At 35.8% G+C, this 60,948-nt stretch overlaps 1 protein-coding gene across 2 annotated transcripts; it reads right to left on the bottom strand.

The window, feature by feature from the left end:
• Positions 1 to 2,674: 2,674 nt before the first annotated feature.
• On the bottom strand, positions 2,675 to 54,288 carry Senp1 (SUMO specific peptidase 1). 2 transcript variants are annotated; one of them, XM_026400640.2, is made up of 18 exons: positions 54,223 to 54,288; positions 50,107 to 50,154; positions 47,717 to 47,847; positions 46,015 to 46,102; positions 40,565 to 40,724; positions 35,761 to 35,932; positions 28,907 to 29,010; positions 28,540 to 28,823; positions 26,710 to 26,764; positions 22,606 to 22,644; positions 21,597 to 21,681; positions 21,078 to 21,233; positions 19,896 to 20,027; positions 8,494 to 8,697; positions 7,320 to 7,399; positions 6,323 to 6,407; positions 5,717 to 5,812; positions 2,675 to 4,229 (listed from the first exon to the last, which is right to left on the bottom strand). In XM_026400640.2, exons 2-18 carry the CDS (start codon positions 50,108 to 50,110, stop codon positions 4,167 to 4,169), a joined length of 1,938 nt encoding a protein of 645 aa, XP_026256425.1. In that variant the 5' UTR covers positions 50,111 to 50,154; positions 54,223 to 54,288; the 3' UTR covers positions 2,675 to 4,166. The 2 variants fall into 2 exon arrangements, with proteins under 2 accessions (XP_026256425.1, XP_026256427.2); XM_026400642.2 differs by lacking the exon at positions 54,223 to 54,288 and adding an exon at positions 53,590 to 53,641.
• Positions 54,289 to 60,948: the final 6,660 nt, after the last annotated feature.

The raw sequence follows: 60,948 nt of genomic DNA, 5'->3' as shown, positions 1-60,948 counted from the left end.
TAAAAAGAATGGAGAAAAAACCCACCAAATGATTAAACAGAAGATGTGTGGTTAGAATAAGTACTGATAAGCCCCTGGGGATGGAGCTGGAATGTTCCATAAGGCGTGGAAATTGTTTCTGTCAAAAGCAGAATAGGGCATTGGGGGTTTAAGATCAGAGAAGAAATATTTGGGAAAACAAAGGAGGTTGCAGCCTGCCATGAGCAGTCCTTCTTCCTTCTACTTCCACAATCTTGTCATTCAAATCAATGTTCAATTGATTTGACCCCCCCCTCAGCACTGGCAGGACAGAAAGCAGCAGCTTGTACTCCTAGTTTGAAAGAAGCAACAAATCATTCACCTGTTCTGAGTAGCTTCACGTCTAGTCCATTCCTGATGTAAAAGGTGGATGCTAGCACAAACACCACAGGGAATCATATTATTCCCTGACAGACCTCCAGATAAAAGATTTTAAGATAACATGACTAGGAAGGCTACTCTGATGTATATCTTAATTCTAAAACCAAGCCAGTTGTACATCTGGCCTTAAATTTTGACATAAACCTCTACTTGGACAGGTTTCTATTCCTGGTGACCATTACATCCCTTAATTCCATTTCAAAATCCTGGAGTTTGACAAGGCCCTGGACATCTGGTTCAACCACCCACACAACTGCAATTATTCCCATCATCTTCCCGGCAGACCAGAGAGGAAGCCTGCACTAATATTTCCTCAAGGTTCACCTTTAAGCTCAAAGTTCCCTGGTTTCTCCTTACTTTCTCACAGGGATGTGTGTGTGTGCATAACTTCTCCCTCCTTTTAATGAGTGACTACATTTTCCTCTCTATTTCCAAAGAATGGTAGTTATGTGTCCTTCACAACAGTTGTTAGAGTTCAGCATAGGTGTAATAAGAACCTAGACTCTAAGGAAGGATATTGAGCTGAGCTTAGTTATCCCATTCCAAATTTTGGGATGAATTTGAAGCTGTGACTACATTGCTCCTGGGAAGGGAGATATGGCATCTTTCCCAGGAGCTTAGCATGTAGCTTCTTTAACAGGGCCCGAGAGCCTAACACTTTTCTGACTCATTTCAATATATGATCTCCCAGAGAGAACACATCTTACTCCATCTTACTTTAGCCCATCCAGGTGGAACAAGGGAAAAGATAAACCCCAAGGGTCTGTCATCTCTCTTACTCTGACATTTTCAGAGTAGAGGAATGGCAATGGACCAGAAGTTAAGATAAAACAAACACTGATGCTCTTTAATGAGTCCTCCCTCTCTGTACCTAACACAGCCTTTCATGGACCATGTAAAATAATGGACAGGCTGCGGGATGGGGTTGGTAAGTACTTTTTCATGTTTTCTGTTTCTATTCCAGGACCACCAAAACTTAGGGCTAACAGTACTGGAGGTAGTATATAGAAGATACTAGTACGATTTTACAGTGGCTTAAGAAGCTGATGCCACATAGAAGTGTGCTCAAACACAGAGGAGTAAACTGACACCAGTCTCCAGGCTAGATGAAGAAAAAGTACTCCTACAGTCAATCTACACAGGACTTCTGGGAATAACAGTGTCCCAAACAGGATAAAAACTAGCCTTCCTGCCTCATACCATGTGTTCTCAGATGGGCAAAAACAGTCTAATTTTCTTTGTCTAAGGTTCAGGAATGATTGTTGGAAATGTGGAATCTGTGAAGGATCTATATATGGCATCTCATGTTTATCCTTCAAACATCCCTTATTAAGGGGGAGTAGGTGACTATGAGCACTCAGCATAGGGGAAAGGGAAAGACAGGGGAAAATAAAAACAGTATGTTTAAAGTAAGTAAAACAAGATCTTGGTAACATGCCCTAAGCCATGAATGTAGAAACATATTTTTTTTAGTTCTGGTTATCAAAGCTCAGCCCTATAAGAAGGTTTCCATACACTAGTCCTGCTCTTGCAGGTTAGCTCTCTTGAATGGTCCATTCTAGAAGTCTGTATATGGCTCCTACTGAGCCACCCTGAGCCATACCTTGGCCCACTCCTACCAGTTCTGGGAGGTAGGGTTGCCTCAGAATCACTAACTTCTACCTTGTACAAAATTGCACTGGAGAAAGTGGGGGCAAGTTCAGACAGGCTCAGTAATTCCTTATATATTTTGCAAAGTGCTTTTGTTGCATGTTTCATTTTCTGCTATACATGGCAATAAATATTTGTTGCTTTGGTCTGTACAAAAAGTCTCTGAGAAAGACAAGACAGATGTTATCTAAATAAACAAACAATAAATACAGAGAACTATCTTGTATGAGCTCCCGGACAATGGTGAGAGAGCCTGAAAAACTTAAGTCTTTTGATTTATAGTTCAAATATACACATATTGCCACCTTTCAAGTTGTCACTTAAATACAGTAAGTACCAAGAATCAGACACTATTCCAGGAATCCTACATTGAGTCTGCGTGCCATAGCTTTCTAAAAGAGAATGTGAAAGGTCCCAGCAACTCATATATAGAAAGCTATTTATTTCCTATAGAAAACAGAGAGACAGAGAAAGAGAGAGGGAGGGAGAGAGAGAGGGAGAGCAAGAGATAGAAAAGAGAACAAACACACAAAAGGTGGTCTTCCCCCAAAAGGCAGGCAGTTATGAAAAAGTTAGGACAACTGGTTGCTGGAGTGGAAACAGTAACATTCAATTAACAATGGAATATTTAAAAAAAATAGTTTTTTTTTCAAATTGTAACTTGTGGTAAAACATAGAAAAATGTACTAAACAAGCCTGGTATAAAACAGAGTAAAATTTTCAAATAAGCCCACGGAGAAAGCACAATGCTGGAAAGGATGGGGTACAAGGGAAGAGGAGAAAAGATTTTATACAAAACTACCTATTACAATACAGAAAAAAGTATAAAATGTTCCTATTTTGGAACTTAAGTACAAAATGACACTGGCATTGGATCATTTCACTATCTAAGCCATAGGAGCTCTCAGAGGGTGGGAGAGATGCTAGAAAGAACAAAAGAAATAGCAGTTTTTAAATCCCAAGTTGATCAGCCCAAATTCCACCCGTTTTTCAGCTGAAAAATCTCACTTTCCTCGATAACCTCTACCCCTAATCAAAGTTCATCCAGGCCTCAAAATATTCTGTTAGGAAGTCTACAAGCCCCCTACACAGAGGAGGCTGGGATCTCTTGTGCTGGAATTTGGAAAAATGAAAATAAATCTACAGGCTAAATGGTGAACACATTCAGTCTTTTTCTTTTTTTAAAAAAAAATCTCCCTGTGAAATATATATATGTATATATATATTAAATCCTCTGTGGTTAGAAACATATTTAAACTAACTAGCCACAGACCAACTAGACCTGCACTCATCCAACACTGGAGTTTTATACTAAAGACTGAGGTCCTTCTTCTTAGTCAGAAGTAGGCAACTGTAGAAGTGGGGCTTTGTGGCTCCACTGACCCCTCCCTGGGTTGATCTTCCCCATAGCATGTGTTATTAGCACATGTAAACCCCTGCTCTTAAGGAAAGGACTGCTCAGTACTTTGGGGCCTGCCTAGGGCTTGTGTGCTGTGCCTCAGGATGGGACAAAGCTACTGATGATAAACAGCCTTGTAGAGAAGCAGTTACATTTTGCACGGGACATAAAAAATAGGAAGGGTCCTGGAGGAAGGGACTTATGCATGTACCCCAAAGTCCAGTTTACAGTCATATTCCTGACCACACATCTTGAAAATCAAGTGTGTATGTATATGTGCATGTGTATGCTGGTGGTTTTCGTCCCTACCTTTTGTCCATGCCCTGTCCTACTTCTTAGGAAGGCCTAGCAACAAGAGTTTACATGAAACCAAGATTCTTCCCAAGCTTTTCTCAGTCCCCTACCTAATCAGGGACTGAATGAAGCTAGAGCCCTTTGAAAACAAGATGGCAGAACTGAAGAACTGAAAAGCAGTCTCTCTCTTCAGCTTAGGGATGCCCCTCACCCCTTTCACAGCACCAAAGTTTCTTTGCAAAAATAGTATCTGAGATACAAAAGGAAAGGCAGATGTGCTTGTGAATGCATCTTGCCAGGGCCTGGTCCAGGATCAAGGGCGTTACAACAGAGGGCTGGGAGCAGCTGTTTCCAAGGTCTCTGGCTGTAGACAACAAAGGGCTGGTCCCCCAGAGTTAGGTTGTTAGTTCACTGAGACAAATCTTCACAATAGCTTTCGGTGGAGGATCTCCCAGACCATTCGCTTCCGGAAGTATGGCATGTGTTGCTGTAGGAACATAGAGACAGCTTAATTTTCAATTATCTAGACCCAACATTCTTTTCCTCAAACTCCTTTTCTTCTCAAGGTTCTCAAATAACATAGTTTCCATAGTGTATCTAGTCTTTCAAACTGTTCATTCTTTTTTTTGGACTGCTATTTCTATTGCTATTTCCCATTCTGTAACCTCAGAAATTATACGGGGCATCATTAGGGATCCCCAAAAGTCCCCAAGAATTTTGAGAATGGTGTCTAGAAAGCATTCTATGTTGAACTTATAATATCAGACTGAGGACTGAAAGTAAAAAACTCAACCTTTATGGGGAAAAGTTGAGGGAACCTTCAAGAGTTAGCTCAGTCTGGTTTATTTTTAATATTTGGTACTGGGCACTGAACCCAGGGGCACTCATATAACAGATAAATCCTCAATCCTTTTTTTGGCGGGGGAGGGGTGGGGGAGGTACCAGAGACTGAACTCAGGAGCACTCGACCACTTAGCCACATCCCCAGCCCTATTTTGTATTTTTAATTTAGAGACAGGGTTTCACTGAGTTGCTCAGCACCTCATTTTGAACTCAAAATCCTCCTGCCTCAGCCTCCTGAGCCACTGGGATTATAGGTATGCACCACTTATGCCCAGATCAATCCTTTTTATTTATTTATTTTTTAAATATTTTGTTTTTAGTTGTAGTTGGACACAATACCTTTATTTTATTTTTATGTGGTGCTGAGGATCGAACCCAGTGCCCTGCATGTGCTAGGCAAGCGCTGTATCTCTGAGCCACAAACCCCAGCTCCAATCCTTTTTATTTTTGAGGTAGATTCTCATTAAGTTGCTGAAGCTGGCCTCAAATTTTTGATCCTTCTATCTCAGCCTCCCAAACTGGTAGGATTACAGGTATGTGCCACAATGCCCCGCTTCAGTCTGGTTTGAACAGAGGGTTATGATGGAAAAGGCATTGATTCAAACAGAAGAGTCAAGTGGAAACACTGATAAGCCACATTCTCTAGTCTCAATCTACTTTGGTCTCTGAAGGGCATATGAACAGAAATGACCAATCATACAGAGAAGATTGACCAGCTGCATTAAGTAAGTGGACAGGGGAGGTAACAAATTACACTAAGAGATCAAGATATAACCTACTCCAAAACCTGGAAGCGGACTAAATTCAGGGAAATGGAAGAAAATTTGCTCATGTCCCAGTTTTCTGTTTCCTATAGGATTTGAAGTAAGTGGGGAGATGGGTAGAGAATAAGGCTTTGCTTTTACCCAGGATTCCTTCGCTATCATATGTGACCTATGATAACTCAGGAGGTGTTTTTTTTGTGTGTATGTGATGTGTCACAGGCAGTAACTACCAATGGTATGAGTCATAGCCTAAAGCATGCTAAAGGTCAGGACACAGTCCACAGGGGAGAGAAGTGGAGAGAAAAACACCTATGTGCAGCTTAAAGACAAGGTGTGCATATTGCTCCCTCCTGAAGGCCCAGCTCACCTGTGTGAAGTTGATTGGTCTGTCTTTGGTAATACAGTCAGCATATTTGCAGGCAAACATCCCACAGTCACTACCATTCATCTGCTGTGGAATTTCCTGGAAGACCAATAACAACAACAAAGCAATAGCTTTTCTTCTACTTTGATTAAAAACAAAAACCAAAGGATACAAAATGTTACAGGTTTTCCTGAATTTTCAACAGGTGGCTCTGGGCCCCCATTAAGAATAGAAGCTAAAACAAAACAGCATTTCAGTCAGGTCTATGTCTTTCATATTAATCACACAGGAAAATATCTTAGACTTCCATGGCACCTAAAGGTATAAAAACTGGCCTCTTCCCCAAGTGCCAAATAAACAGCAAATGTTTCCCACAGGAGCAACAAACTTAGAAAAATAGCTAGGCATTTAGAAAACTTTTTTCTACCAAGAAACACATTACAAGTTTTCCCACAAAAGAAGTTAATCTATCTTCCCGGAAGAACCAAACAACCAAACTAAAGTCATGCTAGACACTAAGACTGAAGGTCCTTGGGAATCTTTCCTAAAATTCTTTCCTCCACAGAGAGCCTACTTTTAGGACATCTACCACATCAAGATGAAATGTACCTGGCTTTTCTTGCTGAAGAGCTGCCAGCCATTTGTGTCAAACTCTTTCCTTTTCTTGTCAATACTTTCTTGCTTTAGGTATTGCCTAAAGGTATTAGAAGACAATGAGATAAGCTGTCAGGAATGCTGATGACATTGTAATCCTAAGAATGGGGCCTATAATCCTCAAGTGTTTCATCTTCTGAGACGAATAGGATATAGAGCTGGGTAGGGAATCCTTGGACTATTGAGCTTCTGGAGCTGAGCCAGCTTCTCATAACTCCCTCCATTAACTTACTCTGTCAACCCAACAGAGACATGACTTCTGCCTCTGATAAACCAGACTCCTTTGACCTACTATTTCTGCTGAGAAACAATTTTTGATGGTTGGTTTATATGGTCTTAAAAAACTTAATCTAATGGATAAAATGTTTCTCTAGCAGTAAGGAGGTTTTTATTTACTATTGTTAGGTTCTTCTATGTGAAAATTTAAACCATGTCAACAATTTATTGAATGCATACCTCACATAGAGCACTCTTTTAAAGTATAAACTGCTCGCCATTTTGGAACCTATCTTCTCCCAGCCATCAGAATAGTACAGTAAAGAATAGGTGTTTTGGAAAGACAAAGAAGCAGAGCATAAAGAGATTTGAATTCTGGTTCTCAGCTGAGCCTCAAACTAGTAGGACCTGGGCAAATGAAAATCACCTCTGTAGGTCAGATGAAGAAAAATTAGAAGGCTGCATTAAATGATTAGTGACTGTGTCTCTATCTTTATGTCCATTCTATTTTAGTGTATAGGACAGTAATTGCCCCATTAAGGCATATTTTTGGTATTATTGCATTATTATCATATTTTAAATAAAGGTGGTTAAGGTGATTATAGGGGTTAAGGTTACTTAATATGAAAAATTCACTGCTTGCTCTTCTGAAGGTATCAAACAACTGAGATTAACTAATGAAAAAACATAGCATATACCCAACATCAAACTCTTCCACTCTCAACTTCCTACTTACAGAAGGATTCTGCAGGCTTCATTGTTTATTCCACCCATAGAATCATAATAAGTGATATTCTTCTTTCTAAAATCCACAACCTGGAGATAAGAAAAAAATCTGTTTATAAAGTGAAGAAAATTCATTTCTCAGCTTTTCCTTCCCTTAACATTGGAGCTTTTCCCCAGGCTTTCTGTGCAATAGTGAGAAATTTGATTGATACTTTGTATTATATTATGCTTAATCTGCACAGGAAAGAAGGAGAGATTTACACAGAATTATGAGGGTATACCCATCCATTGTTATACTCATTAATGCCCGAAAACCTTTGTCTGTTGTTTATTTTCTTTCTACAGGATGGGCAACAGTAAAGAAACAGCATGCACTTGAGAAAATATAAGGTGAGTATGTCAAGATCATTTTCACAGAGTTTCAGAAAAATGGTGAAAGGATTCTGTTTTTTTTTTTAGTTGTAGATAGACACAATACCTTTATTTATTTATTTTTATGTGGTGCTGAGGATTGAACCCAGTGCCTCACATGTGCTAGGCAAGTACTCTAACACTGAGCCACAACACCAGCCCCTGGATTGTTTTTCTTTACCTTGAGAATTTCCTTTTGGATTTACACTTATTAAGTATAATTCAAAATAGACTGTGAAATAACTTTTATTAACACATTGAACTAATGCATCATGCTCTCAGAATCATAAAAAAAATTACATTAACACATATGCAAGGCAAGCCATTCTTAGGCAGAAAATAATTGTCACAGAACCTGAGTTGGCAGCACCATTAAGAAGTCATTTTTTTTTCTCCATGCCCTGCCATAAAGCTGTTTAGATACCCTATAATTCCCTTTTATATTTCCAAAAAGAGTAAATTCTTCAGCTTTCCTCAAAGTTTAAGTATCTCCTACTCTAGACAGGAATTCCATTGATTATCTGATTTTTAGCTAATCTACTACTAAATAATACTCTCTCTCAATAATCGAGTGAAGATGTAAAAATACTACTCATGACCTTCTCTATGCTCTATAATTATGTAGATTTCTTCTGAATTTTATCAAAAATAAAGTACTATAAGGCTAATTTACTATATCTGCCAACAATTTCTATTGATAAAAAAGGTTACTTTTACATATGAAAATAAAACAACACATTTAAAAAAGGGGAGAAAAAAAAAAAGATACTCACAGCCAGACACCAGTGCACTCCCAGGTGAATGGGCACCAGAAGAATGTCAACAGAAAATACATCCACTTTCTTTGTCCAACGCTTCACTGCCTGATAACCAGCTGTTTTTAACTTAGTGAAGAAAAAGGTATTAAATGCATGCACACTTGGCAATCCCTTCTCTTTACTTCGTTCCATTAACATATTCATGTAGAAATTGATGATCTGTGGGAAGAAATCATACTTGTTAAAACAGCTGTTATATAAGGAAAAGCAGTTGCCTGCTGAATAGCAGATGTTAGTGTTTCCTAATCAATTTAATACTTCAACACCCAACAGCCTCATTTACCTATATCAACTTTTGATTAGAAAGGAGAGGGTTAAAGTGGTTAAAAACACTAAAAAGAGAAAGAGCTGGTGTATGTATATATGTGGGCACACATATGTGTGTGACACGTAGATATGGCTAAGGATATAAATGTGCAGATGATGGCCAGACTTGTAGAAAACTAAGGGTTAGGTCAAGTGACTAGAAAATAAGGAAAAAGTGAAGCTAGTAGGCAAGGCTTACAGAAAAGGAAAGGAAGGAGTGCAAGCAGTTTAATAAGGCACATTAGCAGTTACCTCAATCATTGAGACTATGTGAGCAATTTAAATAGATCCTGGGCTCAGAGTTCAATGTTAATCAAGCTAAGATCAAGAGTCCAAACCTTACCTAAGGGTTACCTGATTTTGCACAAAATAGAACACTGTGTTCTATGGTTAATGATGGCCTTTTCAGCTTCATTAGCCATACTGCAGAGACCAAACTGTTTTGGTCTCAAGTAGAACTAAGTGATAGGACAAAGCATTAATGGTATTAGAAAAGCACCTACAAACTTACAATTGCTCTGCAATGTCACTTTATGGAGATAGACATGGATGTAGAATAAATACCTAGATTAAATGAGATCTATAAGTAAGTTATAAACATGAAGGATAAAGGTCTCCTTCAGAATCTATATGCTTAGCTTCCTCAGTTTTTCTGGTTCCATTACTACTTCAATATAAAGTGTGAGTGAAAGAAATTAAAATGCATGATAGAAGAGGTATAATTCTTTCTGTTAATAAAACAATGTCTTCTCTTAAGAAGAGACTTAAATGTGACTACACTGTCTACGGTTTCTTCAGGTCCAGGACTACCTGGTATTAAAAGTTTGAAAGTTACTATGCCAAAAGTTATTGCTACTTAACTTTATGTGGCCAGCTGAGGCCAGGCCAATGTTTCTCAACGGCAAGGAATGAATGGTCTAACTGAGCTACAGTTTAAAATATGACTAAGAAAACAGGCACATTTTTCAGAATGCTTTTTGAGGAATGGGAAAATGCCCCCATCCTTTGACAAATATTTACACACCAGGATGCCAGAGAAATGAGCTACTGCCCGACAGTAGGCAACTACATGCTGGGTAGGCAGCAGGGAACACTGCCAGGAACATACCAGAGCATGGTCTAGACTAGAGAAAGGGCCTATAGATGAGGATGCCTAGGCAGCTGCAGGGAAACCACATACGCCATAAGGCAGACTCTGAGGTGGGGAACTAGGTCTGAAGAAGACACTGTTCTGCCTACAGTTCTGACAACTGAGCAATAAGCCCAGAGGACTCAAGTTGTAGCTAATTCTCTGCCTAGAATATGAAGCCCTTAGCTACCTAGAGCTCAGTTGATTTAAATGTTACTGAATCATTACATTACACTCTAATATATAGTGATATTAGAATAACATATTACTCAAATCTAGGTTTTCCTAGATTTGATCTAACTCTGCCCAAGGATAATGCCAAAGGTGCCCTTAGTTGTAAAAACAGCTACTAATGCAGGAGGAGCTGCCCAGCAAGAACAGAGTTCTAAACTCTAAGCTATGTTCTCTAGTGAGAGAAATTTGTCCAGAAGAGATTGATAAGATTCCTCTGGCATTCTACCTATCCCAAAATATTAGCCATGTTATAAGGCTAAACCCTTCAATCCAAGGGGTAAAGTGAACAGGCAGATGACCCACCAGTCACTATAAGCAATCCTTCCACGGGACAGATTATATATTTTAAAATGGAATAAAAACTAAAGAAAAAGAGGTAAGGACAGTCAAGAACATGAATGTCATGGAGATATATCTTCTTCAAGTAACTATCTGAGAGGTACTACCTCTAGAATAAGCTTGAAGTAAAAAAATAAAACAAAGGATGACATAAATGAGTATCATGTTATAGATCCTGTTTTTCAGGAGGAAAAAGTTCCAGAAACTAAAGAAATTTAGCTGGACTTACACAGTCTGAGATTCACATGCTCTCACCCAAGGATGAACTATAAAGACTAGCACAGGTAAACAAGAACAGAGAACTAGCAATTGGCTATCACAGTATCTTTCCTTTGAGAATTCCTCCTCCACTGCTTCTGACCTCCTTCAACCAAAGTTTTTTCATTAAGAGACAAATGGCTTCCTCCAGAGTTGAAGAATTAATTAGGTCTAAGAGAGCTCTGGGTTCTTTTTAAATTCCCCTATATCCTAGTAGGAGGGAGTTTGGTGACTTCAAGGTTCCTTTCCCTTAGCTAAGGATGTGTAATCTGACATGTGAGACAGAGTTTAGATCCAATTCTTTCTCTTCAGTTTTTCAGTTATTACTCCATCCAAAAACTGCCATGAGAAAAACAGCCATAGTTCAGCCAAGACATAATCATACCCCAAATAAGCTAGGAATTAGAGAACAAAAAGAATACTACATGTTATCACACAGGACAGCTAAAGATGAAGGAAAAGGAAAAGAGAAAAGGGATCAATCACAGTGTTCAAGATGAAAGGGAAACAGTGATGGCCACAGCATTTGCTTGTATTTTGTGAAGATAAGGGTCCCCTCTTTCCCACTGGCAATAGTCCTTTCTTCACATAAGATTCTCCTAGTTCCAGAAGACCCTAATTTCCCCTTTGAAACAGGGGGCTAAAAGTAGGTCAATTTGTGCCTACTGTTTTGACTTACCACTACTAATATCACCATCTGAAGACTACTGCCAATGTTAGCCTTACTTGTTACCCTTTCTGAGACCCACATTGAGCTTCTGTATGCTCACTGTGACTCCTGCTGCCTTCACTGTCTTGGCCATGAACGTCTGCTTATTTATGCAGTCCTGCTTAGGGATGGGAGGGTTGTTTATAGTGTCTTTGTTCCTTTTTTATTTGAAGAGCTGCCAGGCTGAAGCTAAAAAAACCCATCTCTTTAAAGGAAAAGCCCACAATTTTTTCACACTCAGGATTCAATCTATTTTTTTTATGTTTTTAATATTTTTAAAATATGTTTGCTACAATGACAGAAATGACCAGTGCTATCTGTATCTTCCTTCTTGTCTAGTGAACCACACAAACTTATTTTCTCATGCATCTAAACTACAACATTCCCTAACAGTAAGGTGTTGATTCCATTCCCTCACTCCAGGCCCTCAGGGCTCTATCACTGAACTATATCTCCATCCCTTTTTAAATTTTATTTTGAGACAGTCTTGGTAAGTTGCTGAGGCTGGCCTTGAACTTGCAATCCTCCTGCCTCAGCCTCCATAGCCACTGGGATTACAGGCATGTGCCACCATGCCTGGCTTAAAGTCTTGACTTTGAACCTTTCCCACATTCACACTCTGAACCCTTCTATTTCGCTCAGGAAAAAAGGTTCCAAAAGTTTTGAGCATGACAGTACTCCCAAGAAGAAACCAAGAAAATTGGTAGAGGGACAAAAGCCATTTTTGCATCTTATTTCTTGACCTTCCATTCAGATTTTTAAATTATATTTAAAGCTTATCAAATTTGTGGCTTGTTAACCACAAAGTCCAAAGACTAACCAGACTGAAGTACTTGACTATTTTGATGGTTCAAAAGGTTACTCAATCGTAAGATCTGACCCAATAGTATTACAGAAACCAAAAGGCAGGCTTCCCTATGAACATGCACACTGGATTTTTCCATATGTAAATTAAAGTAACAAACTGTTAGGATTACTGCTAAAACTTTTGAGAAAGGCAGGCAAGACCTGCCTTTTTAAGGAGGCTATTTATTAATAATTATTACTATTCTCCATATAATTTTACATAAAACTCTGGGTTATTGGGATTAGTTCTATAACGAAACTCTTAGAAAGCTGGGCACAGAGGTGCATGCCTGTAAACCCAATGGCTCGGGAGGCTGAGGCAGGCAGGAAGATAACGGGTTCAAAGTCAGCCTCAGTAATTTAGCCATGCTCTAAGCAACTCAGCAGGGTTGTCTCTAAATAAAACAAAACAGAAAGGTGTCTAAAATTTCGCTCTTTTATTTCATTCAAGCACATTGTATATAAATCCATCATATTCATTTATCTCATTTTCTTATATTTTTCCCTTTTTATGTAATCAGGTTAAGGAAAACCTATTCCCAGTATTAGGTTTTTTTAGTTGGACTTAATGTTTTGCAGGCTATTTCCTCTCTCAACTGAGCATCACTCAAATTTACTCCTTGGAAATAATTATCAAGTTATGACCACTACCCATTCCCCATTTCCAGTTGACATTTGTGTTCTGAGAGCTAGAATGCTTGACAAAAAAGTATGTGCTTTGACTCCAAATATTGATTCTGTGATAAAAATCAGATGACCATGATTATTGCTTTATAATTCTTATTTTCCCACTACCAATCAAGTTGGAAAACTATCTACATAGGCTACTGTGGAGTTGCCAAGATTACAGGTGTGCACCACTTTGCCTAGCTATTGTGATGCAGATAACTAAAAAACACCTCTTTTCTTTGAGAGATTAGGCTTACAACATATTTAATCTGTTTGGTAAATCATCACTGCAGTGAAGTTAGAGTGTTATGTTGATTCTTTTTTTTCCAATATATATTTTTTAGTTGTAGGTGGACACAATACCTTTATTTATTTTATGTGGTGCTGAGGATCAAACCCAGTGCCTCATGCATGCCAGATGAGTGCTCTACCACTGAGCCACAAACCCGGCCCCTCGATTCTATCTTAATCGCTCCTTTACCTCTCCCCTATCTCTTGTTTGCTATGAGACTTTTCCCTCATGATTTTCCTTCACAGTTTTAATTTAGAAACACAGTATTCCAACAGTCCAATACTTTTCCATTTTGGAAACAACTAGTAATGATTAATATGGGTTTGCAAAGAAGAACCAAAAGAAGATATGTCTGCTTGTTATTTTTTCAGTTTACCTGTGTAAATTAGTAGTAAGGAATGATAGGGAGATTAAGTCCTGAAAGGAAAACAAAGACTGGAAATGCTGCAGTCATTCTGCTTCTCCATATGGGATAGGGTATATAGGGTTATAAAGGAGAAAATGCTTTTAGTCATGTTTATTAACATGTGGGTACATGGAATCTACCCATCTATTCCAAACTGTTTCCTAATGATTTTCTACTTATCAAGTATTGAGAGAGAGGAGTTGAAAGTTCCAACAGTAATTATAGATTTGTCTATTTCTCCTTTGCTTCATGTACTCTGAAACTGTGCTTAAAAATGTGTACATATTTAGGCTGTGAGGCATTCTGAATGAACTGACCTCTTCATCATTATAAAATGTCTTGATCACTAAGAATATTTTTTGCTCTGAAAATATATTTAGTGTAAGTTAATATGGCCACTTTATCTTTCTTTTGATTAGTGCTTATAAGCTTACATGGTATGCTTTTTCCATCCTTTTACTTCTGAAAAGTTGTGTCTATCTTCAAAATGCTTTACTGTATGGCTAGCAATATTGTTCAGCGTACTTGCCCAGCATGCCCAAGGCCCTGAGTTTAATCTCCAGCAACATCCCTGCAACCCCCCATATTTTTTTTTTTGCAGATACCTTTTTTACCCAATCTGATAATCTCTATCTTTTAACTGGTCATTTAACTCATGCTATTCAATATAGTAAACACTAGCCAATTGGACTATCGAGCACTTAAAATTGTGGCCAATCCAAGCTGAGATCAGCTGTAAGTATAAAATGTATATCACATTTCAAAGATAAGGCAAAACATTTCATTAATATTTTAATATTGACTACATGCCAAAATAATAACACATAAGATGTTATTAAAATTCACTTATTTCTTTTTTTTTTTTTTAAATGTTGGCTACTACTAGACAATTTAAAATTAGGTATGTTGCTCACATATTTTTACTGGACAGTATTGGTGTACATCATTTACATTTAATATTGGTGTAGTTGAATTTAAATAATCTACCATCTTGCTGTTTTTTCCTGTCTCATTTACTCTTTGCATCTTTTTTCTTCTTGCCTTCTTTTTGATTCTATTTTTTATTTTATCTCCATTACTGCCTTATTAATAATATATTTGGTTTTTGTTTTTTAGTGGCTGCACTAGATTTATATTATGTCTAACTATCAGAGTCTACTTTCATATGACATTATACCACCTCAGGTAGAAAGGAATAATCTTACAACAGTCCTATATACTTCTATTTTGTCCTCTCCTTTGTGCTATGATTGTCAAATATTTTACTTTTACTTCTATATGTTGTTAAGCCCCACACTGCATTGTTTTAGACAACTGTCTGAGATATTTAAAAAAAAAAAAAAAAGCATTTACACTGCTGTTCATTTCTTTGTATAGAATGACATTTCCATGTTTTTCTTTTGCCTAAAGAATGTTGTCTTTTTTTTTTTTTTTTTTTTTTTTCTGTCCTGGGGATTGAACCCAGGACTTTGCATGAGCTGAGCTATACTCTCAGCCCAGAACATGTCACAATATTTGTTACAGTACAGGTCTGTTGGTGGTAAATTCTGTCAGCATTTGTCTGAAAAAGTATAGCTTATTTTTGAAAGATGTATTTACTGGGTATACAATCTTATATTGACAAATTTTTTTTCTTCTTCAGTACTTTAAAATGTAGATATACTGTCTTCTGGCCGACATGATTTAACAGAATTATTCTTATCTTTATTCCTCCATACCTGATGTATTTTCCCCCTTTGGCTGTACTTACTATTTTTCTCTTTATCACTAATTTTTGGTAATTTGATTATTATTTTAGTATGGTGCTTCTTCTGCCTGATTTGATTAGCACTTCCTGGGGTGTGCTGAATTTCTTCATTTAACAATTTTCAAAATTGAGAACTCTTCCTCCATCAAATTTTTTTTTGGGGGGGGGTTGTACTGGGGATTGAACTCGGGGGCATTCACACACTGAGTCACATCCTCAGCCCTATTTTGTATTTTATTTAGAGATGAGGTCTCAATGATTTGCTTAGTGCCTTGCCTTTGCTGAGGCTGGCTTTGAACTCACCATCCTCCAGTCTCAGCCTGCAGAGCCACTCGGATTACAGGCGTGAGCCACCATGCTGGCTCCACCATTAATTTTTCAAATACTTTGTTGACATTACCTATGTTCCCACCTTTCTTTTTGAGACTATAATTATATGCTGACTGTTTGATAACTGTCCCATGGTTCACTGATGGTCTGTCATCCTTCTTCAGCCTTTTTTATTTTATTTTATTGATACTGAGGCTTTAACCCACTGAGCCACATCCCCAGTCCTATTTATTTTTTAGTTGTAGGTGGTGGACACAGTATCTTTATTTCATTCTTATGTGGTGCTGAGGCTTGAACTCAGTCCCTCACATGTGCTAGGCAAGCACTCTACCACTGAGTCACAACCCCAGCCCTTCTTTTTATTTTTTGAGGCAGGGTCTAACTACATTGCTTAGAACCTCACTAAGTTGCTAATGCTGACCTCAAACTTCCAATCTTCATGACTCAGCCTCCAGTTGCTGGAATTACAGGTGTGTGCCACTGTGCCTGGCTATCTTCAGCATTTTTTCTATTTACTTCTGGATGGTTTCTATTGCTATATCTTTTTGGAGGGTACTGGGGATTGAACTCAGAGGCACTCCACCATTGAGCAACATCCCAAGCCCTGTTTTGTATTTTCTTTAGAGACAGAGAGTCTCACTAAGTTGCTTAGTGCTTCACTTTTGCTGAGGCTGGCTCTGTCTGAACTAGTGATCCTCCTGCCTCAGCCTCCCGAGCTGCCTGGATTACAGGTGTGCACCACCATGCCAGCTTCTATTGCTATATCTTTAAGTTCACAAATGCTTCTCTTCTGACGTGTCTAATCTACTATAGCACCAGCCTGTGTATGTTTTATTTCAGATACATTTTCATTTCTGTAAGTTCAATTTGGACCTTTTAAAAAATATCTCCATTTCTCTCCACAGAATGTCCATTTTTCTCTACTTTTCTGAATATAATTAATACCTGTTTTAACATATTTGTTTGCTAATTTTATCATTTTGTTCATTTCTGGGTGTTTGTAGTGACTGCTTTTCTCCTTTGTCAATAGCTGTATTTTCTTTTCTCTTTGTATAGCTGGTAATTTAAAAAATTTTTTATTAACATGTATTATTGGACAGTTTCAGGTAATTTTTGATGTGATATTGGACACTGTGAACTCTTATAAGGATTCTATTCATACACCCTCTCACTTCGGAGATTTTTTCCACTTTAACTGGCTGGAACATGACTACTCTTGGCATGTGTGTGGGCCCTGAGATTGTTCTGATTCCATCTTTCTGGCAATTCTTTTCCTAGCCTTTAGTAGTGTCTTTTCACAAACACCCAGGTCAGTATTCAACCTAAGACTTGAGAGAAGCTCCTGTATTTAAAATCTACCAGCAGTGTCTGAAAATTGTTGTTCCATATTGTTTTATTTATAAGTCTTCCAGTTAAGATGAAAGGGTAAATCTTGCCATTTTATTCTATTATGACCAGAAGATTTAGTTCTATTTATCTAAATTATTTCCATGTATTTGAAGGTTTTTTTAATTTTTTTGTTTTTTTTGGTTCTAGTCCTGGGGATAAAATCTGGGAGCCTGTGTCCGTTAGGCAAATGCTCTACCACGAGTAATATCCCCCAGCCTGTTTTGTTTTATTTTTGCTAAGTTGCCCAAATTAGCCTCAAACTTGTGATCCTCCTGCCTTAGCCTCTTGAATAGCTGGAATTACAGGTGTGCATTACCCCTCTTGGCTAAAATATTTGTTTCTTGATTGTGACTTTCAATCTATTTTTACAACTAATTCTTCCTTTAACTCTGTCTTCCCCTTCCTTTAACTGGGTATTTTTATCAATAACTAATCTCCTGACCTAATTCCTACAATGTCCCTAATTTTATCAGTCTTCTGCTTCTTTATGTATTATTTATAAGGTAGCCAGTTCCAACATTCCATTTTCGAGAAGTTTAATTTTCTTATGTGAAGGTAAAGCATCCATTCTTTCAATTATTAATCTTTTGAAACTATATATAATTTAACAAAATTCACCTATAAATAAATCTATTCATGAAAATATTTTTTGAAAGGCTATTATATGAACAGACATTGAAGTCTATTTTCCTTTCAGGAAAGCACCAGGGGAAGGGTAGCCAAATGTTTTTCTATACATATCCAAATAGAGCATTTCCAGATTTTTTTTTTTTTTTTAATACAAACTAAATCGATTCCTTTCGTTTCCTGGCTGTTACATTCCTTGTCAATTATAAAAATAATTAATCAGTCATCTTATTTTGAAAAAAGTTTTAATATATCCTATGAAACTGATAGGACATATAAAAAGAAGAGAAACTTTTATGAATAAAAGTATCTATTTGAGGTAAAGAACACAATTGGAAAGGACAAATTACTTGCAAAAGACTGCTCAAAAATTGAGAAACAGAATTTTTTAAAAGGAATATAGACATTTTAGGCTGTGTACTAACACTTCACAATACTGACTTCATAAGGACAATAACTTTGAAAGCCTGAGAAGTATGCTGCTTTGAAAATGATGCTTTTTATTTAAAATAGTTTTCATCATCATCATAGACATATGAACTGGCACCCATTTTTGAGGTTAACATTATTTTGAACTCAAAAGAAAAGCACTTCCTATAAAGTTATAGGTAGGGCTGGGTCTGTAGCTCAGTGGTAGAGCACCTGCCTAGCACATGTAAGACATTGGGTTCGATCCTCAGCACCACATAAAAATAAAATAATGGTATTGTGTCCATCTATAACTAAAAAAAATATTTTAAAAAAAGATATAGGTAAGTGTGGTAAGATAAAAGAGACAAAGAATATTTCCTTCTCATCTCTAAATAATAATTCTATTAACTTTGCTTGCTAAAAATTCAGCTTCTGATGGGCCCAGGGAATGGAAAATATGTCCTGATGAATGCTGCTTCTATAAGGGATCTCACTGAAGTAACTGCCACAGTCAACAGCAAAACTCCAGCTCATATCCTGCTCACTGCTGCCCCCTACAAGGCTGTGTATAATTTACAACAGGCACAGTCCCTTTGGAGAAACCATTTTCTCCTCTAGCAGTGGCAGGCAAAAATGGCAAAAGACCAAAGATCAAAACCAATATATCAGTGGATATTTTTGCTTATTCTTGATTTTCATTTCACCCTTTGATTTTGAGGTCTTTTATCCTCTCCCCCATTATTTGATTCAATGTTCTAATTCTGAGGAGCTAAAAGTAGTAAGGGGATTCTCCCTAAATACAGTGTCAAATCACGTATTCCTTACTATTCTAGGTCAAAGAATATTACAGGGACTAAAGAACTTCTGAAATTGTTATTTTATAAACTGAAGAGGCAGTGGGGCTACTTCAGCTGCCTCCAGAGAAAAATCTGGGCATGATACCTAACTCCTAACTTTATATACCTAATCCTAAGACAGGACCCAATTTAAGATTCTGAGGTGGTATGATACAGTAGATAAGACTCAATGCTTGGGTCTGAACCTTGGCTGTGCTATTTAACAGCTATAATAGCTAGAAGTTTCTTAACCTTCTTATGCCTTATTTTTTTATGTATAGAATGGGGATGATAAAACTATAGCATCTACTTCCAAGGGTATAGTAAATCTTACGTGAGTAGAACATATAAAACATTTAGAACAGTGCCTAACATGAGCTAAATGCTCAACAGATGTTCCAATATTATTATTTGGAAAGTCTTCAGCATAAAAGAACAGATATTGGTACCTAAAATATATAATGTTCAATCCCAATTCTCTTCTTTGGCTGTGGAAACGTTCTTTTGAAATAAAACAGACATCTACAGGTTTAGGAACAGGATAGATCACTTTAAAAATCATAGTGCAATTAATATACTTAGTTGGAATTGGGAGGTGAGGGCAATAGCTTTTTCCCCTAATATATCAAACTTCTTCAGCATCAGTTTTTAAAATATTATGTACCACTGAAGACTATTCTAGAAAGTTTATCATTTATAATGTAAGTGACCTAAAACAAGTAGATGCAGAAAGGAAGATAATGTGAGATAATGTCTTAATGTTCATCTACTATTTCTATATAAAATAAATTCTATATAAAATATTTCTATATAAAAAATTTAAGATTACCTCATCATTGAGCCAATTCAGATGATTTAGAGTTTGAATATCTTTGCGTGTAATGGTCAAGCGGAATGCTTCACTGAGAACTTCATCTTGGTTCCCATTACGAAATACATTCTTTATTTCTTTCTCCATTTCCTAGGAAAACAAAGGACATTAGAGATCAAACACACATGGCTTCAGACAAAATCAGACTGCTCACCAATTCCCCATGCTATATATTAGTCAACTGTTTTACCAATTTACTGTTAATCGGTTTACTTCTAACTAACATTTTGGTTTCCATTCCATTCCAACATTGATTACTTCCTTCCATCCTATTTAGTTCTCCATTCTTACAATATCCAGATACTTGTTTTTTATATTAATTCCTAAAGTGTGAAACAATCTTTTCTTATCAAATTTCCTAAGACTATGAAAAGCCCTCCCCCGTGGCTGGGGTTGTGGCTCAGTGGTAGAGCGCTTACTTTGCACAAGTGAGGCACTGGGTTCGATCCTCAGCATCACATAAAAATAAATAAAGATATTGTGTCTATGTGTAGCTAAAAAATATTTAAAAAAAAAAAAAGAAAAGAAAAGCCCTCCCCCCTATATTTTATATTTCTGGTCCAAATGATTTCCTAAGAAAAAGCTTTCACAAAAGGTAGCAATGGAGTAAAAGCAGTGTACTTTAGATACTATTTTCCTAGAAAAATTTGTGTTTTAATTTTTAGTTGTAGATGGACATAATACCTTTATTTTATTTATTTATTCTTATGTGGTGTGGAGGATAGAACTCAGGGCCTCACACGTGAAGCAAGCACTCCACCACTGAGCTATAACCAGCCCTGTGCTTTACTTTTTAAAATATAAAATATGTACTCCAGGGCAACTACAATAATTGTGTTATGCTCACCAGGTACATAATTTTTTTTCTGGTTTTGTTTTGCTTATAATGCTAAGGATTGAACCCAAGGCCTTGTATATGCTAGCATTCTACCAATGAGCTATATATACCCTCAACCCCCCAATTTTTTCATCAACTTTCAATAATCCTTTAAAAATAAAGATTGATGTATAATAAAATCAGCGAAGTATGCAATAAAATTTTAATACCACATATTCTATTACTTTATGTTTAAAAGTGTCCAGAGCATTCTTTCTAAATATAATACTTATTAGTGCAGGAATTTACAGCATGTACTTTACCTCTGTAATTTCAGGGAATTCATCTTCACTATCAGTTAATTTATGACTTTTTTTTTCTGTTTCTTGGGAGATTGTGACAGGGATCTCCTTTTCAAGAGGTACACGAAGATGCAGTTCTACTGAATCATGTAATGAATGTTCCTGTTCCTGCAATCTCTGAAAACCAGAACAGCAGAATAAGTGCAATAAGGAAATCTACTATTTGACTTATGTATACTGAGTAGTTCTAGTTGAAAAGACCAAGAACATATACCACTCATCATAAAATGCTATGCCACCACACACAATCTTGCAATCACAACAGCAGTTACCCAAATCCAGATAACCTTCTAAACTAGTTTCAATTTGGACATGCTATTTATTTATAATCTTTTTTAAAGATTTTTTTTTAGTTGTAGATGGACACAATATCTTTATTTATTTATTTTTATGTGGTGCTGAGAATTGAACCCAGTGCATCACCCATTCAAGGCAAGCACTACACCACTGACTTACAACCCTAGCCCCTATACTTTTTACCTGATTTTGAAGCTGTAATGCCAGTGCTTTCTGCTCTTCAATCTGGCGCAATCTTTCCCGAGCACGAGAATCATAAACACTAGTTCTATAAAGTGAAAACAAAAATGACACAAATGGAGATCACCCTCTTGGGATCAAAACACTGTTGACATGCAGTGAACATCAAATACAGAACCCTTACACAGAAAGACCTTACACTAACTTATGCCTCATCACATTTATATTTTAAGACACAGAGTAAAACGACATAGTTAATGAAATTATCTCACCACTTTGACTGAAATGATTGTCTCCTAGTGTACTGCTCAATGTGAACAGGTGACTTTTGTAAATATTTATAATTGTGTAGCCACTTTTTTTAATATTTATTTTTTAGTTGTAGTTAGACACAATACCTTTATTTTGTTTATTTATTTTTATATGGTGCTGAGGATCAAACCCAGGGCCTTGCACATGCTAGACGAGTGCTCTATCACTAAGACACAACCCAAGTCCATGAGCCCCTTTCTAACATGCTTCTAAAATTATGTGAAAATGAAACTTCATTCTGTATCCCAAATAAGATATTAATTAAGTTTTAGTTAAAACACATTGTTGTATTAAAATATATACACATTGTATTTAAAGTATTGTAAAAAGTCACAAAGAGCAGAGGGTTTAAAAAACTAAAAGTTAGTTCTTGGAACTGGAAACTAAATGCCTTCAGTAAATAAGTTAGTTTTACCAGTGTCAAAATAAAAACATATATTTTCCTTTATATATAATGTCTAACTTTGAAATATTTTTCCAATTCAATTTAGTTTCAACGATTGCTATAATTTAATAAACATAAAAATAGAAATATCCCAATTCTGAGAGAATTTCTAAAACTCAGTAAACTTTGGAGTTCAAATAGGTAATTCTTAATGACAAATAAAAAGATAATCAGGATGATTAGCTAATTGTTTCTCTTCTAACTGAAAATGAAGTGACTGAGAAAGAAAAATCATACTAAAAACAAATAACTTACAATTCTTTGATCCACAGCTCTGCCTGGAAGAAAGTAGGACTATAGGTGGGAGGAAAAAATGAGCCAGAGAGATTTATGAGAAAACTTGAATATTTTTATCAACAAAAGCAATCATTTATATAGTTTATAATAATACTTTATAGAATAAGTATAAGGTACCTAATTGACATAAGATAACTATAATATTATCTGAGAATAAAGTTGTAAAAATATTATCTCTGAGAAGAAAAGAACACAAATGAGTCATCTGCTTACACATTTCTTAAAAAGATCACCCAATTAAAAAAAGAAAAAAGATCACCCAATTAAGTTTAGCATAGTTCCCCAATTGCATGAGAGGACAGTATGTGAAAAAGCACATTACTATTCAAGATAATATATTAAGCTAGAACTTTACTCTTATTAAATGATTTATGCTGACAGATTTATTAATGATTTACTCAAATCTTAGGGATTCTTGGATTTCTTGTCAGTCAAAGTCAAAAAGTATCCATCCAAATCATAATAGTTGCTGAACATTCCCAACCACCAAATATTCCCTATCAAATAGCTAATAAGTCAATGAAGGCCAAAGCAGAGAAGAACAATGCAAATCCATTCCAGAGCTAAAAGATCAATTCCACTGTAGTTCCTACTGCCAATCTAAGTAAATAATGCTTAATGGTGTCACAGGCATGTTAACTGTCCCAACTGCTTCTTGTTTTTCTTGACTTCAACTCCTTGAAAACCCCTAACTAAGGAATCTATCACAGAAACAACTGAAAGAGAATTAAACACTTTTCTGAAGAAACTTAGATAGAACAAGTAAAAAGAGCATTAAATAGGGAGTTAAGAGACCTACATCTCCTGGAGCTGTCCCCATTTAGTTTTATAATTTTGAGTAAGAGACATGGGCATAAGTTCTTAAATATCTATAATCTCTCCTAGAAAGGGTACTAACAAGGGCTCAGAGGATAACCCTTGCCCCTTAGTCTAACTTTGGAGAGTTCGTATCCCCAGTAATCCTTAGGTTGCTATTCCACTGCCTCTGCATTGTCATTGTCATTAATGACAGCCTATCCCCTTGGCACAATGACACCTGATATGATAAGACCAAGACAGAATGCCACAGAGAACAGTGGTAGCACTGTGAGGGCTGTTTAGTGTATGGTACTAAAAATAAATGAACATGAGAAGGTGTTTATTACATGATATAAAGAAATTTCACAGTAATGGATCATGCTATTAAAATCTGGCTTTCCTTATTAAAACAAAAACTTGATAAAGACAGAAAAGTACTTTTTATTTTATAAACTACCACATCTTCTGCAACTAGAATAGTTCCTTGCACACAGCAGACACTTAATATTTGAATGAAAGAATAATGCAGGGGCAAGTACTTCTCTTCAATGGATTAAGGTATCTACTGTCTCAGGAAAGCCAAATAGGGGAAATTTCCTTTTCCAAAGAGATTATATATTACTTCTCATAGAAATGAAGCATACAGTAATAGTAATAACTACAACTATATGTGTATGTGTGTACATGTGTGTGTATACACACACACACACACACACACACACACACACACACACACATTTTTTGGACAGGGTCTCACTAAGTTGCTGAGACTGACTTTGAACCCACCATTCTCCTGCCTCTCCTTCTGAGCTGCTGGGATTACAGGCATGTGCCACTGTGCCTGGCTAACTACAACTATATTTTGAACACTGACTTGGTGCTCCATATGTAAAACTTTGCTCTAGGTGTTTTACATACTAGTGAAGCTTCATGATAAGCCCCATATTATTTAATCCTTAATATATATGTAATATATATATACAGAAAAGGAAACTCAGGTTCAGAAGGATAATTTGTCTTGGAATAGCCAGGATTAGAAATCTTATCTAATTCCGAAGACTGTGTTCTTTATACTTGTGGTTAAATGCCTTTCAGTAGACTGACTCATTAAGCAAAAAGGGAAAAAAAGAGTACTAGGGCTACTTAGAGTATTTCAGGCTCTCTAGGATATTCATTTATTTAGCAAAGATTTATTTTCTAAGCACCCATCACATGTCAGGCACTATGATCAGTATTGGGTAATGACTAGGTTCCATTTTCAACAAATAGTATCACGTAATCAATCTTACCCAACAGACCATTTCTCCTTCATCTCTTTCTTTAGTTATCACTAGACGTCCTCCATAAAGGAAAAGACTTAGTAAAGAATCATTGAGGAAGTCTTTTTACATTTCTAACAGTGCTAGGGATCGACCCCAAGATTTTACACATGCTAAGCAAGCGTGCTACCACTAAACCACACCCTCAGCCTAGTGAGAGCACTCTATCTTTGATTAATTTCTTCCTGAGAGAGAAAACCTACTTCTTTTGGGGTACCAGGGATTGAACTCAAGGGCACCTGACCACTGAGCCACATCCCCAGCACTATTTTGCATTTTCTTTAGAGACAGTCTCACTGAGTTGCTTAATGCCTTGCTTTTGCTGAAGCTGGCTTTGAATTTGAGATCTTCCTGTCTCAGCCTCCTGAGTGGCTGGGATTACAGGCATGTGCCATCATGCCTGGCTGTGAAACACTTTTAAAATGCTTTATCTGTAAGTTCTTCTTCACATAATTCAATGGTAGAGTACTAATACTGGCATTTTATTTATAAGTAATATGAGGTTCAGAAGAATAACTTCTTCAAAGTTACAGGAAGCCTGAAAGAGCCAAGATCAGAAGTCAGGTCCGACTCTGAAAAACTAAGAAATAAAGAACCCAAACTACAAAGTCTCCCTGAGACACTCAACAGAAAATTTTAATGAATACTTAAAGCTTAGAATGAATGGGGGAGCTGCAAAAATGTAGTAGAAATTAAATGAGAAAGAACATTTTATTATCTCTAATCTCCTCAATGGAAAACTAATACTGCCATTCTAGCAACTGAAATGCCAAGACCATAATATGGCAAAGAATTCTAAGTAATAAGCTAGTGGATTACAGAGGGAGATGTACTTGACACCTCCCAGAGAAGTATTGACACCTTCCAGAGAAGTAAAGTTTCATATGTAAGTCACTCTTGAAATGCAATTTAAAGATAAAAGAGACTACTGTTAGACCAGTTGACAGAATATTCCAGGCAGAAAAAAAAAATCGGCAAAAAAAAGCATATCATATTTAAAAACTAAAACAAATTCAGCATTTGAAAATATATGAAAAGAGTCTCATATTTCCACATGGCTTCCTCTCACTTTCATTATGACTCTACTCAGCTGGCACTTGACTGAAGACTTGCCTCAACTACTCTATATATGTAATTTTCTCCAACCCTAGCCTACATATTAGTCCATTTTTCTTTACAGCATTTATAACTACTAGACATATATGTTTATGTGCTCCCTACTTGTCTCCTATCACTTCCCTCATCTAAAATACAACTCCTTGAGGGCAGAGACTTCTTTTCTCTGCTGTTATCCCCATTGTCTATTCCAGTACCTGGCACATAGTAGACTCTTAATATTTAAATACTTGTTAAAGAAATGTGCAATGGAAGGTAAGGCTTATGGAGGAAGTGCTCACTATACAATACTAAGGAGTTTGGGTTTAATTCTATGTCTAATAAACCACCCTTGAAAGAGTTTAAAAAATGGTCATAAATTCCTTTAATGAATGATCAGATATTTTAGAAAGATCACTCTGGCTATAGCATGGAAAATGAACTGAAGAACAAAGTAGAAGAATTTTAGAAAGATCACTTTGTTACAGCACGAAAATGGATGAAAGAATAAGGTTGAAAATGAATTAACAAACATAGTATGGTGGAAGATGAAATGAAGAACAAAAGGAAGGCTGGAGGAAAGATGATCAATTAGGAAGTCACTGAAATTCAAATAATACATGAGAAAGGTTTGAATTGAGGCAATTTTGTGTTACACAACTCTTAGTAAAGAAATTTTGGTTAAACAAAGGGAAAATTATAAGTTAAGAATGACCTTTTCACTCTATATTGTATATAAGAGAAATGAAAAGTTGTGCTCCATTTGTATACAATGAATCGAATGCACTCTGCTGTCATGTATAACTAATTAGAATAGAGAGAGAGAGAACGACCTTTTTCCTAAGTTTACCTGGGAGTTGGAGTCTGAGACTCTTTCACTTTGAGTAAAATCACAGAGTCTGATCCTAAACAAAGAAACACAAGAGCATTTAATGATTAATAAAATTCCACCGTTATATCTTCTATTTGTCTTAGTTCAAATTCCTAAACTTTATTATATTCTATTTCCCTAAAAATAACAGCATTAGGACAAAGATAGTAAGAAAGAGAAAGAGAGACAGGTCTCTTTCACTGAGACCATTAATAGGTCTTAGTGAAGAGCTTGTCTTACAAAGAAGAAGTCACTCTGAAATACAAGCATATTTGCCCTTTTGGTCCACTCTTGGGATGTGCTTACTCCCTGTGCTTTCTTTTAATAATCAATCCAGATAAAGTTAACTGGCTGTTAAAATTAAAAATACAATTATACTTGGAAAATAAGAACATGCAGTCTTAAGCTCATGATGGACCCATGAAAATGAATTAGGTGAAAGGAAGGGAAGGGAAAGGGGAGGGAAAGATAGAGATAGTACTATAGGAGGACTCTATAACATACAAATTTTATCATTATATCATTTGTTTCTGGAACAAATACTCCTCTAGGGCAGCAACCATATACTTATAAAGTGCTATGATTAGAACCTCATTTAGAGTATTTATTAAGTGGTACAAGGAGAGAATTAAACAGGGCAATGTAGTATATTTGTTTCAGTCTAATTGTATCTAAGTATCTGCCATACAATGTATGATTCTGAGGTTAAAATTTTATTGTTTTGACTTTTTTGTACAGTCCTAGGTATGAAACCCCAGGTTTCACCCACACTACACAAGCACTCTACCACTGAGCCACTTCCCCAGCTCTGCCCCACCTTCTATTAAATAAATAACTTCAAAAATGTAATACAAGTTTTCATGGGTATGTGTAACTATATAATGATGCCACCATGGTGATGTCACCAGAATTTTTTTTTCATATTTTTTTGGCTGTAGATGAACATAATACTTTATTTATTTTTTATGTGGTGCTGAGAATCAAACCCAGTGCCTCACATGTTCAAGGCAAACGTCTACCACTGAGCCACAACCCCAGCCCCCATGATGTCACCAAAAATTTTAATCCTCAAGTGAGAATTAAAACAAACAAAAAAGATTAAAAAAAAAAATCAAATGAATTGAGGAAGGAGGAAAAGTCTTGTGCTCAATCTATCAAGATTCCTAATGTCTGACCATTTAACCCACAATTTGTTTTAAGTTACATACCTAAATATGTACAAGTGTACCATAATACATACCAAAAAATGGAGAGAACTATTATAGCAAAACCTTAATGACCAATGCCAAAAGTCAGGAAAAAAAACTCTCTCCAAAACTTGCTGACAATCATTCTAAAATGCATAAACCTATAATGGCTTAGTATTATATGTTAAATACTTATACTTCAATACTTTTTTGATATCTCAAAACTCCTAGAACTTCAGTTTACTTGATTTTCATTGCAAAGTAATTAAGAAACAGGAAAAGTGCTGAAGCAACTGGGCTGGATGTACTCTGATTCTAGGTTCTGCCTCAGGCAATTTGTCATTTAGATATTATATCAAATCATTTACAATTTGATGTAAGAAAAGAGTACCACCTCCCCCAAAAAAAGTAAGAAAAAAGGAAAAAGTTGTATTTCATTATTTTACTTGTATGTTTAGCTTGCTCATGGCATGATTAGTTGAATTATGTTTTTAAAGTCTCATATATGTATATATAGTGTATATGTATGTTATGTGTACATTACAATGTTGCCAATAATCAATCCAGATAAAGTTAACTGGCTGTTAGAATTAAAAATACAGTTATACAATATAATTTTTACCTTCAGATTGTGTGTTTGATGCTGGTAAATTATCTGGTTGATGTGGAAGAGAGTGGTGATGATGGGGTTGATGGCAAGGATCAGAATCTGTGGATCCAAATGGAACATCTGGGGTATATGACGGTAAGGAATATGCACTGTGAGACCGCTGTTCCTGGGTAGTTAAAATGCTGGCAGATCCAGATGATGAAGTATCAGAACCAATGACATGAGATGCACAAGAATTTCCATTTTTAAACAGTGAGTCTTTCAAAGTATTCTTACTGGAACTAAGACATCGAGACCTAGCAAAAGAACGATATAGTTTGAATATCAAATAGCAAATTGTAGAATTAAATTAATCTAAAAAGATGCTTCTGTAACTCACAGGTGTAAAGGAAAATGTGTGGTGGGTTTGGCTACAGAGAACTGTTTCCCTGTGACCATCTGTAGCAGCTGTCTGTAGATCTCTTTTTCTTCTTCTTGAACTGTCTATAAGACAAAAAAATAAAGATCTTAAATACATTCAATGAGACAAGTATTTCTCAAAGTAGCATCTAGATGAGATCCCAGAAGTTCAGTCAAATTTCAAGCAGACTACTAAAGGTAATTAAGAATTGTTGTACATTAGGCTGAGAGGTAATATAGCTGTAATTCCAACGACTTGGGAAACTGAAGCACAAGGATGGCAAGTCTGAGGCCAGCCTCAGCAACTTTGCAAGACCCTCAATAACTGAACAAAACCCTGTCTCAAAATTTAAAAAAATAATAATAAAAAAGGGCTGAGGATAGTGGTAAAGTACCCCTGAGTTCAACTCCTTCCCCAAATCTATATGTAAAAGAATATTCCAGATAGAGGAACAGCAAATGCAAAACCCTGAAATAGGAATGTGCCTGACGTATTCAAGAAGTGGTAAGGTCAGTGTGAATGAAGGGAAGGGTAGAAAGAAATAAGGTCACCTAGCCAAGAACTACACTGCATAAGAATAAAATAATATTAGTGATATTACTATGTCAGTTCATTACATCATTATTTACTGTAACCATGTAAAACATCTACTACTCTATACAGATCCCCTGAAGCAATGGACTGTGTTCAAGAAGTTTCAGTTATTTTTTTAAAATCTTACAAACTGTAAAATAACTACACAATAATTTTAAACATGGTGGTAGGGTTAGCAGCACCTTGCAGTGACATACAATACGTGCATAAGTATTTTATTCAATTACAAATATTTGTTAAAAGCCAAATGAATTAAATGATTAATTACAAAGGCAAATAAATACTAATATTTTTTCTTCTTGAATCTTTAGTTGTTGCTACAGAGTAAATTATAATTACATTGCCGATGTTTATAGATGTTACTCATCTACTAGAATATACTTAAACTGTGAGACATGACAACTCCTTTGAGAAAAAAAAAAAACTATCCTTAAAGGTGTACAGCTGGGCTGGGGATGTGGCTCAAGTGGTAGAGCGCTCGCCTGGCATGCGTGCTGCCCGGGTTCGATCCTCAGCACCACATACCAACAAGAATGTTGTGTCCGCCGAGAACTAGAAAATAAATATTGAAAATTCTCTCTCTCTCTCTCTCTCTCTCTCTCTCTCCCCTCTCTCTTAAAAAAAAAAAAAAAAAAAAAGGTGTACAGCTAAGTTAGAAAAGAAAGAACAGACCCAAGAGGAAAAACAACAACAAAAACAAAGAAACAAACAAAAAACCCACAACAACAAAATCTTGCAATGCTGTATGTGGGCGGAAAAAAAACCTCCATTATTTTATCCCTTAGATATTAATACTGTATTCAAGATGATAGTGACCTCCCTTTCTACAGTTTGTGAAAATACTATTTACAGTACTGGGCTGGCACCTCCATGATGGCACAAAAATAAGGCTAGAAACAGACATTACCAGGTATAAAATAATATCAATAACCAAATCTGTTATTTTTGGCTATTCTACTGAAAAGAAAACACTTGAAAAACTTTTCTCTATACTCTTAAATTGCCATTATGAAGATTTTTTAAGAGCAGAATGAAAACACATTATTATAGATTATTAGATGGTAAGAACAGTCTGTTGATCAACTCAACAGTGATCTTCTATGTGCAGGAAATCTGTGTTAGCTGGCATTTTATGGACCAGGAGTTTCTGTATATCCTAAATATAAGTCTTAACTCTTCTAGTATACCGAATAACCTAATCAACATACATTAAAGTTATCAATAGACTGTTTCCAAGAGTAATTAAGATGAAAGGAGGGAAGGGAAATCAGGCCACCTGGGTCATAAAATTAAATCTTAATTAACCAACACTTTTAGTACATATCCACTGTACCACCAAACTGGATTTTAAAAACCTTTGTTTAGGGGGCTGGGGATGTGGCTCAAGAGGTAGCGCGCTCGCCTGGCATGCGAGCGGCCCGGGTTCGATCCTCAGCACCACATACAAACAAAGATGTTGTGTCCGCCAATAACTAATAAATAAATAAATATTTAAAAAAAAAAAAAACCTTTGTTTATTACATCATAGAGGGAAACAATGTATATACCCCAGTATGAGACGTTACTTTGCAGAGCATCTCTTGATACCAAGGGAATGTTTAAAAAAGAAAATCATTTCCATCACATAAAGATCTCAAAAGAACATGGAGTAAATGAAACAGAAAAGATATTTGTTCCAAAGGTATCAACCACCAAAGTTAAAAACACTTCTTTCTCACATCACAGAGCCAACTATTTTCTCAGAATAAACTTTTATATTTATAAGATACAAAGAACCAAGGGATCATAAAGTAACTTTACTAACACAAATTAAGAGAAATCTAGATTATTCAATGTAAAGATCTAATTAAAAAGTAATTTAACACACACTAGTCCCCCTATAAATCATTTTCTCAACAAATGTAACTTCAAAGAAAAGATTTTGACCCTGAACAATCTCATACTTACTAGTGGATATAAAATAAAAAAGAATAGATTATCCTTATTCCAAACCCTTAAAGCCTCATGTTTCCAGTTTAAACTAATTTATAGTTTTAAAAGTTTAAAGTTTTCATTGTTTTACATATTAATTTGGAGGTCACAAGGACTTTTTTTTTTAATGATAGTAGGTACTTTTTCTCTTTCATTAAAACAAAAAAAAAATGAACGTTATGTTCTATTTGGAACTACTTCTGACAAAGAAAAGATAGTTTAGGAAACTTTCAAAAGAACATACATAACATTTGGTTTTACCAAATAATGCACAAAACAGTAAGTCACTTGAAACATCAAATATAATCCTGTTTTAAAGCATCTAGTACTATAAAATTTTTTAAAAACCACATCTTTCTATATTATTAAAGTGTTTTTATACTTAAATAAGAAATTAGGAAATGAAGAGGAAAAGAAGCAATAATTAGATAATATGTTGAAGTTCAGGAGAGTCTAAGATTACATTTAAAAAACTTAGTTTAGGACCAAATTTTAAACAGTGTAAGATTAATTAAGGTGCTGAATTCTACTAAGAAAAATATGTGACATATTCCTACAATTAGGTGATATTTATGCAAGAGGCTCCATCAAAAAATTGAACTGTAAGAGTATAAAAATTTTTAGAGTGCACAAAATGAACCTTAACAAGCCAATTATTTTTACAAATTATCCAAATTACTTTGTAATCTCCCTAACTTTTATTTTGCTTAAATAACTTTTAAAACATACAAATAAATTTCAAGTACAAAATGTATATCACTCAATAATTTTCTATTAAATTCAAATGCATTGTTTATGACAAAACTGTAAAGCACTGAAGAGAAAAAAATAAAACTCTCCTTGCCATTTATATAAAATCTAACATCTTAAAATGCTCAATAAGTTACAGAGAAGCATGTCTGGGAGCAATATGTAATTGAAAAAACTGTGTTCTTACCCTTTAAATTTTGTATTGTTGCTAGTATTTTCTCTTTTTCTAACAGAAATTTACATCCTCTATAACAAAAACTGTGATAATGGAAATGTTCTATAACTGTGCTGTGCAATATGGTAACCACTACCCACATGTGACTAATGAATGCTTGAAATGTGGCTTGTGACTCAGAAACTAAATTTTTAATTTCATTTAATTTGAATTAATTTAAATAACACTTGTGGTTACTGGTTATCCCAAATGGACAGCACAGCTCCTCAATGCTATACTCTTAATCAGTTATTCTGTATAGCCACGACTTGGAGATTTCCAAATTCTTTCAAATTCCTGTCGTAAGTCTGAACAAACAATTCAGAGGCAGCATCATCTTAATTTTGTAAATAGCTTCACATTTCTAAATTTGACAGATAAATCCAGCATTGATACCCAATCTTCATATTTTCTATTCTTTTTAATTATACATGAAAATAGAATGTATTTTGACATATTATACATACATGGAGTATAACTTCCAATTCTTGTGGTTATACATGATGTGGAGTTACACTGGTCATGTATTCATATATGAACATAGGAGTTATGTCCAATTCCTTTTACTATCTTTCCTATTCCCACCGCCCCTTCCCTTCATTCCCCTTTGACTAACCCAATGAACTTCTATTCTCCCCCCTCCCATCTTTATTGTGTGTTAGCATCCACATACCAAAGAGAATATTCAGCTTTTGATTTGGGGGGATTGGCTTATTTCACTTAGCACAATAGTCTCTAGTTCCATCCATTTACTGGCAAATACCATAATTTCATTCTTCTTTATGGCTGAGTAATATTCCCTTGTGTATATATACCACATTTTCTTTATCCATTCATCTGTTGAAGGACACCTAGGTTGGTTCCATAGCTTAGCTATTGTGAATTGAGCTGCTATAAACATTAATGTGGCTATGTCACTGTAGTATGCTGCCAATTTTCATTGTTTAAACAGAAGCAAATATATCTCTCTTGGAGATCCCAACATTCCCATGGAAATAACATTTTCTCCAGTTCATAAGTTTCCATCAATTAATTCTCTATTCATAAGGAGAAAATGTATTATTTCTGTATTACTGGTAATGCCAGAGACTCAATATTTAAATAATTTGCTCTAAGTTTGATACTAAAGTTGTTTTAATATTTGTCTACTCCTATGGATTATTCTATAGTACAAGTGGCTTGCTTTTCATAGTAGATACAGATCAAAAATCAACTGAGGAAAGATTTCCTGCACTTCATTTCATTACTTAGGTTCAATCCTTAGCATCTTCTTTGCACTGTAGTAGGAAGGAGAAACTACAGCCTCAAGTCCTGATTTAGCCTGTGCCTTGAGGGGTTGGCTGAAGGGGTAAATAGTCAGTCCAAGGGGATCGAGGGTGGTCCAAAGGAGTAGCTGATGGGCAAATGTCAATCTTATGTTGATCATATGGAGATTACTCAGCTGCTATGCTGCTGCAGTTTCCTTCCCCAGTCTTTCTGTACTCTTTAAGCTCTGGCATAAGCACAAGCCCCGTAAGTTCAGTAACTAAGAAAACATTACTTAGTTTGTAATAACTAATACATATGATCCAAAATTCAATAGTACAAAAATATAATAAAAAATAAATCACCCTTTCATCATTGTTGCCCAGCTCTTATCATCAAAGGTAAATGTTGCCAGTTTCTTGTTTAGCTTTTGCCCTACAAAATGAGTTACTAGTTCTGCCATTCTTCCCTTGAATATTTTAGATGAAATAAAACTTTTAAAATGCACATTTTTACTAAACATTTGCCAAACTACTTCACAATAATCAGGTTTTGTTACTTGAGAGGCCCACTAGCCCCCAAAAACCAAATGGAAAAAGTAATGGGAAAGGCAGAAAAGAGACTTTAATCAGTATAGGTTACACCAGAAGACAAGGGGACTGGCATCTTTTATCGTGTCTTCAGGGATACTGACCTGAGCTTCCATAAAGACAAGTAAACATAGAAATATGCATAAGCAAACAGTATTGGTCAAACTGATTGATCATTATCTCAGAATGGGAAAGAATCTTATCAGAGATAAGTTGCTATTATGAGGGGGTAGTTTCTATACCTTTATGGATCAGATCTATTATTCCTGGAATCCAAGTGATTTGTGCTTATGCCAGAGCAAAGAAGACAGATGAAAAATGGAAGCAGAGATGCAAAGTCTTTTATCCTGTTTTTAATTACCCATTGGACATTTGTAAATCCAAGTAAAAAGTCTAAGTCCTTATTAAAGTCCTTTGACACCTAAGAAATCTTCAATTACCAAATTTTGCAATTATTTAGCAAATAGTACTATAATCTTGTGTCCATTCTCAGTAATCTCCACTAGGCAAGAATCATATCACTATGTTGTAAAAAAGAAGGCATACCAGAAGAGACTTACTCACAAGACCTGGGTTCTAGGCTTGCCATTACTAGATGTGTGATCTCTTCTACTTTCCAAATCTGGAAAATATGGATACTAACTCACTTTTACCTATTTCATTGGGTTAATGAACTCAGCATAATAATATGTGTAGGAAGCACACTATAAACATTAATCCAGTATAAATGTAAAGTTATTAATTATTCATTTCTATTTTCACAATAACCAGTTAATTAGATATGTAATAAATTAGATGCTAAATAGATATATAGTAAATATGCAACTGAACAGGAAAAACCCTGATTCCTATTGTACAAATTACATGCGGTACTGTATTTACAAAATTTGATTTTTTTCTTTAGGTTTATTGAATGAATATAACAACTTAAGTGTCACCAAAACATCTTTTTTTTTTTTCTTTTTGCAGGGGATGGGGGAAATCCAGCATCTCAAAGATCTTACCCAAAATAAAAGGCTATAAATCATTTCATGGTCTTTTTTTTTTCTTTCATATTTAGGAAAAATTCATCCTAGTGGGAAGGACAGGTGTTCTATCAAATTTTATCAAAACAAAAACTGTTTAGCAAGTTAATAGTTTTGCCACTGGAAATAAAAATTTAAGGAGTCTCCAGAGAAAAAAGAGAAAGAGCGAGCAAGAAAGAGTGACAGACTGGTGTATGAGAAGCCATTAGGGTAATAAGGAAAGTAAAGCCAGTCACACAACAGGAACAGACGATGGGAAGAAAAATAATATAATTCTGATAAAATAGGTCTTTAATTCCTTTAGTCGAGATGACAGAATTCAAGAAAAGTAAATAAGAAGAAAAAACACAGAAAGGATTAAGTAAATAGAGTAAGTATAAACATCTTATCAGAGGTAACAAAAGATCCTAACTTTTAGCAGCTTTTGTTTCAGGTTTTCCTTACCTCTTCTGCTGTACTAACATGTCGCCTTTGAGTTTTCTTAGGGCTTAAAAGGCTTCGACGACATGAACCACTCCAAGATGGACTTGGAACAGGCTTAATAGGAAAAGATTTTTCATACGCAGACATGTGGCAGTGATGGTTTGACTTTCCTGTAAAAGTGTTTGATATTCCACTAAAAAATAAAAAGTTTGTAAGAAAGATAAAAACAGTTAAAATAAATCTAGTCATTATTCACTTTCTAGAAACAACTAAAACAGAATGATAAATTGACACAAAGGGTCGTAGCCACTTAAAAGGTCTGCCCTTAAAAAAGGTCTTAAACTACCAAAACATACATAATCAAACATAATCATGTTTCTTAGATCCATAATATATAACTCCCTTCAGTTAAGAACCATATAGTAGTGTGGTATGACAGATAGCAAATCAGACTAGATTTCTTTGGAAAATCTGAATTTTAGATATGCTAAACATACATGAACCAAGGGCAATGTGCATGCTAGGCAAATGTTCTACCACTGAGCTATACCTCCAGCCCTATACATACATGTTCTATTACTCTACAACCCTGTGTCCCAAGCCCTTTTGATGGATTTACTTTAAATATTTAAAAATGGAGAGCTGAAACCTCACAATTAACTTTTAAACTGACTTTTTAAATTTCCTGAAAGACCAACAGGGGGCTCCCATCCTTCATTAAAAATAGAACACTTTTTATTAGGCTACAATATTGTGAATTTTTTGGTTTCACCAGTCTCTGAAAATTTTGGTTTTGTTTCTTTTTATTACTTGTGCCCTATCATATGGGAAAAAGTGGCAAGAAAAATTTCTGTGAACTCAAAAGCCCAGTCATATCTCTAAGGCTTAATAAATTTAAGTTTTTTCTATGTGATATTTTTTATCTATCATTACCCAGCAAGTTTGTGGTACTTACTATTACCATAATTAATTTTTCTTTTTCTTTTTTTCCTGCTGACGACTCAGAATAGTGTTACACCACTGACTAAGCTGAATTCAATGCAATCAACTCTTTACATCATTACATGTGGTCTGAATCCAAGTGGAATGAATAGGTCTAATGAAAATCAAAAAACACATAATAATACTCTCTTAACTTTTCAAACTTTTTTTTTTTTTTAAAGAGTGCTAGAGTGGGGAAATGAGCAAGAACTTGGGTTGGGAATGTAGCTCAGTGATAGAGCAAGCACTTGCCTAGCATGTGTGAGGCCCTGGGTTCAATCCTCTATAACACAAGAGAAGGGGAGTGGGAGCAAAGACTCAATTTCAGGAACAGGCTTATTTTCTTAGGCTTGGGAGGTACCACTATAAAAAGATGACAAATTGTTTACAAAGGATATAATGATCTGGTGCGGAGGCACACGCTTATAATCCCAGCAGCTCGGGAGGTTGAGGCAGGAGGATTCTAAATTCAAAGCCTGCCTCAGGGGGGATGGGGTTGTGGCTCAGAGGTAGAGTGCTTGTCTGGCATCTGCAAGGCACTGGCTTCAGATTCTCAGCACCACATAAAAATAAAGTATACAATTTGATGTTTTTTTTAAAAAAAAAGCCAGCCTCAGCAATGGTGAGGCGCTAAGCAACTCAGTGAAACCCTGTCTCTAATACAATAAAAAATTGGGCTGGGGATGTGGCTCAGTGATTGAGTGCCCCTGAGTTCAATCCCTGATACCCCCCAAAAAAGGATATAACTGATTATTCACAAGTCTTTTGTTATTTGTGTCTACTAGAATGTGCATGTTTTTAATATAAAAGATTCTTTTTCTAAAAAACCAATATGAGGGTGTCATGCAATGTCAGAATGCCAGAAAACAAGGGTGCTATGAAAAACTAATGAAGTTGGGACAAACAGAGACAGACAGAAGCAAGCTTGAAGGGAATCCCATTCCCAAGTTGTGAGAATGGGAGCATTAAAAGCATAAAAATTGTAGTGAATATTAAACACACTGTATCTATGATACTCAAAATAGAACAGAAAGAAATTTACACAAGTGAAGTGACTATTTTCATTTATCTTGTCTTTTCCATAGGTAATACATTTCATGGTAATCAAATAACTGAAAATTCAAACTGCCAATGATACAAAAAAAAAGAAATAATTAGAAAAAATATTACTTCATTAACTACAATAAAATAACTGTCAGGTACAGATTATCAATTGATAATAATAACTATTAGCTAAATGGCTAATGTGAAAATGATTCTTCCTATAATGATAAAATAACATCATTTGGATTACATTTCTAATCACAAAGGGAAAACCTTAACTATACAATTAGGGACCACACTGCCATTTCCCTAAATCCAAAGTCAATCTAGTATCACTAATGATACGAAAACCAACATAAGATACTGTTTGTTTTCTAATGTGTCATAATATAGCATCATCTTTTCTTCAAGCCAAAATCAAGTTTACAAGCTATATTTTTTTTAATTTTTTTTAAGAGAGAGAGAGAGAGAAAGAATTTTAATATTTATTTTTTAGTTTTCAGCGGACACAACATCTTTATATGTGGTGCTGAGGATCCAACCCGGGCCGCACGCATGCCAGGCGAGCGCACTACTGCTTGAGCCACTTCCCCAGCCCAAGCTGTATTTTTTGTAAATATAGCAGGGACAAAGAACAAAATAAGGATACCAAAGGAAGCAACCTGTCAAATTCAAAAGGTGGAATAGAAAAATGTCATGACACTAAAAAAAAATAGCGGATGTCACAGACTACCAGAGACTTACAGGAAATAACTACCACATGCAATCTTAGATTAGATACTGATTTGGACTAACTTGATATAAAAGATACTTTGGAGTTAACTGAGAAAATTAAAATAAAATTTAGTGTATTAGACCAAATTGGAAAGGAAGAGAAGATTGACCAAAAAAGCAGATTATATTCCCAGCAACTTGGGAGGATAAGGCAGGAGGATTGCAAGTTTGAGACCAGCCTCAACAATTTAGTGAGGCCCTAAGCAACTTACTGAGACCCTGTACCAAAGTAAAAAAGGTTGGTGGGGTGATATAGTTCAGTGGTAAAGTGCCCCTGGATTAAATTCTCAGTACCAAAAAAAAAAAAAAAAAAGATAAAAGAATACAGAAGGATATGTACAATATGAACTAATTTAAGATTATCTATGTAAAGGCAGAGAAAATATCTGAACAAAAATATTACAGAGTTGCTTTCAAGCTGGTGGAGATGTCATATTTTGTTTTTATTTTTGCTTAGTTATATTTTCTAATTTTTTACTAAGCATATGTATTGTTTCTGTAACAATTTTTAAAGTTATCAGTATGGCATTATTCCATTAGAAAACCAACTTACTGAATAATGTATATAGGAATCTGTAATGAAGATAACAATCAAACATTTCCATAGTATACATATCACATACATCATGCTATATATGAGTGAGAAACAGTGAGAGAGAAATAAGCACAGGAAAAGGTCTGGAAGGAAACACTAATTTGGAAAAATGAGATTGTGGGTGGTGGTCACTAATTTTTATTGGTAATGTTTTGATTTTTTACACTATAATGTAATTAATTTTTTAAAATATTTTTTTTAGTTGCTGATGAACTTTATTCATTTATTTATTTGTGGTGCTGAGAATTGAACCCAGTGCCTCACACAGGTGAAGCAAGTGCTCTACCACTGAGCCACAACCCCAGCCTGGTAATTAATTTTTATATAATTAAAAAAATTAAAAAGTAGTAAAGCAATTGAGACCTATTCCCAAAGTCCATGTGCTGATAATCATAAAGTTAAAAAAAAAATCATGCCGGGCACAGTGGCACACACCTGTAATCCCAGCAGCTCAGGAGGCTCAGACAGAAGGATTTCGAGTTCAAAGCCAGCCTCAGCAAAATCGAGGCACTAAACAACTCAGTGAGACAATGTCTCTAAATAAAATACAAAATAGGAAAGGGGATGTGGCTCAGTGGTCAAATGCCCCAGAGTTCAATCCCTAGTACCAAAAAAAAAAAAATTATCTTTTCGATTTCAATCAACATCAGAAAGCCTTGATTAAACAGAAAATTAAATGATCTCACATTCCTGAAATTTGTTACCCGAAAGTTTAAGAAGTCCTAAATTCTGTTAAAGACATACTTGGGCTGGGGTTGTGGCTCAGCAGATCACTTGCCTATCATGTGTGAGGCACTGGGTTCAATCCTCAGCACCACATAAAAATAAATAAAATAAAGGTATTTTGTCCAACTACAACTAAAAAAACAAAAATTTTTTTTAAAGACATACTTTACTAATATAATAAAGTACCTGCAGTAAAATTTCTAAGCTAAACTTCATCTGCCTTTAATAACTGGTATAAGTTTGGTAAGGGAATAGGTGGGCTTATACACTAGGATAAAGTTTTCTGTGATTCTCTAACAGAAGTTAGTTTAGGTATAGTTGACTAATGCATAAGGTGTAGATCTGCTTTAGTTTGTCAAGTCTCTGCTCATTTGAAAAACTATAAAATGTGCTGGTTTCTTTGCTACTCAAGTTGCAGAAACTGATTTTCACTTTAAAACTCCTAATAGCCATATTTATCTCAAAGGATACTAATATGCTTATTTCTATCAAGATTTACCTTAAAAATCTCATCTAATGAAAAGATTTGGCTATCACCAAAATTCAGCCCAAATAAACTAAAAGTTGAAAGTTTAAAATAGATTTGAACATATAAGTCCAAAAATGGTACTACTCATTTAAAATGCCAATAATAACGACTATCTTATAGCCATTTTCCCTTATACCTAAGGAAAGGATTGAAAATGAGGTAAACAAAATACCAACCATGAGGCCTTTCGGGTTTCGAGGTAAAGACTTCGGCTGTTTCTGGATTTCTGTAAAGTTGAGCTTGATGCTGGAGTGGAATTTCTCCACTGGCCATTTGCACTCTGGCCAAAGGTTCTTAAGTCGCCTGAGCCAAGAAAACTGTCTGAGGAAGGGTTGTCTAAAAAAAAAATAAATAAAAGTTTGAATAAATTAAACCAATAACTACAGCTGGTTCTCTTTATGACTGCAACCATGTCCATCATTGTATTCCAAAGTAATGTGGCATATCACCATGTCTCTCATGGACGAAAGATCCCAGTCTCAACTGCCAGTACAGTCTGCAATAAGGAAACGTCTACAAACTATAATTGATTCAGCCATACTAACCTGAAAATTGATGAAGGAGCTGAATCCTGCCACAGCCATGTGCCTTATCTGCATCAATGTGACTCCGTGGTGTCCACCAAAAGTCAACATTTTACCCCAACTATATCTTGCAAGCACTCCCAGGCCTGGGCCTGAAAGAAGGTAGGCCAGACCAGTAAGAAAGCAGGTGGAGGGCCAAGGAGAATTGTAATTCAAATGAACAACAATTATTGCTCAATAGCAGCTGGTGTCACTTTCCTCTTTCTAGTTACCATTTTTAAGACTCGGGGACTCTCAAAAAACACAGATAGCCTAATTGCTGCTTATACTGGCCGGCTAGTTTCAGGTAGAATAATTTTATACCCTCCTCTATCAGCAAGATTGTAAAATATAAAATAGCTCCTTTAAAATAATTTCAAACATTAGGCTATGGAACTCGGAGGAGCTTCAGTGAAAAAACAGGAATGACAATTCTCTTTTTCCAGAATTTTTCTCTAATGCTCACATCATTTTGAAGATCCCCTTTCAAAGCACATTACTATAGAACTTTGCACAATATTGTGTATTTATGGCATTTAAAATATTTAACATGTCTTTTTATACTCTACCTAAAAAGCAAACTAGCCTTCAAAAATAAAATTTTTTGTTTTCTTAAGTTAAACAAGAAATCAGGATTCAGAGTAAATAGGGAGGAAAAAAGATAAGCAGGATGGTGTTGGTACTCACTGATCAACCAATACATGAACTTAGTCTCAAAATTAACATAGGTTAAATTTACTTTCAAAAAGAATAACTTTTTTCCTTTGTAATCACTATCCATGCTTAACATCTACTATTATTACTTTAAAGATAGAGACATAAGATACTGCAAATGAGTCTCAGTAAAAAAAAACAGAAAATTATGATCTTTAAATGAAAAGTAATAATAGGAGAAATCTTTTGTCTCTCACAAAATTTGGCTAAATTTTGACTAGGGAATGGTCTACTTAAAGATGTCTATTTGAGGTGCTGGGGTTGTGGCTCAAGTGGTAGAGCGCTCGCCTAGCACATGTGAGGCACTGGGTTCAATTCTCAGAACCACATAAAAATAAAGATATTGTATCCACCTAAAACTAAAAAAATAAATATTAAAAAAAAGATGTCTATTTGAGAAAAAAGTCTGCACAAAGAGCAAATTACCGACACTGTGAAACTTGAAACCAAAAATGAGTTAAAATAGTCTTTTCAATAGCATGTGACTGTCTTCAGCTTTAAAATGCAAGTGAAATGCATAGGATCAGGCACTCTTAACCAGAATAAGGTGGTTCCATCCACTTAATGATTATCACTAAGTAGTCTTCTACTGCTGATGGGATCAAGCAAAGCTAGAGAGAGAGACAGAAAGAGAGAGAGGGACCAACAGGAGGCTGCAGATACTCTTTTATAAATGAAGATTTAACCTGATATTCTGTCAGCACCAAGAAATAGAGATGCAAATACCACAAATAAGATCACTTATAATGTGTACATATATACACAAAAAAACTAAATAAAATACACTGAAAATTTAATTGTGGATGTATTACAATGATAAAAGATGGGCTTTTGTAGTTTTCTCTACCAATTTTCTGTAGCGACAGGTTATACTTCCATAGACATAATAAGCTTTGTATTAAAAATAAGAGTGTCAGATAATCATTCACTATAAAAGTAATCATCGATAGCTCATGTTAACTTTAGGATTTATTTAACTACTATAAGTAATAGTACAGTTGAAATTAAATTTTACCTACTAATGCTGGAGATTCTAAGCATTAGCAAAATCATTTCTTTTCATCTTAATATATTCGTTTGTTTTGTTGTTCAGGGCTAAAAATAAGACTTTTTATTGTGCTCTTGGTTAAAGTAAAGGTTTTGAAGCTTGACCACCACTAGTTTTTAAAGTGAAACAATGCTAGAATTTTGCATTCTAAAAATTCTTTTTAAATTCTATTTATTTATTTTTATAAATATTTTTTAGTTATAGTTGACACAGTACCTTTATTTTATTTATTTATTTTCACGTGGTACTGAGGATTGAATCCAGGGCTTCGCACATGCTAGGTGAGCACTTTACTGCTGAGCCACAACCCCAGCCCCCAAAATCTATTTTTTTAATAGTCTAACCTTGAATGAACTGAGAATCAGTTTTCTAAAAGGCTTGATCTAGAGATGCATATACAATAAAGTTAATAAAAAAGAAACTCCAGACCCTTGATTTAAATGTTTGAGCTTTCCTGCTCATTTTCATCTTGGTGGAAGAGAGACAGTAGAGTGGGACAGGAGATCGGAAGACTAAAACAGGTAAACTGGGAGTCCACATCTAGCCCAGTCAAAAGGTTAGACTCAAGGTGACTGACCACATAAATTAATGTGAAGATTATTAGAAACAATTATATCCAAAGGACCCTGTCCATTGAATTGGAATTGGTGTGGCAAAGGAAGAGGTCTCTAAAACTAAATGGTAAAAAATAGCTTTCATTTTCATTTTTGGAATGCTAGGAAGGGGACCCAGAGCCTTGTACATACTAGGTACTTAGTCCTTCAGTAACTTATACCCCTGGACCCAAAAGCAGCTTTTAATTAAAATTAAAGAATTCAATATATGAAAAGTATCTAAACTCTTGGCGTTCTTCTGATTGTTAGGCAGCAACCTTGGAGGTCTGTGACATGATAAAACTTATTTGATCAGGTAGGTACTAGATGAAATTTGGTAAAGGAACAAATTTGAATCCTCTGTTTCAAGCTGTAAATAATTGAGAAAATGAGTCTAACAGAGATCTTGGTATTCCCATTTCGGTATGTCTTTATTATTCACTGTTGTTTTCTATATTCATTGTCATGCATACATGCATACAATTATGAATTTTTTTTCATAAAAATTTTCTAAGTTCAAATGAGAAGTACACTTTATTATAAGAGTTCTGATATGGGAATCAACTTGTGGTATGAAGATGAACACAGAATAGCTGAAACAATCACATCACATAAAACTGAATAGAAAACTGGGAATTTAGTCCAATATTGCCACAATCAAGAACATAAGGATCTGCAGTGATCTCAGATATATCTTTTATAAATATTAAAGGTCTACTAAAATTTAAGAGAAAAAAAGGTATTTATACAAATGTTTTTAAGTGAAGTTACTAATAACAGCTGAAAATGGCAAGAGTAAAGCAGACCTAACCACAGCAAAAATAATGAAGCAAATGAAGACATAGGCCCATTATCCCAAATCATAAACTCTTGGGGTCTATTGTATTTTTTAATGTAAAAGTTTTGGATTTTAGAAAAATAATCTGATATACAATATAACACTTCCAAGTATAATCTGAAGTAGCACTCTATAAATAATTTTATTGATGTATCTTCAGCAAAATATGTAAATACTCATGCTTACAGAGATAAATAAAGAGAGAAACAGCTTATGTCAATTAATATATGCTTTGCCAAGGAATTAATTCAGTTCAAGTCAGGTCAGGTTTTGATGTCAAATGAGTTATAAAAATATTTTTGATTTTCAGGGTTTTTTTGAGTTTGGAACTGCACATAAGGGATTATGGATGTGCTTATCAATTCTATGGATTAGAAATCAATGGAAAATAATAAATATGAGGAAGAATATGTGAAACTTAAAATATGGAAGAATATGGCAGACTAAAAATATAAACATTGATATAAAGATTTTATGTGTTGAATCATACAATGTGTACCATGAATATATGCAGATAAAAATCATAAGAGGCCTAAGAGAGTGGAGTTAAATAAGAATTAAGGTACAGTCTGGGGACTTTTGAGTACAACTGTCTATTCAACCGGTTATTATTAAGCAATTATTTTAAACCTAACGCAAAGGGATTCTATCCAATGGTAAAACGGCATATAAAAGTGTAAGCAAACACAGGCTGAATTCAAATAGAAATATTAATAATCTAATTTCATTAATCATAACTATCCTTTCTCTAGGATTATTTAATGAACTATCAAATTGGATTTCAGGCTCTCTGTTCATAAAGGCTCTTTCAATAATAATGAGATATTATGGTAACAATGAATAATAACAACAATTGAGGTTCTGAGTTAATTAACTGATGGTTCTTTAAAAAACTGATTTTTCTATGCACATATTACGTGGAGGTCACTGCCCACCCAAAGAGAGGAAATCCAGTGCCCAGGGTAGATAAAGTACTACATCACATTTAAATATAATATAAATCTAAAAGAGCATCATACTAACGTCTTTTTAGGGGAGGAGATCTCATCTTGGTGACAAAGAATCCTGAGGAAGCCAAATAACAAGAATAATTATTATTTGCAATTCATATTTATCATCTGTTTATCCTTATAATAACCTCATTTATGCAGATTCAATGATATTCTTAGTATTCCCATTTTTGGAGTAAAATGAGGAGACTGAAATATAGAGTGAAAAGACCTTGAGTTATAATGCCAATGGACTAACCAACAAAAATTTCTTCATTTCTCAAGGCAGAGGCAGAAAATCATGGGAAGTCTAACCCCTAGGAAGGAAGATGATAAGTCAGGCAGGTCAGGGATAGGAATAACCTAGAAAATGCTGACTTCTGTCATGGATCACAAGTTGATTAGGTAAGCCCTTGAATATGCAAGCATATGGCTGTGGCAGGTGCTAGACAGAAACATGTAGTTAATATTTCCTGCCCTGATGTAGAACAAGCTTGGGTGGAAATAAATTTTCAGGTATGTTTAGAGCAGAACAGAAATAAATCATCTCTTTGGTTTAAATCAATGCAAAACAGATACCTTTTATGTCACATACACATATCCAAAAAGTCAAAAACAAATAAAGCCATTTTGCTTTCTACAATGCAAAACAGACAAGTAGAACTGATTCCAAAAAAAAACCCTTCCACTAAAAAGTTAGTATCTGGTTGAGACTAAGTCCATAAAGTATTATAATAATCAAATACATACACATAAAATGAAGTTTAATGAAGAAAATGCCATTTTGATTTTGCCAATGCTTTTGTGTGATAAACACAAAAGATTTGCTAGGAAGAAATCTGAAAGGTATAAGTACCTTGACTACAAGTAATGTGTCATACCTGAGTAATAATTTGGACTATAAGCTGCACTTCTTGTGGAACATGTTGTAAAAGATCGGCCCGAATTTCCTTGCCTGGAAGGTAAAATCTAAACAAAGCAGAAAAATTTTCTTAAATCATATTTTCCACAATAAAAAGGAATAAAATTTTATATTAAGAAAAACATAACATTAAATAGGAATATGGCATATTTTGCAATTTAATTGTATTATATTGTGTTTTTACATTATATATTATAGGGGGCTGGGGATATAGCTCAGTTGATAGAGTGCTTGCCTCACATGCACAAGGCTCTGGGTTCAATCCCCAGCACCACCCCCCCAAAAATTATATATTATAAACTATATACAAATAAAGAAAATACAAACAATCTGGTGAAACAATTCAGGTTCAAGGGGGGGAAATGGATAAAATATCTGCTATAAAACTTAATTCAAAGAACATTCATTAAAAAATAAATGCATAGAAAGAAGGAACACGTAATCCCAATGACTCTGGAGGCTAAGACAAGATGATTGCAATTTCGAGGCCAGTCTCAGCAACTTAACAAGATCTTGTATCAAAATAAAAAAAATAAATAAATAAAAAGGGGTGGGGATGTACCTCAGTGTCAAAGCATCCCTGGGTTTAATCCCTAGAACCCACTCTTCCTCCCCATAAAAAAGAAAGAAAAAAAAATAGAAAGTGAATATGCATTTGGTACCTTCTATCTAAAAGCCACTTGCAACATGTATAACAGAGGCTGAGGAAATCTTTTGAAAATTCTGAAGAGATACTTATTAATCAGGGAGGGTGCTATATCCCTAGTACAAATCTGAAATGTATAAATACATACTCATTATCTAAACAATTATGGCAGCAGGGTGGATGCTACAAATATTCAGTGGCTTTCCTATTATGCTTAGAACAGCAAAGAACTATCTCATCAAGTTACTAATGGCTTTCCTACTGAAAAAGACAGCTTATTAATAGTGTTCCTCACACTTTAATGTGTATATAAATCAGTTGGAGATGTTTTTAAAATATAGATTCTGATTCAGTGGTAGAGGGTGACACCTCAGATTCTGCATTTCTACCAAGCTCCCGAATAATGCTGAGACTGTTGGTTCTGGATCAGACCTTAAGAAACTAAGATTTATAGCACAGGCAAATCTCAGAGTGGCTGTATTTTGTACACACACAGAAACAATGCTCAGTAATTTTAAGACACTAATTTAAAAAGATTGATCTACATAATGACAGTTATAATATTCAAAGGAACCATTAAAAGTTTTCCAAAAGATATTTTTCTCAAGTAATTCATACATATACTGTCTGTTTTAACTATGTCTTGTCTTTAATATACCAACCAGAATTCCAAACACTAAAATTATTCATTGTAAAAAGTTTGCTTGTTTAGCCAGGCGTGATGGCACAGCCTGTAATCCTAGTGGGCTCGGGAGGCTGAGGCAGGAGAATCCTGAGTTCAAAGCTAGCCTCAGCAACAGCCAGGCGAGGCACTAAGCAACTCAGTGAGACCATGTTTCTAAATAAAATAAAAAATAGGGCTGGGGATGTGGCTCAGTGGTTAAGTGTCCCTGAGTTCAATCTCTGGTACAAAAAAAAAACTGCATGTTTATATTTTTGGAGTGAGGCATTTATACTACATCAGATAAAAATTTATAATGAGCAAATTAATTAAAGGAAGAAAATTATTCCTAACCTGCTGGTCAGAAAGTGAAATCTGGTCCTCTGGAAAACCTGATTGTGGCAGGAGGTGGGTTTTGAAGATGGAGTTGTGGTTCACTAATGTTACTTCTCCAGCATCCATCCTCACCCTATCAGCAATATCATCTGGGGAAAGAATCTATATTAGATCAAGTCATATGATTCTTCAATAACTTTTTTTCTATGAACAAATCTTTTCACCTAATGATTCCCAAAGAACAACTCCAGTCAAACAATACCCCTCCTTCATAGCTAACCATTGGCAAGAAACTTCAAAATGTCACTGTCAAAGGCGGACCATATGGCAGAAATTGGCTCATGCAGAATTGAGATCACCTACCAAATGGTTCAAAACTTATACAAGAATAAAAACAGTTTGATTTCAAGTTTTAAAATATTAAAATGTCCTCAAAATAAAAGTTTTAATGTTTTAACTGTAAGAAAATTGAATATTAAAAAAATTGGGAAACCAGGCACAGAAGTGTATACTGGAAGTCCCAGCTAATGGGATGGAGAAAAGAGTATTTTTTTTTAATATTTATTTTTTAGTTGTAGGTTGACACAATATCTTTATTTCATTTTTATGTGGTGGTAAGGTTTGAACCCAGTGCCTCATGCATGCTAGGCAAGCACTCTACCACTGAGCCACAACTCCAGCCCCAGAAAGAGTATCTTTTGAGCACAGGAGTTTATGACCAATCTGGGCAACATAGCAAGACCCTGTTTCTTCAAAAATAGATTGGAGGGCTGGGAATGTAACTTAGTTGGTAGTACACTTGCGTACATGCATGGGATCTGGGTTTGATCACCCGCACCACATACATACATAAATTAATTAATTAATTGGAGGGGAGTGTTTCACCACTTAGAAACAAAAACTGCCCACACTGGTTTATTTCATGTTTTAACTCAGAAAAATGCTTACTTGGCTCTTATAGATATCAGTTCAATTACTGTAATATCATGGTAGAATCTTACTTTTTTTATTATAAAAGAGCTAAAACAGGAACAAATAATAGTTAAGGGAACTTAATGACTTACACAAGGGATAACAGCAATGAGAAAGAATGTAAATAAATGACCAGCAAAAGAAGGTTGACTAATCAACAGAAAAGAAAGGAGGAGATAGTAGAGGATAGGAAAGGCAGAAGAATTCAACAGACACTGGTATGGCAGTATGTAAAAACGTGGATGTGTAACCGATGTGATTCTGCAATCTGTATACAGGGTAAAAATGGGAGTTCATAGCCCACTTGAATCAAATGTATGAAATATGATATGTCAAGAGCTATGTAATGTTTTGAACAACTAATAATAAAAGTTTAAAAAAAATTATATTATCGTGCTCTGGCAACAAAAAAAAAAGAAAAGAAAAAAAATGGAGGAACTGTTTGATTGGGCAAAGGGGAGAGAGGGATAGGGAGGAGGCTTGGGGTCAGGAAAGATGGTGAAATGAGACGGACATCATTACTCTAGGTATATGTATGACTACACATATGGTGTGATGCTATATCATGACAACCAGAGAAATGAAAAGGTGTGCTGCAATTATGTATGATGAATCAAAATGCATTCTAGTGTCATATATACCTAATTTATATAAATAAATTAATAAAAAATGCAGATAACAAAAAAAGAAAAGAAAGGAGGAGATAAAAGGCCAATGTGAATTTAAAAGAAATATATGTAATGTTATAAGATCTTACTGTATAAGATTTTTCAGTTTATTCCTATATGGGCTATTACTTCTGAACTTATAGGGATTTCTTTTACAGACATGAAGTACTATAAATGAAATAGTGGAAAATGTCCTAGTCACAATGAATTCTCAATACCACTAGTTAAATGAAACATTTATCTTAATCAAATTATTTACCACATAGAAGCATTTTAACATAGTATTAAAGAATAGGGTCTCAAGAACCAGAATTATTTAAATCCTGGCTCTACCCTATATGGTACATGACCCTAAGAAAGTTTCTTAATCTATGTGTCTTATTTTCCTTATTTACAGGGAAAATGGCAGTATTTCTGTTGTAGGTATTATTAGGTATCCTTGTAAGGTGGCCAAAATAACTAGATTAACATTTTAAATAATTGGACAGGCACATAGTAAGCACAGCAAATATTTACTAGTGTATGACTGTTTTTTTCAATACAATGAATATGAATGCTCTTAAAGGACTCTAAACAATAACCTACCCAAGAAAAAATTATGTGTGGTATATAGCATTTCATAATTAATATATTAAGTTTTCCCTTAAAATTATTATTACACACAAAGATACAACTATTGAAAATATCAGGAAAACTCATTGTTTCAGTCCAGCTTAACTCATCAGAATAACTAAAACAACTGAATGAGTACTTTATGGTTACTCTTACCCATGTCAGGTCTTTTCACATCACTGACTTTAGCAAAGATACAAAGTCCTATTTGAAAAAAAAAAAAAAAAAGACAAAACAGAAACATTACATAGTGAAACATGTACTTATAAAACAGGAAGTTATTAGAAGTGACAATCTGTGTTTTTTAGTGGAGAAAAATCTAAAGTGTTTGAGAGAGTTGACTTGATGGGAAGAGAGTGGAAAACAAAATTGGCCCTAGGTGCTTCCAAACATTTGTGGAAACTGTGCTACAATCAACAGCAATTAGAACCCAAAGAATCATAGAATATTAAAGCAAAAGCAAGTTGGGACAGCCAGCCCTCAGGAGATTGAGTAATTTGCATAAAGTCTGTGACTACATTGAAATTCTAATCTAGAAATTCTCCCCAATCCATTGCTTTTTCTATTACCTCAAACTAAACCATTTTACAAAAGACAGGCCTTAAAATGATCCTATTAAGGCTTCTCTTTCCATACATCTCATTCAGTGACCAAATATAAAGCTGCTGATTTGTTGAGGACAATGAAGGAATACTTTAGGATCCTATAAAGTACTCCTTTCACAGAATTATCCATCAAACTGCTAAAAACTAGGATTGGGGATATAGCTCAGAGGCAGAGTGCTCGCCTAGCATGTGTGAAATCCTAGGTTCAATCCCCAAAGCAGCTAAGAAAAAAAAAAAAAAACTGCTACAAACCAAAGCCCCTACACCCATATCATAGTCCCCCTTATCAGCAGAGAGTATGTTCCAAGGCCCCCAGTTGATGCCTGAAGTTGTAGACAGTATTGAACCCTGTATATATACATCTATATATGTATGCAAAAAACTGTATATATATAGTTTATAATTAATCACATATATACTGAAATTTATAAATTGGGTTACTGGGAATAGTAATAGATAAGCAACAATAAAATAGTTAATTACAACAACAAGCTATAATAAAAGTTACATGAATGCAGTGTTTCTCTCAAAATATGAACTGTTCATTTAATTATTTTGAAACACAGATGACTATAGAAAGTGAAACCACAGATAAGACTTTTCTCACTGCCTTCCCTTATATATCTACTTTTTCCAGGAAAAAAAAAGGGGGGGGATTTAAGAGTCTAAGTACTTGGAACTAGGTTAATAAACATCCTTGGCACATATGATTTTTTGGCAGACTTCCCAGAGGAGGAAACTAGGGATAGTAATACTCATACCTATATATATTCATAATCTTTATCACCTTATTTTTAAAAAGATTGATCACTTCATCAAGTACACAACAATACTAGGGCTTCAATGTATTTTGAAGACTGGTTGATAGTAGGGATTCTTTGTGGTCACAAGAAGAAGTGCATATGCAAAGTAAGGATGCTTCAGTTTTTCTTGGCAGAGCTTCAGACTAGGCAGAATAATCAACTGATTACCTAGGCTTGCCAGGGAGGGTCCCCAAATAGTTTAGGCCTTAGATTTAGCTTTCAAATATTCAAATTGATTTCCAAATGCTCAACAAAGGTTCTCTATCTGGATATTCTCCAGATTCTCTAAGAGAGAATTTCCTAGGTTCCAGATTAAGGGAGAAAAAACTATATGAACCAATAAATCAGCATGCTTTTTTCACATTTCACTCTTTCAGGTCACTTCCTAATTGCCATCACTAGCTTTTTTTTAAAGAAGAATGACAATTGAAAAGTCTAATGCCCAGTAGAACAACTCCATGTTAATTTCCTTTGCATTTTGCTGAAAAAGAGGGAAACAAGCTAAAAATTCAAAGAATTATCGAGATTATGTCCAGAAAAGTTAAATGACTTGCCTGAAAACACAGAGGGGGTAAAGGGAAAACAAGAATCCAAAATCCTTGACTCCCCAGCAAATGCACACTTCAAAAATAACATGACTTTATATACATTAACATATCTTCATTCAAAGAATCTCTAGCTAGTTCTGGGGAATCTACAATGACATAATTTAATAGTTAAAGCATCACATTTACATTTTAATACAAATATAACCAGCTTCTTCAATGTGCTTACAGTATTTTCTTTAGCAATTACATTGGAAGAAAAGATATTTTATCCTAAGATTCTGCATGAAATGCTGGATCAGGAACCTTTGATGCCACCAAATTCTTGCAAGGATAATAATTTTTTCTTTTAATAAATTAATAACTCATTTCCTAGTATACATTGATCATTCAGTTTACTGAAAGAACATAAGCAATTATAGTTATTAAGGTGAATAGAGTTAGTGGCTGAACTCAAGGTAATGGGAAAACTGAAAGGAAAAAAAGATGAAAAAGTCCTGACTTTAAAACAAAAAATTAATGTGTGGCAAAACATTTATAAGCTTACCTGCAAAGAGGTGATTATAAAATAAAATGTTTAGGGCTATGATGAAGTTACCAGAAAATTTATATTGAGAGAGGCATTGTACAATGGAGTTAGAACAGTTTGTGATATGAGGAGCCTATAGAAGTAACCATGTGAACCAACCTGAGCTCTGAAAAATAATTAATGATACATTTTGTATTATATATTATGCATTTCAGGTTTTTCCCCTTAGTATTTATATATGTAATCTTTCCCAATTAGACTCTAAAATATTAAGCATCTTAATAATCTATCTTAAACAGCAAATATTTAACTTCTTTCACACACATCCATTTATTATGCACTTAAGTGCAGGGTACTGGAGACACAAAGATGAATAATAACTGGTCCCTACCACTGAGAAGCTCACTGTCTAGTAAGGGAAGCCAAACCCATAAACATATTCAATAAGACCGTAAAACTGGTACAACTGGTAAAAGATGTGGAAGTCAGTGGGAAAAAAAGGACTGCCAAAGCAGCAGTCAGGAGTTACAACACTTTAGCCACAAGTAGCAGAACCTGTTTTTGTATCCATCCACTCCAACTTAATTCATCAGATGGGTGATAAGACCATCTTTGCAGTTGTACTATTTAACTGAAATGGCGTAAAAATGAATGAAGTTTCCTAAAAAGGACTGGGTGGGGATGGGGGAGAAACCCTGAAACTGAAAGGTTAAGGGATTGTGCTTAATGAGATGCTTAAGGTTTCACTGTAATTTCAAAGTCAGTATGATCTATATTTCAGCCCAAGTCCTTAGCACAAATTTTTATGAAGAATAAAAGTTTTAGGAGAGATGTAACGTATTTCATTCTGAATATCCAATTACAACAAAGGCCTTAAGTCAGTCAGGCAGTTGCTAGTCTATAGAAGGCTTCATATAAATTTTACAAGAATCACCACCACTCCAAATACAATAAGTGTACCAAAGGTGAACTGAAATAACTTTAACCAGTCTGACTTGAAAGTGATAAAGGAGCAAGTTATTGCCAACAAGATAGTGGAAATACTGCAGAGGCACTGATAAACAGAAATCACCAAGCTCAAGACAAGAGAAACTGTGCATATATCCAGAGAGATCACGTTAGAGTATACCAAAAAAGAGACGGTTCAAGGAAATTACCGGGAGGCGATGAGCCAGGTAAGCAAACTGTGGCAATTAAGGGGATTTTCATAACCTGGGCAGGAGGGTCCAGACGTTCTTTCTGGTGGTGGCACTAGCAATATCACATCTCAGGGAGATACCACAGAGTAAAAAAGAGTTGGAGAATTGTTTACGTGAGATGCAGAAGTAGCCGAGAAATATCATTCAGGTCTCAAGGAAGGCGAGAGGTGAAGCAGGTGTGATAGAAAGCTGAGCTTCCCGGTGGAAACAGCTCTCCCTTGAGAGAAGACCCTGCTCTGGCGGGAAAGTCCCGGAATCCCAACCGGCCTTTTCCCCACGAGTAGAGCTGAGCGTTAAGATGCGGCCTGCTCTAACCGCAGGTAGACTGCCTCTCCGCAGCTCAGGAGAAACAGGCCTGAAAGAACGGCCTCAGGAAGCCTAACTAACGGCCACCCGCCAGACCGCTGCCGCCGGACAGCAGGGGGGAGGGGAGGTGGTCCCAGGGGGCGGGGCAGAGGAAAAAGCGCCGTCCCCACAGCGGTCCTCGCTTCCGCCCAGCCCAGCCTAGACTAGCGTGCCCGGTCCGACACAGCCTCCGGGCCCAGGCTCCCTCCATCCTCTCCCCTCCCCCAGCTTCCCGCCGCCACTCACCGAACCGGAACCGGCTGCTTTGCAAAGGGGTTTCCGGCCAGCCGCGGAACGCAAAACCCGGGAACCGCCGCGAACCGGAACCGCCTTCACAACACCGGAAGAGCGCTGGGTGGCTGCCAAGGAGGGGGTGGGGCAGAGGTCAAAGAGCAGAGCTAAGGACCCGTGGAACGCCTGCGCGGTGTGGGCAGGCTGGAGACACCGAGGGACCGTTTAAGGCTGTAGTCACAATTTCCCTGTTCCCTTTCAGTCTGAGCTTTTTCTCTTTCTCGTACTCGGAATACCGTTAGTGCGTCCTTCGTCCTTTGCTTTTCCCTGTTCCCTCGGCCCACGTACCCGCCGCCTTCTGGTTCCGCATGTCGATTTTTGCTTAAGCTCAAGTTTCTGTGGTAGCTTTTTGTTGTGGCCCTAGATGTTTGAGAACCTGTGGCTTCCTGAGAGACATCAGCTATCTGCTCATATTTTTATATGAGATTTAAGTTGATCTCAGGCTATATTATAGCTTACTGAGAATCACAGAACGTTAGTGTATGTAGAGGTTATTGGAGATAATTTAGTCTAACAGTTTAGTGGAATGAAGTCATTTCTCAAAGATAGAAACTGTGTAGCAGATCTAGGACTAGGAAACAAGTTTCTTAATTTGCAGCCTTGTACCCTGCATTATATCTTGCTTGACTGACAATTCAGAGAGAGCGGGAAAAAAAAAAAAAAAAACCTTGGGGACAATTTAGATTAGACTTTGACAACACCTAAACCCTTCCTGCACTTTGGAGGAGTTTGAAACACAGGCATGATCTCTAGACCCACAGTGATTTCTGGACCCAACAGAAAGATATACTTTTCTAGATAGAGATAAGAAAGGACCCAAGAGTCTTGACTTCTAAAGTGTTCCTTTCACTATTACAGGGACCCTAATGATTAACCTGTAGTTTGTGCCATATTTTTGGAGAAAATAATGGAAGAAAAATGTTCATTTAGTCTGTTTACCAAGCCCCTCAATTTGTTTGGCCTCTAATGGAGGCCATGTGTAATAAGTCTTGAAGAAACACTCTCGGTAGGCACTCTAGACCCAGAAGACAGCCAACAATTTGAGCCCAATCTTGAAGGGAAGGCTTTGGAGCTCCCAGCCTTTCCATTCTCAACAGCTGGGAAATAGGAAACTTGCTGAGTTCAGAGGATCCTGCCCTATCAAATGTATAAAAGTACACTATCTGTATCACCTCATAGGCTAATTTGAGGGACAGTTATGGTGATAGGAGTACCTCACACCAAGCTACGCCCCCCAGCCCTTTTTACATTCTTATTTTGAGGCAGGGTCTCTCCAGGTTGCCCATCCTGGGCATAAATTTGTGATCGTCCTACCTCAGCCTTCTGAGTAGTTGGAGTTTCAGTACGGTCCACCACACTTGGCTATCTGCTGATATTTTTCTATGTCAAATCTTAAGACCTAGTATATTGAGCATACCTAGTCCATATTAGTTATGGACACCTTAATCCTTCCACAGATCTATTCAATTGGATTAAACTCTGTATTTATTTCTAGGAAATAATCATGCATAAAGAAGAATTTCAACTGAAATTTTTCATGTGTGTGATTCAATCTCGCCGAATAGTCAGGACTTCTGAGGAAACAGGTATCATTGTTTCCTGATCATACTTCAGTGACAGGAATTGGGTTCTCTCACAAGGAGCCTCGATACAGGATATTAACTTTACAGATTTAAGGGGTCAGATGCCCTTGTTTATTCCCTTCCAATTATGATATTTGTCACCAACTCATTAAAGGATAGGAAAGAATTGACCTGTATGGGAGATAGGGCTCAGGCAGAAAAGAAGGACTTGGAAGTTGAGGGAAACATTATAGCTGATGAAGTGGGTTTTGATTTCTATGTCCTTTATGAAATATTCCAACTTGACTGGGCTTATCTGTGGAAGTCATGATTGCCATTATAAATGAAACTTCAAAACCTGTAGGCTAAATCAAACTCATCCTCCCTTAAAATGACCTTCTCTTCTACTGTGGCCCCAAAATAGTAGTAATGTGTTCAGATTTGCCCTTGCTTATGTCAAAGGAATAGAATCTTTTTGAAGTGAAATAGTTGTTGAGAATAGCCTTCACTTCTCTTATTTTCCACTATATTTATTGGAAAGAAAGCTATGGTCAGATGAGAATCATAGGGAAGATGAAAGGAAGTAAGAAGCACTCCCTTCTCTGAATCCCAGCTTGATGGTAACCTAGAGCTTTTGCTTCTCAGCTGGGGAAGCTTCAACCTCCAGCATGCTCATCCCAAAGCCACCAGCAAAGACAGATAGCTTGAAGAATCTAGACACTGTGGAAGATCCAGACACCGTGGGAAGCATACCTATTATGAAATATGGTGAGGCATGTGGGTCAATAAGGGGGAGGAGTGTGGAAAGGAATATTGGAAGATGAAAAGTTTACACATAGTGTTATAAATTAGAGTAGATCTGTAAGAGTGAAGTATGAGTTAAGACACAAAGGAGAAAGTGTGTGTGTATGTGTGTGTGTGTGTGTGTGTGTGTGTGTGAGAGAGAGAGAGAGAGAGAGAGAGAAGAAAATAATTTCAGAAACTTCAGAAAGAGGAACACTTCTATGAAGAATAGGTTGCTTTACTCAATATTTGTATTTTTTCTATTGCACTAACAAAATACCTAAAACTGAATAATGTATAAAGAAGTTTATTTACCTCACAGTTTTGGAGACTGAATGCTGAAGATTGGGCAGCATCATTTGTTCAACCTACAGTGAGGGCTCCCTTTGCTGCATCACATCATGGAGATGATATCATGGTGGCATGTGTGTGAGAGGGAGAGAGCACAAGGTGAAACAGGAAACCAGAGAGTAGGGAAGGGCCATTCTGGCTATTTTATAACAACATTCTGCCATGGGAACTAACCGTGGTCCTGTAAGAACCTACAGTTGAACCAGGGCAGTGCTTCTAGTGACCTAATCACTGGGCTCTACCTCTTAAAGATTTCACTACCTCTTAAAATTCCCACACTGAGAACCAAACTTCCAATACTTGGGAGACACACACAAACCATATCTAAACCATAGCTATTTAAATCAGTTGACTCCCTTATTACTGTAAGCTTCTAATGTGGCTTACCCTATTATCAACAACCTTGGTATTGAAAAATGTGGAACTTAAAAATTGATCAACTAGTGAGTTATGATATTATAAAATGATTCTAAATACTGTTAAAAATTACCTTAGGAATCCATTTAATAAGAAGTATCTCTTGTGTATTTTAAATAATGTTCAATTCACAAGTAAATTTTTTTAGACTTTATTTTATTCAATATATGAGGTGCTGAGAATCAAACCCAGTGTCTCACACATGCTAGGCAAGTGCTGTACCACTGAGCCCAATCCCTGCCCAATTCACACATAATTTATATAAACTTTCAGAAAAAATCTATACATTTCTTCTCAACTTAAATGCATCTATATTGGAATCAGTGCCCTGAAAACACACCTTGAATTCCACCATGTGCCCAGTAATATACTGGAAATCATAGAGATGTTATAAAACTTATGTTTAATTCATATCCTTATCATTGACCCAGTACCTTACAGTTCAAAAATGCTTTAGAGATTATTTATCCCAATTCCCTTATACTTTCAGGAGGAATTAAAGACCAAAAAGGTTTTCCTCAAGAAGTTAAGTTTGCCAGACTGGTGGTTCATGCTTGTAATTGCATCAACCAAGGAGGGTGAGGCAGGAGGATAGCAATTTCCAGGACTTCCCGGGAAGAACAGCAAGATCCTGTCTCAAAATAAAAAATAAAATTGGGTATCTGGGAATATAGGTCAGTAGTAGAGAACCACCAGGTTCAATCCCCAGCCCTTTCTTTCATTTTGAGGCAGGATCTTGCTAAGCTGCTGAGGGTTTCTCTAAGTTGCCCAGGCTGGCCTTGAACTTGCTATCATCCTGCTTCAGCCTCCCAAGTTGCTGGAATTATAGGTATGTGCCACCGTGCTGAGCTGAAATTCAACATTTTGAACCAAAGTTATCAAGTTCTTACTTACATTGTCTTATGTTATCTCCCCTCCTCTCCTTGATCATAAGCTTCTGGGAAACATGGGAAATATCTAGTTCATTTTTTCATCTCCTACTGAGTCTTGTACAATGACTTCAAATAGTAAGTGCTAAAAAAAGTATGAATAAATACTGCTATTTATTTCAGAGTAATTAATTTCTTCGTGTGTGTATGTGTGTGTGTGTGTGTTTTGTGTGTGTGTGTGTGTGTATTTTATGGGGATTGAACTCAGAGGTTCCCTACCACTGAGCTACATCCCCAGCTCCCCTGTTTTATTTTTAATTAGCAAGCCCAGGCTGGCCTTGAACTTGCTATCCTCCTGCCTCACTCTCCTCAATTGCTGAAACTATAAGCATGCACTACCACATCTGGCAAATTGTTAACTTCTTGAGGAAAACCTTCTTAGTCCTGAATACCTCTTTTCTGTCCTTGCAAAAAAATTATTGAGCAAATATATGTTGATTACTCTATTTAATACTGGGAATAGGGCTGGGGCTGTAGCTCAGAGGCAGAGTGCTTGCCTAGCATGCCTGAGACACTGGGTTCGATCCTGAGCACCACGTAAAAATAAATAAAATAAAGGCATTCTGTCCATCTACAACTACAAAAAAAATTTTTTAAAAAATACTGGGAATAAATAGTAAACAAAACAGATACATTGCCCTCATGGAGTTTATATTCTTGGGGAAGTAAAATAGTAACCACATAATCACACATTATTATATAATTAGAAATCAGAAAAACTCTCAGGAAGACCTGAGGGGGTGAGTATTCACTGGCCAGATAAAGGGGAAAGAAGATAATTCCAGATAAAGGAGACCATAGACTCTGAAACAGGAAAGAATTTGACTCATTGGAAAAGAGTGTACTGGTAAGACTTGAGTGCTGGGGAAAATAGCTGAAAAGTAAACTATAAAGAAAGTAAGTATAAGAACCAAATAGTGGTATGTCTTCTAGGTCTTGTTAACACTTTTTCATTATAGAAAAGTCACTGAAGAGTGTCAGGATAATGTTTCTATTTTAAAATAATCTTTCTGGCTCCTGGGTAGAGGACAAATTAGAGGAGAACAAGAGTGGTGAGCTACTCTGATGAGGTAGATGGCACTACCTTGCTTCTAGGCAATGAAACCTACAGGGCATCATGAGCAACTGATGTGGTCAAATAACATGGTTGGAAGAGGTGAGCATAGAGGTACTGACACCAAAACATGCAAAAATCCTGGTCTGATGCCCCTCTGATGCTTCTGCCTTCTTGAAAAATTCATAGGGACTCTCTCCAGGGTGTCCTGCTCCTTGCTCTATATGCAGATGCTGAGCTCTAGTCCTCAAGAAAAAAGGAACATGTGTTCTTTCTTGTTTCATGCCTGTCAGGGAAGCATCTGCAGCTGCTGCTTTCTTCAACTCCTTGCCCATCAGTGATTGAGGCAAGCTGTGTGTTTGGGTTATGGCTGTATAGTCTAAACTACTAACATAAGCTATCTCGTCCTGCAGTGGGGAAGAGCAAAGGAGTGAGCCACCAAGGCCTCACCCTTTATTCTTTTGTCCTGGCCCCAAGCCTTTGTAAAGAAAAGTGCCTGGCATTCCAAGATAGCTGAGATGCTGCCTTATATTCTGCAATGCATAGGAGTCCCTGACATCAAACAATTATGTGCCCCAAAGTATCAACATTGCTGAGGATGAGAGCAATCTTGGTTATTTCTCAGTTGTTTTCTACAGTAATCCCTCAGTTTTTATGAATCTTGTGAGGAGTCACACTGAGAGAATTTTCTTTTTAGAACTCATAAAATCAACCTGTTCTTTTGGGAAACATGAGAAGTTAATACTGCAAGTAATCCCTATAGTATGAAATGACTTCAGCCACAGTTCCCTCACTGTGCCCATGAAAATTCATACTATGAATTTTTATAAAATCTCAATGGGACTTTCCAATAAATAAAATAAATAAAAGACTGTATTTATCCTGAAAGCAGGTCCCAGCTCATTAATTTTTAGTCTTGATTTTTAAGGTTATACTTCTATAAATAAATCATATGCCTTATCATAAAAGGTTTGTATATAATATTTTTTATTATGGCTTCATTCTTTTTTTTTTTTTTTTTGGTATCAGGGATTGAACTCAGGGGTACTCAACTACTGAACCACATCCCCAGCCCTGTTTCGTATTTTATTTAGAGACAGGGTCTCAGTGAGTTGCTTAGCACCTCCCAGTTGCTGAGGCTGACTTTGAACTCATGATTCTCCTGTCTCAGCCCCCCAAGCCACTGGGATTACTGGCGTGTGCCACTGCCCCCAGTTATAGTTTCATTCTTGAAATGTTTTAATTTCCTTTGGATAATTTGTTTGACCAATGGCATATTTAGAATAGAATATACGTACCCAGGAAGCATGATATTTCTTAGTACTTGTTTGTTACTGGTGTCTAATTCAAATACATTGTGATCAGAGCAGAATTTCTTCATTACATGGATCTTTTGTTATGTTTGTGATCAATAAAGAGTGGTTTATACTTCTAGTTGCTTTCCCAGCATCTACTCGCATCTTCTCCAATATATAAAGAATCCAGATCCTGTCAGATTAGTAAGGTATACTTTTTAAACAATCTCTTAAAAGATATTCTTGCCTGGTATAGTCTATGTCCCAAAACCCTGATCATTGACAAATAA

The sequence above is a fragment of the Urocitellus parryii genome, chromosome 5, assembly GCF_045843805.1.
Source record: "Urocitellus parryii isolate mUroPar1 chromosome 5, mUroPar1.hap1, whole genome shotgun sequence".
Taxonomy (NCBI): domain Eukaryota; kingdom Metazoa; phylum Chordata; class Mammalia; order Rodentia; family Sciuridae; genus Urocitellus; species Urocitellus parryii.
This window is presented reverse-complemented; position numbering and strand designations above follow the sequence as displayed.

What these genes read in the sequence shown, in the direction of transcription:
- Senp1 (XM_026400642.2), bottom strand. Translation starts at nt 53,641, where the DNA reads ATGAAAATCCCCTTAATTGCCACAGTTTGCTTACCTGGCTCATCGCCT. An exon ending in ACCTGGCTCATCGCCTCCCG is followed by an intron (nt 50,155 to 53,589) that starts GTAATTTCCTTG and finishes TTTTTCAAATAG; the next exon opens with GACTTTGTATCTTTGCTAAA. An exon ending in TAGTCCAAATTATTACTCAG is followed by an intron (nt 40,725 to 46,014) that starts GTATGACACATT and finishes TTTTTTTTTTAG; the next exon opens with ACAACCCTTCCTCAGACAGT.